General features: G+C 35.3%; 1 protein-coding gene across 2 annotated transcripts; it reads left to right on the forward strand.

Moving 5' to 3' along the window:
- The first annotated feature begins 25,429 nt into the window (after positions 1-25,429).
- On the forward strand, positions 25,430-34,607 carry LOC132610643 (transcription factor EMB1444-like). 2 transcript variants are annotated; one of them, XM_060324961.1, is made up of 11 exons: positions 25,433-26,474; positions 27,236-27,397; positions 27,710-27,794; positions 28,153-28,194; positions 29,099-29,158; positions 29,741-29,857; positions 29,936-31,021; positions 31,106-31,207; positions 31,927-32,067; positions 32,177-32,299; positions 33,889-34,607. In XM_060324961.1, the coding sequence occupies exons 1-11, from the start codon at positions 26,380-26,382 to the stop codon at positions 33,967-33,969; spliced, it is 2,094 nt and encodes a 697-aa protein (XP_060180944.1). In that variant the 5' UTR covers positions 25,433-26,379; the 3' UTR covers positions 33,970-34,607. The 2 variants fall into 2 exon arrangements, with proteins under 2 accessions (XP_060180945.1, XP_060180944.1); XM_060324962.1 differs by lacking the exons at positions 32,177-32,299; positions 33,889-34,607 and having other exon boundaries at positions 25,430-26,474; positions 31,106-31,187.
- Positions 34,608-72,089: the final 37,482 nt, after the last annotated feature.

Below are 72,089 nucleotides of genomic sequence, written 5' to 3' on the forward strand. Positions count from 1 at the left end.
CATTAAGAAGTATTTTTGTATGATTTTTTTTTCACCACAAGCTCCACCCCCAACCCCACCCCTACCACCTACCCTCCACTCCAACCCACCTCCTAACCCTCAACTCCACCCCACCACCCACCCTCTACTCAACCTCACCCTACCCCCACGGCCCCACCCACGCTCCACTCCAACCCCCACTCCCCACCACCCCCACCGGACCAATCCCAATCCTACCTCATACCACCCATCCCCCCTCCCCACCACCAACCCCACACCACCCACCCCTACTCTCACTCCCCACTACCTGCACCTCCCACCACCAACCCCACTCCACACCGCACCCACTACCTCCCACCCCTCACCCCAACCACCCACCCACTCCTCCACCTCCAATCACCACCCACCATGACTACAAATCATCTCCACCATTACTAGTGAACATAAGTGTTTCATTTTTTTATCAAATAATATTTTATTTTATTGTATTTATTTTCTGATATTTAATTATTTTTTATTTGAATTGTATATTTATTATGTTTAAATGAATACATTATACACATTCAGATGTTGAAAAACAAACAGTCTTAATCATTCAGTGTTCAGACCTAGAGATAACATCTTAATCATTCAGATGTGCATTCAGATTCAGACGTCTTAATCTTAATGAAACAAATGAGGCAAGATCTTAAACCAAGTCTTAATATCATTAAGAGGTATTTTTGTATGATTTTTTTTTTACCACAAGCTCCACCCCCAACCCCACCTCCACCACCCACCCTTCACTCCAACCCACCCCCACCCCCAACCCTCAACCCCACCCCACCACCCAACCTCCACTCAACCTCACCCTACCCCCACCCACGCTCCACTCCAACCCCCACTCCCCACCACCCCCACCGGACCAACCCCAATCCTACCCCATACCACCCACCCCACTCCCCACCACCCACCCCCACTCTCACTCCCAACTACCCGCACCTCCCACCACCAACCCCACTCCACACCACCCCCACTACCTTCCACCCCTCACCCCAACCACCCACCCCTTCACCTCCACTCACCACCCACCATGACTACAAATCATCTCCATCATTACTAGTGAACATAAGTGTTTCATTTTTTATCAAATAATATTTTATTTTATTGTATTTATTTTATGATATTTAATTATTTTTTATTTGAATTGTATATTTATTATGTTTAAATGAATACATTATGCACATTCAAATGTTGAAAAACAAACAGTCTTAATCATTCAGTGTTCAGACCTAGAGACAATATCTTAATCATTCAGATGTGCATTAAGATTCAGACGTTTTAATCTTAATGAAAACAAATGAGGCCTTAGAAAATAGTATACCACGAGTTTTAACTCCTACCTGAGAAATTAAGGTACGTACATTAAAAAGGTACTAACAATTTTATCGTTATAAAGTTTATATATCTTTGATAGGTAAAAGAGAAGGAAGCTGGGAGTTCTTAAATCTTTTGAAGTCAAAGTAGAAGAATAGAATTTATTTGCAAATATTTTTGGTCCGAATTTTCATGATAAGTTAATTATATATTTTTTTTTTTATTAGATACCATCTACAAGCTATTTTCTTTGCTTTTCCTTCTTTTAACTTTGTCTTTTTAATCCTTTTTAGCTCTTTTTCTAAATGATTATTGTGTTGTTTTTGCGTAGATATCATTTTGGTTTTTGACAGGGACCGCTTCCTCCTTTAATGGAACTTACACATGGTGAATTAAGAGGCAGCTTTAAGGGTTAACATGCCTTGATTTGTATCCAATCTATTTCAACTGTAAATGCTTGTTCTTGGTTATACTTTTTAATAAATTATTGTAGTATATTTCTTTGTTTAGCATCATGAGCAGATTACACATAGACGAAGGTTAGGAGACATTGATGTAGATACTGAAGAGAACATAACTAGTAAGTGGTAATTGTTGAAACCAAAATTGGCCTAGGTTTTCTTTTCCTCGAAGGAAACTGGTAGATAATTTATCAATTGTAAGTATAACTCCGCCTAATTGCTAGACCTAATATGAATTTGCATAAGCTTGGAGTATTTGGACATATTGTATGCTACCTATTCTTAAAGTTCAAGATCATACGGAAAAAATTCTTGCGGTTAAATTTTATAGGAATTATGACAAAAGATATTTATCAGAAACATCAGGAAAGTCCCATCAAATTTTAAAAATCGCAACGCCAAAAATTGTACCACGAAATAAAAATAGATAAAAAGTAGTAGAAATTGTACCTTAAAAGCTGCGCCATACTCCAAAAGCAGACCAAAAACTTTAACATTAGAAATTAGACCAAGCACCAAAATAGATTAAAAAAAAATTAGTAAAAGTTGTACCTCAGAAAATTACACCAGACTCCAAAAAATTATTTTGAAGAAGTATTATTGGTATGAACTAATAATATTTTTCTACCTCATAAAAATATGATATCTGACCACAAATAACTTAACCTAACATTTTTCTCATGGTTGACAGGGAATAACGTGCAAAGCATGTTCATAGAGACTAGTACTATATTAAAAGCACGAAGAGCCTTAGAAATGTTGATTAAACTTTTTGTCATTCATTAAAAGATTCTACAATAGACAAAATTGTCATTTACTATTTTCCTCAAATTATTGTTGACTTTGAAATCAATTAAAATTTCCCTTATTTGAATCATTTCGAAAGTCTTAATATTTAAGAATTTGAAACCAAGTAAACTTTTATTTATGTAAACTCTTTCCATGTTTGAATTGCACAAAACCACGTGTAATTATGATTATTTTCCTCCATGTAGAATAGGCAACCTAACCATTAAGTATTTCGACTTTAGACAATTAGTTAGTGTTGGTCTGAAAAAATTATTTGGTTTCTTTTTGGTTATTTGTTATGTTTTGAATTGGTACGTATCTTTTGGAAAAATATTGGTCCTAAAAAAATTTAGTTTTTAAAGTTTTCTTTATTTGAATAGATCCTAAAATTTAGGATTTCAATCAATATAGAATTATTTTTTGTACAAATTCTTTCCTTATTTGAATTAAATATCCTTTCCTTGAATTGAATATCACAACTAAAATACCTCACATGTTATGTCTTCTTCTTATTTTCTCAAGCTATTGTATTCTTCTGCTTCTTTTCTCACAACTAAAATACCTCGCGTAGTACTTCTTAACTTCTTCATTTGGCCTTTGTTTTATGTTAAGTAAATTATTATCGTTTTTCTTCAATTATGATTATGTTTGTTTTACTTTGCAGCCACAAGTAGAATCAATCGTTTATTTTTTGCTTTTGGGTCTACGGTTGGTGACTCAAGCATTAACTCTTATGTTGCTTTCTCTTTACATTTGTCCAGTTATATTGTTCTCCGCTCTTAATTGAGGTAAATTTTCTTGTTTAGTTTCTTAGCATTATCAATTGTTTATGAATTTTGCACTTTTATCATTTGACGATTGATTCTTTTTTTCCTTCGATATTTAATATTGAATGTAAATTTTCACATATACATAATAATTTATCATAATTATATAAATTTTGTACACTTTCGATATAAATCTTTCAATTGAAGTTCTAGAATCATTTGAAATTGTGCACCTTTTACACACAAAATATCATGTATTTACAGGTATTAAAACTTCCTTTCATCATATGATTTGTCTATCAAAGATTAATTCTATTTATTTTTGGGTAATAATAGTAATTGTTTGTCAGGAATTGGGTCTAAAATTCCTGGTTAAGGGTGAAATTTTTTATCTACCCACCACTTTTTTTTTGTGGTGATAAGATTTGGAGACTTTTAATTCAAGTCTAATTGAATTTTTGAAGAATTTCATTATTGTAATAAAATAAAAAAGATGATAAGAAGTAAAACTAATCTCGATTGAATGTAACTACAATTTGATGTAATTTAGACCTAGGTCAACACGAAAAATTAATTAGAACTAAAAAAGATGTAGATTTAAATGGTAAATCAATTTTTTTGGTTGTGTTGATATACCTTTTGAAATTAGAATTTTATAAACTAAATACATCTGGAAGGAGGAATTGAACACTTCTATAGAAGAAGCTACCATTCCATTTGTAAAGTCATTAACCGTAGTAGGTCGAATTGTGGTTGAAGCAAACACAAAATGATAGTTTGACGTAATACACTACATAAAATAGGTACTGTTAGAAAATTGTGCTAAGCATGAATGGCGTTGTATTACATAAAATAGGTACTGTTAGAAAATTGTGCTAAGCATGAATGGCGTCTTTCGTGGATTGTTACGCAGGGTACCACTAGATCATTATGGATGACAACTACAAAATGTTGAAAAACTCATGGAGGGTCAAAAATTACGTGTCTACAAATACTAATGTCCTTGTGGTATTAGAATTAGTTCCAAGTGTGGTTGTCAGATTGATATTTTGTATGAGTGTTAATTCAACTTACCAACATAAAAATAAATTTATTTCGTATACAAGTTAGTTTTGAAGAATAATATGCTAATCATAATTTTGATAAACTGGAATACTTCAAAATGCAAAATGCAGAATGCATGGTCACAAATTTTCTAATGCTGGACTTCATGATTTCTATGATATGTTTTGTTACGTGGCTAGCGATATATGGAACTTTTAAGATGAATATTCAATGTTGTCAACAAGAACTTTTGTTATTATAGGTCAATTGAAGTGACGATAACAAGAAACATACATCAAAAACATCATTTATGAAGAAATATTAAGTGAGATGCAACTACATAACATATTATTATTTCATGCCATAAAGTATGTACTGTATAACTACAAATATTATATATCTGGCTTAACTGAATTATTTTCTTTGTAGATTCTGAAGGCATCTAAATTTATTTTCAACTATTGCATCTACGTAGTAATATTGTTTTACCATTTAAATGAATGTTATATTTGTTTTAACGCCATTTGCTATTTCATATAATTTAATTTTCTTGCACATAATTTTTTTATTAATCTTTAATGGATATTTTAGTGTGTGAGAAAGGTTTTTTTTATTAATTTTTTAGTATGGAAAAAAAAAACTAAAACAAAAAAAAAATTACATAAGTAGGTTTCCCGCACAAATTCTGTGCGTGAAAGGACCAAACTGTAAAGTTAAAACTTTGGTCCTTTCACGCACAGAATTCGTGCGTGAAAGAGGTAACATAAACTGCCCCCGGCCTTTGTTCTTTGGCCATATTTTTTTTAAAAATCACATTTTTCCGTACTTTGACTAAATATTAGTCATGTTTCAAAATACCGGACTATCAATATTTTATATAGAACTTAATATCTTTTTTTGCATACAATAATGTCGGCTCATTACATCAAGTACACCTAAACGTTTGGATCGTCAGTTTAGGGGTTCTAAAGTGCCCCGAAGTAAGTTTTGTTTGTTTGGAAACTTGTTATCTTTAGGTTTAAGTGTCATATTTTATAGGGTTTTGATTAATTTAGGATGTCGCACGAGTCTCAAAGCTCCCAAACCTCAAACTTTGCTACAGAACCCGATGTTTGTGAATGCGGCTATTATTGTTGAGTTTTTTTATGTATTATTAACTCTATAAATTAATAATAGACTTAAACAATCAAAGAAAATTAAAAACTTAGTGATTTTTTTCTTATTGATGACTTCATCATAAACTAACAATACAAATTAACCGCATGAGTCAGAAATTTAAAAGAACTTAAATAACCCCTAATCTTCATCAGAATAGAAGTCCTCAATATCGTCCTCAGAAAAATATTGGCGGTTTCTTAAGACACATCTTTTTTCAGTAGATGTTAGTTCTCTACCGGTTGATGATGCTTGTTCTTCGGCCAACTTTAGCATGTAAAATCTACAACGTCTTGCCAGCATTCTGTTGTTTTCTTTTCTAATCCTTTGTACGACAAGCTCACATGTTTCTACACCTACCGGGGGAATGGTAATTGAGTACCTTGTTGGGATTGGAGTGTTGAGATTTTTCAAGTCACGAACAAGACGTTCTGATTTGGCAAGCCGATGTGACCATTCTCGGCGTAAACCGCAATAATAATCACGTTGATCTGAATATTTCACACTGCAGAAATCATCATTACGCTCTATAAGAAGGTGGAGATTTAGCTCGTCTAGTTTGAAATCACTGTTATCACTCAAAAAACTGCTATGATTTGAACTCTCATCATCACTGCTATTTGGTTCTTTTGGAAGGAGTAAAGACCGTACGTTGTAGTCTAATAACAAATGAAAGGGCTACTTATATAGTTGCAAACCCCCATGTACCCCTAGTTTGGGGGGGGGGGGGTCTTTATGACCCTACCTACTTATTTTATACAAAAAAATATTAATTTTTATCAGACATCTCACGGTCTGAATCCCACTTCTACCCTAAGGTAACGTATTTGCATCCGATTGTTCTCTTTGCGAAAACGGTTAAGAGCAAAATTAAACTCTTGTGGAGTTCCACGCGGCATTGACATAACACGTTTTTTTGGGCGTTTAAGCCCTGCTGACGCTAACTTTTGCTCCAGTGCTGCAGCCTCCCTAACACGTCAATCCCACTCCCCTCTCATTTTATTATTGTATTCTCGATTGAATCTGTTGTTAGGGTTATTTAAGCATTGAAAATCATCATCTAGTTCTCATGTCCTACCCATTGCTTCGGATATATTTCCTGGGGTAAAACATGTAATAGAATTAAGATTACCAAATTGGGTGTGGAATGACATGATAACTCGTTTTAAGTGAATGCTTCCTGAAATTGTCAATCATGTTATATATATAGTACTTCATTATTTGACCGTTTTAATATGACTCTAACATGTATTGCGCACCATTTTAATGCGCAATGTGAGTGTTGATTTGACAACACACCACACATGACAATTTCAGGAATCTATGACACATAAAGGCTTGATTTGACAATACAATGCTGCATTATTTGACTGTTTTGATTTGACTCTAACTTGTATTGCACACCATTTTAATGTGCAATGTAAGTGTTGATTTGACAACACACCACGCATGACAATTTCAGGAAACTATGACACATAAAGGCTTAATTTGATAATACAATGCTGCATTATTTAACCGTTTTGATATGACTCTAACTTGTATTGCACATCATTTTAATGAGAAATGTAAGTGTTGATTTGACAACACACCACACATGACAATTTCAGGAATCTATGACACATAAAGGCTTGATTTGACAATACAATGCTGCATTATTTGACCGTTTTGATATGACTCTAGCTAGTATTGCGCACCATTTTAATGCGCAATGTAAGTGTTGATTTGACAACACACCATGCATGACAATTTGAGGAATCTATTTGACATGAATGTTGGACGAGCGAAAAACTCATCAATTTCGTAAGTCTAAGTCTTTCAAGTCATTAAAAAAAAATCAAAGTTCATAGAAAAATTGTCTCAAAATCCTTCAACTGTTAGGGTTTCTCTATTTTGGGATGGATATATCGTTGAGGACAATTACTTCGTTCGTTATAGTATCAGACCAAAAGCCCATGTTAAATTTCCAACAACTTTAAATTATGAAACACTGTTCAATTACATGCACAAAAGAATGAAAACTACAACCACTGAGTTTGGAATCTTAATAACAGGCAGATATCCACAAACAGAATCAAACGGTGTAGTGCGTTATGGCATGCACAATATCAACAATGATGAATCTTTGAGTGATTATTTGGGATCGCCGGAAGAATATAGTGATTTAGTATCCATTAATGTTCTTGAGATGTATGTTGAAAAGATACCTCGAGAAGAAGTCCCTCTAGCACTTATGGGACTTTAGTTCTTATGGAGACATTTTGAGTGGTCAAGTGTCGCTGGAAAATCTAAGCCAGCAATTTAATTGAGCTTACAATGAAAATTAGTAAATATGCATTTTTATATTATTATTGTGTGTAGTAGCACGTGTTTGTTGTATGAATTGGTAAATAACGATTTTTCAAATCTTTATAGGAACTAATCTCAAAACTCGCAGTGGTACCAAATATGGATGTTGGTCAATCTCCTCAGTTCGGCGTAGTTGATCATTCTCTACACCATGATAATGCTTCTCAACATCAGTAAGTTCATCACCTTGATATTAAATAATCCGTATATATATGATATTGGTATTTAAAATATGTTACTTTTCGTGTAGGAGGAGAAATGCACTTGATAATGAAGATTTTCCAAATTATTATGAGTTATCATCAAGTGATGACGATGAAATACCTAATAATGCAAAGGTTACCGATAATGAAGATGATGATGATGTTCAAGTTGGTATGACTAACAATATTCCTCAAAGCCAAAACCAACAAGAACCAATGCACCACAACGTACCACCACCGATGGCGAAAAACCCAACTTCTGAAAGCCCAATTCAGTGGCATTTTAACAATATTTCTTATCTTGACAGCCTGCAAGGTCGTGATTATGCATTTGTCTTCACAAGAGAAGATGATCATAGAAGTCTAAAAACCTGGATTGAACCAAAAGATCTCAATAGAGATCAATGCTACCTTGCAGTAGGAATGATGTTCGCATCCAAAAAGGCGTTGCAATGGGCTGTCAATATTTATTATTGTAACAGTTCACTTTTTCGCGTGGGTTTAGGGCGGAAGAAGGCTACTTCGAAATCGTTAGTGCTCTTTCGGACTTGTTTTAAAAGAGCCGCCACCTAATTTTTAGGAAATTAAGAAAATCGGTTTGGAAGGGTTTATTCAAATACAGTGACAAAACCTTCGTAATCCAAAGTTCTAGGTAAGGATTCTGGTGATCCCCTGGGGAACGTGTTAGGCACCCTAGTATTAAGGATTCGTACTATACGGTTGACCTTCGAATTCCAGTGTATGAGTATTTGTTTAAACTGCTTATTTTGTGTTTATTTTCCTGTAAAAGAGGAACTGTTGTGCATATCATATATTTTGAAAGAATATATCCCCTTTATGTATAGGGGTATCGTAGTTTCGGATTTATATTATCCGTGCGTAAATAGTTTTCCTTTATGTAAAAAATAAGTAATCCATGAAAATATATTGTTTATTTTATACTCATACACCGGGACTCGGGTTGACTCGTATTGATACGTTTCAGTCTCACCTGGAACTTTATATTATGCATAGGCTCTTAAATCGTTTGTCAAGGTGTTTTATTTTTTAAGGAGTATATCCCGCCTGAAAATAGAGGTTAATTTGGGCCAACTTGGGCCAAAACAACGTTTATGCTAAAAAAAAAAAAAAACCACCTGTTTCTTATTTTTTCAGAGATAAAGTTTATGGCTTTAGCAAAATTTGATTTTTTGTCTTCTAAGAACCAACCCAATATTATTCCAAAAAAAAATGGGTCATGCATAGATGAAATTCATTTGTTAAACCTGTCCAATTAAAGCTGATTTTTGAAAATTTAGTTTTAAGTGGGAAAATACTCACAACTTGATTATATATAAAACGTGGTTTGCTCGTTAAGTTTGGAAAAATCAATGGCGATCTGTTCGGGGGGGGGGGGGGGGTTTAAAGCCTTACTTATATATATATAAATTATGTTGAGTCCGTGGTTTTAGAAAAATCGCGTACGGGGACCTAAAGTCGACTAAACGGCATAAGAACCGTTATCCTAAGACGTCTAATTCCAATCATAAGGATTTCCACTATAATATGAGTTTGAATACATTTGTACAACCACATCAAAATAGGAGCAAGTCGTTGAATAAATGTAAAGAGACTAAATTAGGCTAGGGGCGTACCAAGCCCCAAATTGGACATTTTCACCCATGGCTGGACCTTCTACGAGCCTCGCTATCTTCTTTGTCTTCCCGGACTCTATTTTTTGAAGTAGTACCCCTACTTGGGCCTTAGGCCCAAGAGGGTGGTTTATGCATTTTTTGACCCGAGTAGTCACGTGATAGGAGGAGAAGGGAAAAGAAAGAAAACACCGGTTAGTTTATAATCGCTGAACATATCACTATAATAATAATCAACTATATTTGTGTATATATGCATATCAAGCAAAACATATAAAGTTTTATGCTTACCCCGTACTAGTCACAAAATGGGGTTTTATTTAGTTTGAGACTTGACATGGTATGGGGACTGGGTCCTTGCCTCGTATATCGGATGTCGCATAAGTTCCAAGGGGTTTCTAGGGACCCCAGGCATGGCTAACACCAGGAAAGGCTCGGACAACCCCAACTACCACGACTCATTTCAAGACTGATATACCCCCAAAGAGAGACAGTAGAGAGCATAAGGCTTTAAGACTAAACAAAATCAACTAAGCTCACACATAAAAAAAACAACACTGTCCAGGAACAAGAAATGCAAGCAAGACATAGCATGAAATGATTTGGTAAGATTCAGCAGATCAACCGAGGCACGACATGAGAATGTTATTAGCATTTTTATAGCAAGTTTGCAGAAGAGCAAAGGTTACTAATAATATGGCAGCACATTTGAAGCAAGATCAGCCGTAGGAGAAGAATTAATCAAGCCCATTTTGAGGTTAAGTCTTTACAGAATCAAGGAGCATGTAGGACTACTCTTAGGCAAATTAGTACACACAGGCAAACCAACATATGTGTGGGAACAATAGTAGTTAATCACATTAGCAAGGCAATCTGGACAAGACATACATGGACAGGGATAGGGAGGCATGATGGGGGCCTAAGCAAAGTGCCATATCACGGAACAAAGATCCAAACAAAACCCATTTTACCCAGCAGAGAAGACCTCAGAACAAAACAAGGCAAACAAGAAGTATTAATAGAAGAGCTCAGCACCAACAAAGGAATGCAGCATGGTCATAAGCTCAGCACAAGTCATAAAAATGTCACAAGGGCCAATTTCTATATTTATAGTACATAGTTAGGAGCAAACTTCAGAAATGTACAAGGAGGTGGAAAAGTTGGTACCTAGGACCCCATGACTAGGTGAGGCAAAACAAATAAAATGGTGCAGCCAAGCAAAGGAAGCAGGGGCAGGGAACAGGCATGTTAAGAGAAAGGGAAGGGACTATAGATGTCAACACCAAGCAAGGAAAGAAAAGAAAAAGAACAAGAAAAGAGAGAAGAAAGGAAAAAAAAAACATACCTGGCCAAACACAGGCAAACACTAAACAAGGTGAGGTAGACAGAGATATGATAGACAAGACTTTATGATGAAGTGGCCGGAGGGAAGTTATACACCTAAGCAGTCTAGACAATCATTCAAGGGCCTTGAGGCATGGATGTTTTTGTTGACAGGTGAAGGCATAGAGAGACACACAGGACATAGATGATCACACACTTTGTGCAATAACAGGTATGCCAGATATGCAAAAATACTTAAAACAATGTGGCAGTTCAAGGAGAAGACAGAACTGGTTTCAGTTAAAAGGTATACATGGGATGCAGGCATATCAAACATGGTGATCAACCTATATGGACACCTTATCTAAGAAAGAGGGCATACTTACTGACTAATTTGATCCTGGACCAATGGAAGAGGGAAGCTTGGCAAGGTGCTATGCAGGTGGCTAAATGCATACACAGATCCATTCTAGATGAGTCATTTATACAAATAGCATGAGCAGGCAAGTTTAAATGCAAAAGGAAGAGGTATGGGGTTTTGAAATTTGGGGCAGGTTATGCATAGGTGTTGGTTCAAGGCCAATAAAAGGAAATGCCAAGGTGTGTGTTTGGCTCTAGTTCATACAAGTTTGACCAGCAAGTTGGGAGAAAAATAAAGCAAAACTCAGGAAAAAGAGAGAGGACAGCAGGCAGGTCATGCTTAACATAAAGGGAGGCAAACTTCACCTATGCCAAACACATATATTCTAAAAAAAATGAGAAGGTCTCTACTCAGCCAGCATGAACAAGTAAGCAAAAGGGAAGAGGGACATGGGATATCATTTTATGTAAAAGCAGACTTAGAGTGACTCAATTTTGACACTGAATCCAGTAGAGGTTCACACCGGAGGCACATAACAACTCAAAGAACAAGCTGCAGATTAAAGGTTGAACTAAACCACCTAAGGGTAATGTGTGATAGAAACAAATGACAGGTCAAGGTGATCACAGAATAGTACAAGGCCAGACCCTTACAAAATCACATGAGGACAGTCTTATTATATCTCTTAGGTCTACACCCTCACAAGAGACCAAAACATGATATTAATAATATACATGATGAAGATAGCTTGAACAAACAAACAAGATTTTTCGGACAGGAGACTAACATTGGGTGCAAATGATCAAATTCTGGATAAAAGGCTCTCATAATTCACAAAGAAGCAAATAGGGAAGGCAGATAAGCTATTACATCCTTCTTTTCAAAATTCACTTCCTTCTACATGGCCTTCCCCTTTCAACAACAAGTAGGGCTCACACTATAGACATACACCATTAGACTAAAACGTATGCCCTTACTGGTCATTTTAATCTTAACAAGTTTCAACAGGATCAAGAAGTAAACCACATAGGACTGCACAGTCATAGTATCACCAATAGGATGTCAAGAACCTATCTAAGATCAGGCTGGGATCACAATTATCAGCTACTAGCTTGCTCTATCTTTCCTTTCATCCAAACCTAATAACTAGCCACCCCCTTCCCCCGTTTTAAACTATTATGTTACTCATCATACCATTATCAGACAAAATCTCATCCAATATCTCAACTAAACTAGTTCATTTTTTATCCTAAATTCAAACAAAACAGGCACTCCACCCATGGCATAGAAACATACTCCTTCTACCAACATAATTGGACTTCATTAAGGGAGAACAAATATCATAACATGATTCAATCAAACTAGCAACATTACTTGTTGCCTACATTTATCCCACCACCACCAAACTTTAATTCAAGGAAATTACCATGACCACTAAAGCTAATTAAAAAAAACATTATCCAGTGCTAACAACAGACCATTCAAAACAAGCTAAATGAAAGCATATCAGACTAGGATATCTTTACAACATAACTGGATTCCGTAAGACTGAAACAAATGCCACAACATGATCCTAATCAAACCAACAACATTCATCTACTGTCCGTATTTATCGCACCAAACCTAAGTTAAGCTAATAAATTTCCATAATAATCAATGTTGGAAATGACTACTTATCACCGACAACAAATCATTCAAGCAAATGAAAGCAAATTTGACAGGAATTAAAGGGAAAGCAATAAACAAAAAGATTATTACCTTTTTTGGGCACGGCCAAGACCAAATGTGGATTTGAAAGAAACTCCCCTCTCCACACAAGACCAACAACAAAATGAAATAAAAACTAAGATTTCAGACTAGGTTTTCGAGCAAATCGAAATAAACTTAAGAAAAAGCTAAAAAAATATTCAACTTTGGGAATTTTTATATCTCCAATTTCTTAACCCTTTTCAAAGTCTGACCTCTTTTACTCATGGAAAGGGGTTTCTATTTATAGCAACCCCAGAATGCTCCTAAGGTTAACAACAATGATGTGGGACTCCATATTTTCACAATTTCAAGCCCAGATCCATAGAGAAAAGGCTCTGATTCAAGGCTTATGGCCATCAACAGTCACAACTGTTCCTCACAACTGTAAAATAGAGTAAAAATAAATGTAAATTGCGGATTGTACCTTATAGGGGTTGTTTGGATGAAAAATCGGGCAAAACCAGAGAAAAAGGAATGCTTCGTCCTCTTTCAACCACCCAATGACATCACTACACTGGTGGGAGCATAGTAATCGGCGATTTGACTAGTCGTACAGAGGGGGAAGGGGAGTAGGGGCATGGGAGCATAGAGGGGCGAACCCTAGCCCCTTTACAAAATAACAAAAGACCCTCTGTTTTTGGGGTGTTATACCGAGAGAGTATTATAAGTCGTTTGGGCCGGGTCAGCCCTTTTGTGGGCTGGACCTGGCCCTATATTTTTTCCAAAATCTGACCCCCCCCCCCTTTATACTTCACACTTATATGCGCACATATCGAATGTATATACACTCGTAAGGAAAAAATAAATAATCCAATAAAAGAGGTTGTTACTCAAAGTACGTAATCATAAAAGGAAATAATTAAAACGAGAGAGATTGAAGACGTAACAAAATTAAAAAGAGTTTTGAAACCCACTTTTACAGAAAAAGCCTCAAATTGTCCTTTCAGTAAATAAAGATCGCAATTACGGTCAATCATTGTAATTAATTACATAAATATCCTCGCAATCAATTATTTGCAAGCGTAGCCTTACTCCGGTATTTAATTTAACCAATTAAGACTAATTTGCATCAACGTCCTTAATTAATATGTCCATGACTTGGACATTTCAATTAAGGCCGTCCGGAATTCAGAAATTTGCAAAATTGACCCCAGCTGTATGGAACAATGAGTTGGTTAATCATGAGGCGATCACTAATGCATAATAATAGTAATTAGTCTAGAGATCATAATTAAAAATAATTTTGCCATAAGTGGCACAAATAGCCTATATAGCAATAATTCAAAGCTCGAGAGGTAAAAGTAGCAAATTCTTTTAATTACTCAAGTCCCTTGTATAACTTTTCTGATTTTTTTGTTGAATAAATGAACAATTACTTGAAATTGCATTGGCTGCCGGGGGACTTATAGAAAGTGCTGTAAAATGCTGATAAATTTCTGAATAATTAGTAAAGCTTTGAAAGTGCCCCTATTAATTTATGGAAGTAAAAATATTAACCTGAATAATTGTTTAAAATTATTCAGAAATCTCTGCGGGTGTACAAAATTATCTTATTTATTATCCAAGGACCCTGTGTAAGTAAAGTGAATTACGGGAGGTAAAAAATCAGGTGTCAACAATTGTATTAAGAAAATGAGGGAGTTTAAGGTTGATAGTCAAACACAATTATATGAAGGCTAGTTTGTAGACGACAATATCAAGGCTGTCAGTAGTTGCTTTGGGAATTATTAAGCCTGATGGTATGTGGGCAATCACAAAATTCCGCCAAAGGCACACTTGTGATATGGAAGACAATCGAGTATATCATTATAATTTAGATACAAACATGATTGCTCAAGTGTTACTTAAAGACATTGCCGAAACGCCAAGGTAACTTATCCTACCTAGTACATTATATGTCTTATATCAATTAAAAGATCATTACTAAATGTTGTTTGTTTAAACTTGTGCAGGATCCCTATCAAAGATTGCATTAGAAACGTTCAAACCGTATATGGTAAAACTATAAGCAAGAGAAAGAGATTTCTCGGGCGTAGACGCGCTTTTGAGATGATCTTTGGAAATTGGCATACCTCTTTTCAATCGCTGCCAAGGTATATGGCGGCTCTACAACGTTTAAATGTTGGTACTGTTATAGAGTGGCGGTTTATAGAGGGCAAAATTTTCAACTTCGTATTTTGGACATTCAAACCATGTATTGATGGGTTTGCTCACTGCCGGCTAGTGATATCCATAGATGGCACACATGTATATGGTGCATACGACATCAAGCTCCTAATTACAGTAGGAATAGATGCCAATGGGTTAATATTCCCTCTTGCTTTCGCAATTGCCGCTAACGAGAGCATCGACACAGGGGGGATATTTTTGATCCATTCGAAGACTCATGTTATTAAGGATCATACGGGCGTATGCGTGCTGTCTGATCATCATAAAGGCGTATTGCACAATATGGATAATTTGCCGGGTGGCAACCTCCCCCTGTTTACCATCTCTATTGCTTAAGGCACTTGAAGGCAAATTTACAATCAAAGTTTCACAATGGCACTCTAAACAAATTGATGTGGGGGCTGTGATGGAGCATCAACAAAGAAAATGGGCTGCAAAAATGGATCTGATCAGGGCAGTTAGTGAACCCACATACGTTTTGGTTGATGAAGCTCAAAATTGAAAAAGGTACGCTTCATGCTGATGGAGACTAAAGATGGGGCATGCTCACAACCAAGAGCTCAGAGTCTTTCAATGGTTTGCTGAAATCTGCTCAGGGACTACCTGTCACCGCAATGGTGAGAATGACTTTCAAGTAGGTTGTGGAGCGATTTGTGGTTAGGACAAGGCGGGCCAGAGTGATATTAGCAGAATGCAGGACATGGATGCCAAAACCCTTCAAAAAGATGGAGCATTATAGAAAAAAATGTGAGCTTCACAAAATGACCGAGTATGACACCATTCAACGTGTGTATGAAGTTAGGACGGGTTATTACAACAGTAAGGGTGGAAACGTGCATACCGTTTATGAGGCAACAAGAACATGCACTTGTGGTAAGTGGCAAACGTACCACATGTCGTGTTCTCATGCTGTAAAGTGCTTCGAGAGAATGGCAAAAACGGTAACAAGTTATGTGGCGGGGGGAATACAAGGTCCACAGTTACCTTAAAGCATATTCCAGCTAATTCCACCCACTTGGTAATGAAGCTTATTGGCCAAACAAGCCGTTTTCGATGGTTGCTAACAAGGATTACATCAGAAAATTGGGCATTAACTCACGGAGTCGTAAACCCAATCAAATAGATGTTAGTGAAAGAACTTACTCTCGCAAGTGCTCTATATGTAAGCAATATGGCCATGACAAGCGTTCGTGTGGGTAACAAGACCGTGGTGGTACAAGCACGTCTCGAAGTAATAGAGCCTCTAGAACTTGAAGATTGTATTGTTATTGTCATTTAGTATTGTATTGCTTTGAATTAGTATTGTAATTTAATCGAATAAATTATTTTTGAATTAATATAAACCTCTCGTATTGAATGAATTATTGTTAAATAAAATATTTATATTTGTATATTCAAATATAATATTTAAACATAAAGATAACAAGTTTCCAAACACTACAAAATACACATTACATTAAAAAAATGCGGATTACACAAAAGACATTGCAAAAACAAAAAAGACAAAAAAGAAAAATAACAACATAATATAAAAAATTAAAGGTAGATAGAAATATTTTTATTTGTACATTCGATTTGACTAGATAATAAAACACTTAGATTGAAATCCTATAAAATATGAAATTTAAACTTAAAGATGACAAGTTTCCAAACAAACAAAACTTACTTTGGGGCACTTTACAACCCCTAAAACGACTATCCAAACGTTTAGTTATACTTGATGTAATGAGCCGACATTATTGTACGCAAAAAAGATATTAAGTTCTATATAAAATATTGATATTTCGGGATTTTGAAACATGACTAATCTTTGCCCAAAGTATGAAAAAAACGTGATATTGATAGCTTCAAAAAAAGAAAAAAAAAAGTAGCCTCTTTCACGCACAGATTCTGTGCGTGAAACCTACTTTTGTAACTTTTTTTTTTGTGTTATTTTAGTTCCAATTTTTTTTTTATCACTTAAGTAGCGGATTCTTGCTTAAATGACTGATTTAACCCAATTGATTTTTTTTTTCTTTTCCATTCTTCTCTCCTTTGATTCCCCTTTGATCCCCATTTCTTGGAGTTATTATTCCTTTGGCGACTTGAATCCACTGAGTTGTAGGTGGCATTGTGGCAACCCCTCTTGTCAAAGTTCTATTTGCATTCCTTGTGATAGTCATATCAAACCTGCAACAAGTACGGGTAGAAGTCCAATATATGTCACTTTTACAGAGGCTTTGTATGACAAATTAGCAGATAAGGGATACCGACGAAGGAAAATCAAACCTAAACGTATTAATTATCTAAACTTGAGCCTTACGCATAGGTTGCACCATTGAATATCACAATATCGTATAAAATATAATTTCTTGCAACGCTAGTGATTATGATCCTAATTTGTATAAATAATTCTTCCATATAGGGTATGATAATAACCTTTACATATTTCTTTTTGGTACAATTAATTAACAAAGAATAACGAAGGGTTAACAGTGCTTGGCAACTGCAATTGAGTTCGTCAGATTCAAATTGAATTCTTTAGCTTATTATATAGTCTTCTTTTAAGGATTTGAGCTAGTGATACTACGAATTAAATCCCCTTTAAATATTAGACTGCCCCCATTAGAGATGGATATTTTAATCAAAAGTTAAAATGGAGGTGCTAAACATTAAAATATTTGCTATTTACATGTATTCTAGACGTGCCTTGCTACTCAAATGTCAAATCACTCCTTCCCCCAAATTCTCAGATCAAGATAATAGTGGGAAAAATCCTTTACTAAAATTACTACTTTGTGTGATTTAAACTGAAAACTCGTATGTTATCCCCGTCCATCCACAAAGATAACACTAAATTCAAAATGAATTTATATGTTATCACTTATCACCATCCACAAAGAGAGCACTATAAATTGTGTGGATAGGCAACATCCCGTGTCTTCTTAATCTTCTTAGGTAGGTACAGAGAACAGACTATAAGAAAATCAGGTTTTCTATATATATCAACTTCAACAATTTTTGTCCAGAAAAAATAAACTTCAATGAGTTTCTATTTTATTTCTTCTAATTATTTACCAGTAAATTGAAAGACTGTATTTAAAGTTTTGATTTTTTTTAAAATAGATTTCTATACTAAAACCTCGGTAATAACAATGTATAGGAAATCTTCATTAACCAACTACATGTGGATATATCGTTTCCTTAAGGATAAGGCTATCGTAAGTAATTAGTATGAAATTAGAATAATCGGAAATTAATGGCACAGGCTACGAATTCCCTTTCTCTAAAATCGGAGAAATATTATATTTGATGGGATGTGCAAATAAAACACTCACATTAATAGCTAAGAGGAAAATTAGACTCTTAATAGTGAACGATCTTTTGAAAAAATTGTGCGAACTTTCCCCAAAACAAATAATATCATATCATTAAAACTATCTTTAGGCTAGTTTAGCCTAACTACGGATATCAGATTTGGCGAGACGAGTATGAAGAATCAATTTACTATCTTTAGTGGCAGTTTTGGAGATACACACACAAGAAGAACTAGCCTCTAGACATCGATGTCGACCATAAATACTCAAACAATATGGATGACACACAATAGTTCTCCAATTGAACTCGATCGTGCACTCATGGGTCATGTGAAACTTAGCTCAAGGGATTTGTTGATAGGCCAATTGTTGTAGAATATCGGTGTAAGGGCTTATTGATAGTCACTAGAAACTTCATTCGAGCGGGAGATAGTCGAGGTCATGAGACGCCTGACCCAAGATTTTAAGACTGGTCACTAATAGCGTAGCTGTGGCGAAAATACAAGTATATAGGTCAAATATGATTTTTTTTAGTAATAAATAAAATTTAACACAATGAAACAAATGAAAGAGATAGCTCAGTGGCTAAAGTTGTGCAACATGTGTTAATAGTGAAGGTTCGAATATGGGTGAGCTCATTTAACGCTTATTGTTTTCCTAAAAATAGGCTCAAAAAAAATAATTAAAGTGATATTCGGGTTTGATCCGGGGTGACATGGAAGGGAAGCAGCAGTTGCAACCAGTGGCGGAGTCACATAGAGCCAAGGGTGTTCATCCGGACCCCCTCGGCGGAAAAAAAAAATACTGTTTTTACAAGGTTAAAATTATTTTTTATGTATATATAGTAGATGTTGAACCCCCTTAGGCTTCTTCGTATGTTTACTTTTTTTATATTTTGAACCGTCTCGGTGGAAATCCTGGTTCCGCCACTGGTTGCAACCAACATGCCCCAAAGACACTTTTATTTGTTAGAGTGCACAATTAAATACGTGTTAATTTCTCAAGGTGTATATATATATATAATTTTTTCCGAAGCTAACGAGTGCACGTGCACCCCACCCTTCCGTGAGACAAAAGTCCACATTGGTACAATCTCGGTGTAGCAATACGTTTAATAGTGTAAGCTAGACCTTAAAAAAATATGAACTTAGCTTAAAGTGGATATTATCATAAAATGTTAATTGGATTGGTTGAACCCAATAATGTCATTAAAAATCTTAAAGAAAAAAAGAGAAACACGTAAATGAGAACGTAATTCAAAGTACATGTCATGAACCATGATCGAAAGTTTGACAGATATGTAGGAGGATTGGTCCACATGTTGGTACTGTTCCTTTTCTAGGTTGTCATTACAATTGTCACTTTGCTTGTAAAGGAAAACTAAATAAAACTACTAATCAATCATCATCTTTCTACGATCGATATATACCCTACTGCTTTGAAGATCCAGATGAAAATTAAAAATTGTCTTAGGAAAAAGTATCGCAGCTGGTTGCCCTACTTTTCTGTTCATATTAAATACTATTCCATTTGTTCAAAAATTTATATAATGTTATAATTGTTTGAATGGATCAAGATTCTTGGGAAAAAAAAAAACTAAATTTCAATTGTATCGTTTAATCAAAACATACAACTTTTGTCCAAAAATATTTTCCAAAAAGGCAACTATCCAAAACAAGCTGTAACCATGGTCCATGGGGGTGCAAGAAAATTTATCTGAATCCCTTCACTAAAAGTATACACGTACATACGAAGTCAAAATTATATTCTATGTATATATTATATAGTAGATGCTGAATTACCTTTGTTTCTTTACATATATTGACTTCTTTATATTTTGAATCTTATAGTAAAAATTCTGTCTCCATCACTAACTGTAACATATATATATATATATATAGTTCAAAATCTCAAATTTAATTCTTTACTAGCAACAATAATTTAAGAACTGAGCTTAACATTCGAAATTCCAAAAAAAGAGAAACTCAAAAGGCAAAAGGAAAGGAAAAAAACGCCTGACAAAATTGACTTGAGATACACAAAGATCAAACAATTACTCATGACAAAGAAGACTAAATAGTCACTGCCTCAGATTTCATGCTATTGAAAAGCATAGCTTCAGAATCTACTTGGGATGATTTTGGTTCCCAATTTACAAATATAATTGAGTGCATGAGAAAAAAAAAAATAAAGCAAGATTATTGCAGGAATGATCAAAATAGGATGGCCTACCAGATCCAAGTGCAAAATCACATCTTAAAAAAATAGCCGCACCAAACACTTTATTTATCTGTTTATTATCATGTGCACCGTTACATAATGCTTATCTCATATGGGGATGAGAGACCGTATCATGAATTAAGACATAAGCAATTGAATAAGTAGAGATCTGTAGATAAAATTGGGGCAAAGGGGCATCATTCCTCTTTTCTCTTTTGCACTCATGATCGCTCTTATTTTCGTGTATACTCATCAATTTTTGTAATGTGTTTGAATTTAAAAGTGGATACTAAAGATTCCTATAACGATCTTTAGTAAATATATAATAATTGAATTATAGGATTTGAATAAAAGTTAATAATTTCGTTAATCGCACATACAATATACATTAGATCTGCCACTGTTTGAATGGTATATTTACTGACAATTTACTTATTTTTATACTTGTAGTAGAATTTTCTTGTCATCGTATGTTGGTTCCTATATTTATTAGGTTGATCTATTAATAATTATTATCTTCATTTACTTATAATTATTTTACAAATAGATTGAACTAATTTTGCGAATATCTTTTATACTATGAGTGTTTAATATTACTTATATGGATGATCTTCTCCGATTTAGAAGTGATTTTAGGAGTTCAACTTAGTATATAGACGTGAAATATTAATGTAGTTACTATTTTTTATGATAGTGTATATATGTAGTTCAAGTAGTAGATAGATGTTTAAGGGGTGGTAGTTGGAGGCGTTGGAGGGTGAGGAATAGACAATGAATTTGGAATGTCACTTATGAACTTGTTTTACTTACTTCCATTAAGTTCTTTATTTTTAAGGAATTTATTTTCTTAAAAAAAGTATTTCCAAAACATTTTGACAAACTAAACATGATAAAATTGGAAAACCTCCGTACCAAATTAAGTTCTTTATTTTTAAGGAATTTATTTTCTTAAATCGGCTCTTGATCTTCGTAGAAGGAAATATGACCATCATTCTCGTCGCTTTTCTCCTTATATTTACTAATTATTCATTCTCAAATGACAACTTGACTCCAATATTCATTGGTAATTGGCTTGATATACCTTAGTAGGTTTGAAGTCCTATAATCTAAGCATGGTGGATATCACTGGTAGACTTAGGGAAGTTGAGAACTCATTGACTATGAACAATGTCATACATATATATAATTATTAATTGGATATAATGTGCACGTGCCTTAATGGTTTTGAAGTCCTATATGATCGTAGTATCTTATAGTAAGAAAATCTTACAGTATATAGTGGAGAATTCATTTCTATAACCAATAGACTTTATATGGTAGTTGAGAATTCTTTGACAAATTAATTAAGAACAATGATTTCATGCCACCAATAGACTCTGTATGAACGTTGTATCATTGAAGTGTTAATTTTGTTAATTAGCAAAAGTATAAGGATGTGCGGAAAGTTACAATAGAAACTTAACAATGGTATCAGTCTCGTCATTTATCAATCAAATGAAAATTTGCCCCTAATTTAATATGTGAGCAGATCAAAGAACTTCAGACCACGTAAATGAAATTTTGAACAGCCAAAGCTTGAAATATTCAGACCCGTGTTTGAAATTCAAGCTGGCAAAAATTAAAACTTCAGAAGCTTCAATTTTGAATTTGAATTATGATTCAAACTTCAAACTTCAAACTTGAATGACTGAAGTTAGGCTTGGCTAGTTTCAATGTGTCATACCCGAAGGAATGAAATTAAAACTTCAGAGCTCAAGTTTTAAATTTATTTTCAAAGTAACTAAAAATTTTAAAATTTGTAAAATCTGATTATATTTTAAACAACAATCCTTCAAGCGGCTATTTGTGCACTTGCCACGCAATTTAAAAAGCTTCCAAATATTATATCTTTAGCGTTAGCACGTCAATTCAACTAAATTGCATGCATGTTGTGTTGCGGTTGTTGAAAACCACAATTAAATGAAAATTTCATTAAACTATTTTTGACAAATTGAGCAGCCCTTTGCAATTAGAATTGATGGTTATGCATGCAATCATTTTCAAACTTTATTTAATTCCAAAACATGTTTTGTTGTTTTCTCTTTCGTTGGCTCGGTAAGTTTACTGCTACACCCAATCTCATTCTTTAGGTACCCAAAAAAATTGAGAAAAAGATGGTCAGAGGTAGAGCTAGGATTCGAAACTTGTGGGTTCAGGGTTCTTATTATTTAAAGTTACTGGGTTCTTAATTAATAATTTGTACATATTTGACAAAAATTTTAATACAAATATATGATTCGAAAAAGCTACTGGGTTCGGCCGAACCCACGCCCGAAGGGCTAGCTCCGCCACTGAAGATGGTAATAATGATTAGACATCGATGGTAACAATCGGCTTGCGATTACATTGCTAAAGGAATCTTGTTATAGTGTTGAGTTGGTGTGGTACAACTAGAATAAGCTTAACAAATATGTTTTGTTTTATATGTCAATCTTTGTCATTACTGAACTACAATTTCAAACAAATTATGCCGGCTATTGTGTCTCTCTATATGTCTATAAGTAATGTTCTTTCTATTTGCTATAGAATAGGTATTCTCTTAACAAAATATATTAGTGGAAAATTTCTTTTTGAAAAAAAAGTATTAGTTTTTTTGCTTAATTGTTGATGTTTTTACGTATAAGCAAATAACTATTACCCCAAGATCATTTTTATGTAATCTAGGAAAACACTAAGGGGGGAGGGGGGTAGGAGTGGCAGGGGGTCGGTTGAACAAGGGGTGGGGTTGGAAGCGTTGGGGCCTAGGGAGGATACAATGAGCTTGGAATACCATCTACGAACTTGATTTCCTTATTTTCATTAGAGAAGTCATTTTCCTCACTTTACGGCTTGTTTATAAATTATTTCAATCAACCAAACATGAAAAAATTGAAAAGCATTTTATGAAAAATGTTTTCTCCATACCAAACATCCTCATTGTTCACTCTAAACAAACAAATACAACGTACGTATCTTTTTTTTACACGTATCTATCACTTAACTATAATTAAATAATATGTATTTTTATTTAGATTTTTTATTATAAAATAAAGTTATTTAATTCGATGTAAACGCCATATGTGAGTTGAATTAGCTCTGATTTGCTACCAATTAACAGTTAAAATTCCACAAGGATAAATACAATTAAATACAAAAATAGAGGAAGAAATTAAAAATAGGGAGACAATGGGAATGGGAGGTGAGTAGATGTCACAACTTTTAGCAGTAGAAATCATTGTTGAAAAGGCCTGGTGGAGGGTAAGTTCATAGGTTTGTTCTGGATAGATTGATGGGAAGATAAGTAGCATTTTCATAAGCCTTGGCATCATATTGTTTGCCATATAAGTGGACTATCTCAAAAACCCTTTTTGTTATTCTTTTTCAATCATGACTTCTATAAATAGTTAAAGAAATAAAGAATTAGAAAAGAAAAAAACTACCGTTCTAAGGAGCAGTTAGCAGTGAAGAAGCAACACACAAAACAAATAGATATATGATATGTATTTGTACTTACATTTTTATTAATTAACAAATATTTTTGTTATATTAAATTATTTAATCATAGTTGAATTGGTTTGAATAAATATTTACTAATCCGATAAATTTTTTGTTCACACATGTTATGTATATGGCAGAATACTAAAAAACCCTCCTAAACTTTACGCAGTTTATTCAAATCCCTCTTAAACTATGCAGGATCCTAATTATCCCATGTATTTGGTTATTCTATAATCGCTAACTCCTTGAACAATAGTTGGTCCTAATTACCCCCATATATTTGGATTTTCTATAATTCAAGTGATTTTAAATGACGTTCGGTGTGTGGGAGTGTAAATTAACAATCACATCATATTAATCTGATGTGTAAAAAAAATTAAAATGCCATTTCCTTACATATTTAGTCATTCCAATGATTATTTCCTTCCATATGTCTTCTCTATTTCTCCATTAAAGCTACCAATTTTTCCTTCTTGTATCATTTTTCTTTTGAGTGTAAAAATTATAAAAAAGCCAAGTATATGGGGGTGATGATTAAGGCCAACTATTATTTGAGGGGATAACGATTATAAAAAAAATCAAATATAAGGGATTATAGAAAAATCAAGTATAAGGGATAATTAGGACCAAATATAATTTAGGGGATCTTTAGGTATTTTGTACATGTATATTCATTTCAGTCGCCGTTACAAAATAACTTTTTACCAATCTATAGTGTTATGAGTTCAAATCCAAATGGTATATACAAGCCAATATTCTTTAGTTTTTTTTTTTTTCTTTCAATATTCATTAGTCAGGTTCCCCAGTAATGAACTAACTTATCTTAGTTACAAATTAATTGGAATCAATTATACTACCATAGTACCCTTTCATTTTATTCTCGCTCAACACCAAAAGAAATAATAATCAAAAGACCAATGAAAATTATAGCATATCAAGGGGCATAATGGTGTGTATCCATACTGCACTTTTAACTAACAACAGATTTATTTAGGGGTCCCTAGTCCCTACTCCCCATTTATGGGTGCATGTGCTCCTTAAGACTATTATATAAAGACAAGTTCAAAATCAAAATCAAAATCAAATAGCCCATACATAGCTCTCTGTACACTTTCCTAGTAGTTTTTTTTCATTTCAACTTAAAACAAGAAACAGAAACAAAACAAGCAGTATATTCAAAATCTTGAAACAGTGATGGAGAAAAATGTTGCAATTCAAAAATTAACTCCTAAACGCCGTAGGTACTCTTCTCAGAAAGCTTACTGTTGATAAAAGTAGCCTAATATTCTTCCTTTTGTTTGTCTACACTTAGTACACTTCAAATTTTGAGGTCTTAATGTCATTTTATACTAGATCAAGTATCAATTTGCTAGCCAACTGTAGCTAGCTTTCTTGTTCTTGTTAGTCTTTATAGGGTAATCAAGATTTGATTTTTTTGTTTTGTTTTGTTACCAAGTGGATATTGTTCAAGAATGTTGTTTGGTTTGGACACTTGCATGGAAAATACAATCTTGTTTGTGGGTATTGTTTTTCTTGGATTCTTGGTTTCATTTTGTGTTGCTGATTACTGAACAGAGTTGGTTGGTTGGTTCAATCAAGATTTGATTTTTATTCCAAAGTGGTGGGAACTTGCATGGATAGTACAATTTTGTTTGTGGGTATTGTTTTTCTTGGATTCTTGGTTTCATTTTGTGTTGCTAATAACTAAATAGAGTTGGTTGGTTGGTTCAATCAAGATTTGATATTTTTTTGGTGTGGGGTTTGGTTTTTGAGTTGTGGGAAGAGTTGAGAATGGGAAAAGATGATGGGATGCTGCTTCTTTCAACAATAGGACCGCCAATAAAGCGGCGAGCAGGGTTGAGAAGGAAGCAGGCAGGGAGAGGATCATACAGAGGAAGTTAGGTATTGGTGACAAGGGAAGAAAATTGGGGATTGTTTAGGTGTTATTTGGGGTTTAGGACTGGGTTTATTTTGAGAGTTTGTTGGGGGGGGGGGTTAAATTTTTTGAAAGAATATGGCAAGCCAACTGCAACAAGCACTGAGGAGCCTTTGCTGCAACACTCCTTGGAAGTATGCTGTGTTCTGGAAGCTCACACATCGAGCTCGAATGTGAGTTCTTTTGCCTCCTTCATCAAGTTCTTAGCTTCCTCCTGTAACTGATATTTCTTTTTGGTAAAAGTGAAACAAGATATATTTTTCTATGACATGCTTTAATGAGGCTTATATTAGTAGACTTGCTTTCTTCCATTCTTATTGTTTCTAATCGACTCTGGACTTTCATTAGCTTAGCCAGAAAATGATAAAGGTGTTTTCTTTCAGATTTATTGTGGGAATGATCCAACTTGTGTTTACATATTCATTTAAAGAAAAAAGAATCTAATATGATGTATGCAACTCCGAAATGCACATAAGGAATCTAAGTGCAAAATCTATTTTTCTCAGTTAGCAGGAGGTTCAGAATATAAAGATTCAAGTAGCTTCCCCATTAACCGAGAAATCAAAGATTGCATATAATAGCTAGGAACTGCCCTTTGCAGGAAATTTTTGTGCCATAACACCGAGAGACCATTATTTGTGGTTTTAGAAATATAACTCTTATCTCCAACAATATTAGTGCATTTGTACAGAGTAAACATATGAAGGTAACCTTTTTAGGTAAATCTGTAATCCGAATTAGGCCTCCTGAGACTTATATGAATGAAACCTTGATGTTGAAGCTTATTAGAAGCTTGATTTTATCAAGTATGAGGTCTCTTTGAGATGAATAGATTTCTTAGTTGTGGTTGGTAATCCACCATAACTTGGCCTTTTAATGTATTTAAGTATAAAAGAACTACCTGTCGTCTCTTATCATGTGGATTTTATTGTAGGATGTTGACTTGGGAGGACGCTTACTATGATAATGATGGGTTTCCAGAGAAAATATCTCCTGGTAGTACAGCAGGCAACCTTCATGATGGACCTTATTCCAACAATCGACTTGGAGTAGCTGTGGCAAAGATGTCCTATCATGTTTATTCTCTTGGCGAAGGGTATGATACATGACCAGAACCAAGTTTATGATCTAATTAGTTCATGCTGTCATTTCTAGTGGTGTTAAAGCTTTAGCCAAAGAAATATTTCCCTTGAAGAAATTGTACTTGTTACGCTATCTGTTGCTGCATGAGATTGATTTATTTTCGCATGCAAGCTTTAATAGAAAGTCTGAGAGTATAGTCATTAGTGGCGCGGTAATTCTTTATAAGACAATATGTTCATGTATGATTCTAATGATTTCTTTCCAAAATGAACAAATAGGACTTATGGATTATGCTAATTAAATATCTAACTATCTCCTTGGACAGTATTGTAGGGCAGGTGGCAATTACTGGAAAACATCTATGGGTTTCAGCAGACAAAGGTGCAGCTATCACCAGCTTGGCGCCTGAGGTGAACCATTTTTTCTTAGTATGTGCAAGTAGCATGCTTCTGATGAATTTAGGTATTCAGACGCAACAATATGCTTTCTATTATGCATCTTGAATGTTACATATACATTGACTTGGGGGCGATATAGACATTGGAATTGTCAATATGAACTATTTTAGGACTGGTAGATCCAAAACTGTATAATGACTTACTTTTTGAACTATTTAGATGGTGGATAGAGTAAAAGTTTGGCCCATTAGACTACTTATTGATATTAACGTGTAAGGTTAAGATTGAAAATGTAATGGAAATTTGAGGAATTAATAGATGTATCTTGTGTATACGGTTATTCATTATGATTTTTTTTTTTCATTTTCAGCACTGTGATGGGTGGCAAGCTCAATTTTCTGCTGGGATTAAGGTAAAGCTAACTATCCTGATCCTTCAGTTGTAATATTTTCCGTGGTGATATAGCTGTCATGCATGTGCATTGTATATGTGGAAATTGTCAGGAAGTTTAAGATTTTGGCATCACTTCTGTTCCCTAATAGAGCAACAATAAACATCTATTTTTGGATTAGAATCTCTTTCATTTTTGTTATTTTGGTGTTTGATGTATTCTTCACCTCTGATGCATATGTCTCACACCATATTCTTCTATTTACAGCAGCTTCTGATCTTTCTGGTGTTTCTTTCATGACATGGAACTTTCCGGAAAAAGTTAAAAGTTATCATTTTTTTACTTGAGAGTCCATCATCCATTGTCCTACGCAAGGACTGGAAGTCAACAAAATCTTGACATAGGATTGACATGCTTGGCAAAACAAACTAAGCAACTAAAACATGTGTGAGGGTTGATACTCATCATTTCAAAAAGTACGTGTCAGTAGTCCCTGGGCGTTTTGACATTTCTAAAGATGATTAACACCCACCAAGAATGACAAAGCTTACTTCCTACACAACTAGAATCAGCATACAAATTATGTTAGCATTCTACAACCTTTGTGTGATACCTATTCCTTCTGTTATAACTCCTTTTAACATAATTTGATATTGCAGTTACTGTTTAAAACTCTAGTTCCAACTAACTCAAACCATATTTTTCATTCAACCTTTCTTCTAAATGTTTCTGCTGAATCATCTTAGATCCAGGCTTGCATCAACTGACTTCTTGATGCTAACCTGCACATGTGAAGTTTATGAAGATAGTTTTACTTTTCAATCTGAACTTTAACTTTATCCATCTCCAATCGTATGAATTTGATCATGAACTTTATTGGCTACATAATATGGGGCCTCAAAGAAACCTTTTTTCTTGAATGCAGACCATTGTTGTTGCTGCTGTTGCTCCACATGGAGTTGTACAACTTGGATCCTTGGATAGTGTAAGATGATCAGCCTCATTATTTAAGATTTATAAATGGCTTAAGTTCATGACAAATAGAATTTCCTTCAGTTTTTTCTTTTAATATGTTTATGACAATTTTGTCACTGATGTCCTCTTAACTTGTACTCCCTCTGTCCCAATTTATGTGGCACCATTTGACTACACACGGAGTTTAAAAAAGGAAAGGAAGACTTTTAAAATTTGTGGTCCAAAATAAGCCTTGGATATTTGTGTGGTTGTAAATCATCTCATAAAGTTAAAATGTTTCTAAATATAGAAGGGTGACATTCTTTTTGGCACAGACTAAAAGGAAAGTGTGCCACATACATTGGGACAGAGGGAGTATTTGTTTAATTTCATGTGTCACTATATTTTCGACTGCCTTCAATGCGTCATTTACTTCCATTTTAAAATTCATCACCTTGCAAAATGAATTTCCAACTAATAGTTTGATCAGTTCTAGCTTAGTTAACATCATCCAGTGAATGTCTGTTATTTATTGATCTCTACAGCAGTTACCAGTAACAAGCTTTGCCTTGTCTGCAAATCTTATTTTCTTTCAATTGTTTTGTCAAAGAAGATCCCTGAGGATTTGAGGGTGGTCAAGCATATTAGAGATGTCTTTTCTGAGCTCCAGGAGTTGATGGCAAGTTGTTTGCAGAGTTCAATGCAGAACAGCATGGAAAATTCTTGCATGGTAAATTGACTATTGCTCACCGAATTACTGTTATCACAGATCATCTGCTCCTTTATCTGATGTTGTTACATTTTCCAGTCAGAGATATCAACAAGAACCTCAGTTTCAGAGGTTTTTCAAGACTGCATAAATAATCTAGGTAGAAATGTTTGTGAAGATGGGAGAAATATGTGGTCTCCTCTATATACATCTTTTGAAAAATCTGTTGATCATTCTTTAATCTTCTCGCAACCTGGAAGTCACCCAAATGAAGTACTTCATGAGACTGCAGTTCAAGGATCTGATGACTGTGAAAATCTGCTTCCGCCAAGCTGTGAAAGTTCCATTTCAAAACACCAAGAGGAAGGGCAGATGTGGGCAGAAAAGGATCCAAAGTTTGAAGGACAAACTAGCAACTTGAGAGTCTTGGGAAAGGGTTTAGTAGATAAAACTGAGCCAACTTTTAGAAATAATTTAAGTAATGGTAGTGTTTCATATGATGCTGGACAAGTCACTGAACGACCTGAGCCAAATAAAGGAGTGTTGGGTTTGTCGGATCTTCCCACTGCATATCCAGATGAATGTGCTGAGAAAAATTTAGGTTTTGAGACCGAGTGTAATTATACAATGGACAAACCTTTCAGGTTCTGTGCTGGCTATGAGCTGTATGAAGCACTAGGGCCAGTATTCCAGGAAGGGAATTCTTCCAAGGACTGGGGTTTAGGGAACCGTGAAGAAATGGCTGTTGAGATGCTTGAGGGGATTGGCACCAGCAGTCTGTTTATGAGCAACACTGGCAATGAGCATCTTCTAGAAGCAGTAATAGCTAATGTTAACCGCCATGACAATGATTGTATCAGTGTCAGGTCATTCTGTAAATCTGTTGATTCCCCCTTGGCCACTGAAATAAGTGTCGAACCTTGTACCATTGATATCGGCACAATCAGTTCTACAGGCTATTCATTCGATCGAGAAACATTGAACAGCTTCAACTCATCAGGTGCATGCAGTATGCGTTCTTCTAGGGGGTTTTCATCAACCAGTTGTAGCAGAGGTAGTGAACCTGTTAAAATGCATAAAAAGAGGGCTAGACCTGGTGAAAGTTCCCGACCTAGACCCAGGGATAGACAATTAATCCAAGATCGCATCAAGGAGCTCCGCGACCTGGTTCCAAATGGTTCTAAGGTAACCTAATAGGCTATATTTCCTTATTCTGAAGTTGCTTAATTTTTTATTCGGATGTGCTGAAACTTTTGGATGATACCACAGTGCAGTATAGACTCACTTCTAGAACGAACAATCAAACACATGCTCTTCATGCAAAATGTTACCAAGCATGCTGACAAGCTAAGTAAGTGTTCAGCATCAAAGGTGAGCTTTTCTTGCATGGTTAGTAATTTATTTCTCAATGCACATGGTTTGAATTACAGTTACCAGTTTAAAAAAAAATTCACATGGTTTGAATTGCTAATGCCAAGTAAAGCCTGGTAATTGAAAATGATGTCCAAATACCTCCCTTCCTTGAAAAAAGGTTTGGTAAATTGTAAACGGGATCGTTTATCCTTGGTAATTGACATATTTTTCTTTTTCTTTTTCTATTTTATATTTCCTAATTGGAAGTTCGGGGAGGGGTGGGATAAAAAATGCAGTTAAATGCTGATGGAAATCTCTGTTCTTTATTTTATGGCAATTTGATCAAGGTTGCTTACCTTGTTGGAAGTGAATCATGGCTAAAGGAAAACCAATATTTTCTGACATTTTTTATACAGGGGTATGGGGAGGGTGGAGCAAATACTGTTGAAATTACATGGTCAGTTTTTAGATGTGTGGTCCTTTGGCTCTTCTGCAAGCTTGCCTCTTCTCATTTCTCTTAGTTCTATTTTCTATTTGGCAAAATTCCTTTAGAAATAATTATTGGATGAGAAGTGCTTTAATGTGTTTCTTAATTTAAGCTTCTGTTGCATGGCTCTGTTGTGGCGATAACCGGCTGAGCAAATAGCTAGTTTATATGGTTCCGGTTACCAATAATTTTCTTTTTTCTGTTTAAAAAATTATCTCCACTAATTTACTTTGCGTTGAACATGTTACAGCTGGTTGACGAGGAATCGGGTATCTGTGGATCTTCCTCCCATGAACACGGTTCAAGCTGGGCAGTCGAAGTTGGAAATGACCAAAAAGTTTGTCCTATGAGGGTTGAAAACTTAGGCATGAATGGTCAAATGCTTGTAGAAGTAAGGACAGTTAATTTTGATGGTGAATTCTGGCGCCTTAAATTTTTGTTAGACTATTTGGTGAAACAGTAAGGGATGAAACATTTATCATTACGTGAAACGAATGCAGATCTTCGAAGACGGCAGCCATTTCCTTGACATAACCGAAGCCATCCGGAGCTTGGGTCTTACAATTTTAAAAGGTCTGGCAGACGCTTATGGTGAGAGGACGCGTATGTGTTTTGTGGTTGAGGTACAATCCTGACTATTGATATGATATTTTCTCGACCTCAAGTAGAACCAGCTGGTTCACGTGTAGTGGATCTTGGTACTCAGCAAGATGTTTTATCCACTATCTACTTAAGTTTGTGTGGTTCCCCATCCTCTCTTAAAGGAGTCGTATCAACATATAAAGGCTGATACAGTTGATACTGGACTGTGGGTCATCTAGCTCTTAAGCATATCAATGAAAGATGAAAAGAAATATGTATTTTCACATTTTTATGAGAAAAATTGTTTATGAACCTTTCATTTGAAATCTGAAGTTTTAATCTAAAATTTTACAACACATCATTGGAAAGTTGATGATGCTTTATTATGCAGCTTCATACTAATTGCTTTGAAATGTTTCTAATGATTTTACAAATAATCCTTCTAGTGTAATCCTTTTTGCCAATAGACTTAATATCTTTTTTATTTTTACTTTTTAATTATATTTATTTTTTAAAATATATTTTTCTTTTTATATTATTTATCTTTCATTTCCTTTATTCTCAATACCAGCCTTTATTTTTATTTTATTTTTAAATTTTTTGTTTATTACATAGGGAGTTGCGGGGGGGGGGGGGGGGGGGGGAATGGGGGAGGGATTACAACGTGGGGATTCGAACCCTCACCAATAAGGTGAAAGTTCAGGTAGTCAACCAACTGAGCTACTAGATCCCTACTCTCAATCCTAACCTTTACTTTGTGATTCCATGTAATTGCTCCTTTTTTTTTTTTTTTTTTGGTTTTTGAAACTACACCTCTTAATATTAGAAAGAATGAATCATTAACAAACTTGGCATATAATGAGTGACGTTATTAAAGTAGAATGAGGTTATAGACTTTATTTTTCTTTTCTTTTGAATTATATTTACTTAAGTCACATTGAACTTATGTAATGTTGAAATTTGACATAAGAGTATTATGTTAAACTTTTTCTCTTGGATTTTGAATGTAGGTTATATTTTCGATTTTAATTATTTGCTTTAGTACTATTGACTTGTTATTTCACATTTGCATGTTGTTTATTTTTTCACTTACAGTTGATAGATTTTTTTGTCAAACATTTGAATAAAATTATGGCATTATATATTTATTTTTTTTGTCAAACATCCCATCCATAATGTTTTCACAAAAAAAGTCTGCTTTTAAGTTTTATAATTAATTAAAATTAAAATTTTATTAATTTGAAAAATATATATCAAATATTTTTTATAATATTAGTTACAAATATATGATTATTAATTAATATAATTTCAAAAAACAATGTGTTATTAAATAACTAATTTAATATCATTTATGAAGGCACATATTTTTCATATTAATTTTAAATTTTTGATAATTTTATTTTTAATAAAACAAACTGGGTAATTACACTTGTGCAACCAAACAACACGCTTGTAATTGCATTATGACAAACAAACAGGTCGTTGTAATTACACAGTTGTGTAATTACTACCCTAGTAATTACACCAATTCCAATTACCGGGTGGCTTTCCAAACAGACCCTTATTGACTAATTCATTTCTTGATTTTGCACGACTCTTGATTCAATCTATGTTATTACCTTTTCTGTAGGGGCAGAATGATAGAACGTTGCATCGCATGGATGTATTATGGTCTCTTATGCAGCTACTACAAGCAAAGATCAGTGTGTAGAGCTGGACAGTCGGAAGAGACATTTTACTTATCAGACCCACTCCAATTTGTGGTATCTTCAGAATCAGGATACTGATGTTTGAACATCCGATTTTCTTTCTAAACGAGTGTTCGTTTCATTTATTTCGTAGTGTGAAAATGATAAATTATTTGTTTCCTGTTTGTTTCATTGATAAGTGTATGTTGTTGTATTTTATGTGTAATGCTCTCATGCGAGAAGAGTATTATGCTCTTGACGAGGTGAGGCTTTGTCGTAGAGATCCTCCACGTCAAACCAGTAGATTAGAGGTTCGAGACACGACAAGGGTAAGTGGTAAATCACTATTGATCCCTCAAGATGATGGGGAGTGAAAACAAAAAGGGTTATGCTCTTCATCATGTAACATCTTTTAGTGTGCTTGTATCCAGAATTTTAGCTTGTACATCATTGATTGACCTTCTGCATGAGGTGACTTATTAGTTACTTCTGAGATGCTTTGGTGATAATGATTTTCAAAGTCGTGCTTCATTGGACAGAATAATTTCTTTCTTTTGGCCAAGTATAATGCAAATATGTCTCATTTTTAAAATAAAAGTTTGTATAAGTGGTGTGGATGAACTTCAACTTAATTAGAAATGATGGTTTTTTTCTTTTGTTTCATTCATTGTGAATTTGTAATTACATCATCAAATTGTATTTATCGAATTCGAAAGGTTACAACTTAGTGGATACCACGAAATAATTGGACAATTTGTCTGGTTGAAAAAAATGCAGATGAAATGACTTCCTAGTTGCAATTTATCATCAGCATAAATACAACCTACATTCATAATAGGAAAAATTATGTGACAGAGAAAACATATGCCCTGTCTTTACACGAAATAGCGAGATTTTCTAAAAATTACAATACGTTGCGAGATTTTGGGTTTAGTAGCAAATACACTCCATACACGTATAGTTTTCGATATTCGCTGAACTGGGTATTTGCTGGTACATTGCGATTATTCGAGGCTAAGTCGAAGAACTTGTTGAAGACGAAGAACAGCATCTTGGGAAATTTTCGTCTCTCCGTTGAGCTGACCTATTTCAATCTAAATACAGTGACATACCGAGTGATTATCATTGATATACATGATATACAATGTGATATACATATATGACAGTGACTCATTCCCGTTTATGTTTTGACTCCAATCCTGTCGAATTTGCCTCCAATCTTCTTCATAATTTTTATATAGCTTCGTCTAGGTGTTTTCAACGAATCTCAATCACACCCGTTCAAATAAATTATTAAAGTTTTAGATCCGAGTTTAGTCGTCATTTCAAGATTGGAATTTTGTGAGATTTTACCATTGATGAAGTGAAAGGATTTTTGTGGTGTAGTGGTGAAATTTGGTGATTTTAGAGGTGATGGGACAATGGAGGATCAAAGTAAACAATCCAGTGGATAGTGGGTGTATAAATCGTGTAGTATTTGTTAAAATTAAAATTTGGGCACCTGCTGTATGCTTTTTGGGGAACAATTGCTAAGTCTAATCTTTTGTTTAAAATCCTGGAAATAGTTGTTAGCACTTGTATATATATGTCAATGTCCCAAATATAAATGAAGGGGGTCATTCTCACAAATGCCCCTATTTCGGGGTGCTCTTTAATTTTTGTCATTCAGACTTTTGGCACGACATAGTTTAGATTTAGCTAGGCAAAGTTTACATTTAGATTCGGCATATGTATCATAACATCACACAAGTTATGTCGAACACGACAAAACTTTTAACACTCAATATAATCGGAAAATACTACACAAATTATGCCGCATAACTTAATTCCTACCAAAACTTTTGCTAAGCGAGGCAAAAGTACAATTTTTGAAGATAAAAATGTTACAGAACTTATGTGAAGCAAATAGGTATGGATATTTTCATTAAATGAGAAGCAGGAGCAAAATTAAAGACCACAAATATGAGTGCAAAAATTAAAGACCAGTGCATTTGAAGCAAAAACTCCTAGATGAAGTGCATTTGAGTATGGGCTAAGGTCAGAATGGACTTCCGTGTATCCTAACTTGGGCTAACACTAAGATGTTGAGGCCCAACCGGTTTTTATTCTAATATTTGAATCAGAAAAATACAAATCATTAGTAAAATTAACAAAATCGTGGATGTGTCTGGAATCATATCTAGCTTTTGTGTGACAAACATATTCTATAACACTTGTTCATGGTGCTACAATAATGCATATCCATTCGTGTGGATATACAAGATATAGATATATTAAACTACACGTACAATGAACAGGACAAGACAGGTTGGGCCATCAAAAAGGAATAATCTAAAAATAAGAGCATGTAAATGAACTTTTGCCGGCCCATTAAACAATACTGTTCGCCCTTTAAGGTTCATGTTTGGATGTCAACTAAAGTTGATATACATTTTAAAAAAAAAATTATATCTTATCTTTTCTATTTCATCTCTTATGATACGTGCTCTAAACAGAGTGTTAATGCATATACATTGTGATTCTGATTTAAAAATGAAACAAGCAAAAGAAAGACGAATCTAGTAGAGATTAGGAAAAAATTATTCTTTACTACTTTTTAAATTCTTGGGGCTGGCATGGCCGGGGTTAGTGTTGAGACTTTAATTTAGTGAAGAAAATTTAAGGACTTAATTATTTTATCATTTTTTAAAAATTGGGAATAGTCTTATAACAAAATATATGTAACCTTCAACAAATCCCATAAGATTAGGGATTTTGGAGAATGGAGATCTTCCTTTCTTATGTTTCTTCAAATCTTTTTTTTGCACAAACCCTAGCCAGTAGTCGTCGGCTGTTGCACCACTAGACCGTCATCCATAACCACCACCAGAAAACATCATAACACAACTCGTTCACCTTGACAATGCAAAATCATTTCCATTAAAAAAAAAAAAAAGGAAAAATAAAGAAGAGAAAACGACTAATTCAAACCCACCAACAGTGCAAACTTGCATTCCGACTATGAATCTATTTCATTCCAAAAGCTTAATACTAGTAAATGAAATCAAATACTCACTTCCAATTAAGCCTGTGCACGAATCGGTTCGGTTCAGTTTTGGCCATCATCGAGTTGAAATTTCGAACTTCGACTTTCTAAAATTCTCAACCAAACTCGATCCATTCTAGGTTCAATTCTATTCGTTTTTTATTAGTTCGGTGTGGTTACACAAATCGATTTGTTCGGTTTATTCAAAATTTAAACAAATAACTATTTCATTTCAGTTTTAGAGTAAACATAACAAAAAATAATGAGATCCTAAATTTGCAGCCTTATAACCCAGACATTAACCAAGAAAACACCATAAACTTGCAAGCATAATAGCATATAAATAGCAAAACAAGAGCTTAACAACTTGTGCAAGCATACAAATCCGCCAACACCACATTACATATACCAAATTAATAATCCAGCATCTTGCATCTTGCAACTTGCAAGAAGACAAGCATAATAACTTAGTTTGCATCCCCAAAAAAACAAAAACTCTAATTTGTACAGGCTAAGGTCAAAGAACAAACAAAGTCATGGGTGGAGGCAATGGCCAAAAGGCAAAGATGGCTCGTGAGAAGAATGCTGAAAAGATGAAAGACCAAAAGAGAAGTTAGCTTGAGGCCAACAAGAAGGCCATGAATATCCAGTGCAAGGCGTGCATGCAGACATTCATTTGCACCACTTCTGAAGTTAAATAAATATTACTTCACTATTAAGTATTAAGCGTATATATAGTTAGACTATTAGAGTATTAGTCATATTAGTCACTAGTGGCATATAAATTCGATTTGTTCGGGTCGGTTCGGTTGATAATTGAAGCCAACCGAATCCGAACTGTTAAACCGTAATATTTTACAATTGCATTTGTCAATTGAAATCGAATTGTATTATCCAAATTGAATTATCCGAATTGTTTTGAATCTGTTCGGAAATTCGGATTGAACCAATTTGTGCACAGACCTGCTTCCAATACTATAATATAACAATATTGTATGTACTTTTTATCTATTTTATTTCTATTGAAATTATATTTTGACTAAAAGTTTCAATAACTCGAGACTTGAAAGTTGATATTTTATTAGTTATAACACATTGGGCCACCCCAAAATTCATTAGAAAAGAATGTTGTGGGATAATCACACCGTTATTCAAAATCGAAACATTTACTTCTTAATTAGGCAACGTTCTAAAAATATTCCGAGTAATATATATACACACACACATACGGTTTATGATTAAGTGGTTGCAATTAGAATTGCAATATTGACTACTGCTATCCAACTGGATTCTCTTCATAGCTGATAATTATATATAAAAAAGTACTAATTCCGTTTTAATGTATGTGGACTTATTCAACTGAATATAGATTTAATAAAAGATTTTGTTTTTAAAAGGTGTGGTTTTAAACACACCATAACATTTGTATGATTATGAAAATTTCTCTTTAAGTAAATGAGAAGTAGAAATTAATTATTTTTAAATTTAAAAAACAAAGTATGTTCACATAAATTGAAACGAGTATATAAAAGAGAAGTTTCATGTCTTAAAGTACAAATATCTAAGTACATATCGTATGTTATAAATACACCGTATTATGAATTCCACTCAAATACACGATTTTCTAGATAAGCTTGCAATTAGATAAACTTGCAATTAAGCAGGCAGCTTGCAAGTAGTTCATGCAGGCAGGTTGCCAAGCAACTCCCTAAAAGCCTTGCAGCAGCTTTCTCAGGCTTGCAATCAAGCAGACAGCTTACGAGTAGCTCAAGCAGATAACTTGTCAGCAGCTTCTGAAAAAGCCTCGCAGCTACTTTCTGTAAAGCCTCGCAACTGCTTCTTTTCTTTTATAAATAGAAAATCAATTTAGTTCATTTGTACATCCATTAAAAGAGTAATAAAATCTCTCTTTCTCTCTCCCTCTCCCCCTAGCTTCTTTGGCTATATTTCTTGTTGTCGTGTGCTTTTAATATTATTTCATAACACGTTACCAGCACGAGACTCTGCCATTTTGAGTTTGATTTTCTATTTCAATTGCAACTTAGAGCTACACAAGTGCAAGATAAGTATTTTGTTTGATAATCTTTCAATGTGTTAAAATCACATTTGTGGGATCTGTTTTAATCACTCCCATTTTTTGGAACTTGTGGGGGCCACCTGTTGTATATCTTATCGGAGAAGAGAGAAGGTTTGGATTTGCACTATCCATATGCTTTTGTGGTGTTATGGATTAATAGGCCAAGCAATTCCTTTTGGACAATTGAATTGGATATTACCTTTCTTTATTAGTTCATTTGCTTTGTATCATTTAAATACATGTATATCAGGCAAAAATTCGTCTTGGGTGCTTGATGTAAAATTTATCAGATGTGATGGGTCTGACAGACACCATCAAAGATAAAAATTAGGTATCAAATTAAGAGTGTGTCAAAGCGATGATATCCTTCTGCTCCTTGATGAGGGCTTGAAATTGGAATAACTCACTGTTAAAGATCCTCTTATGCTGTGGAATAACTTGAAAGATAGGTATGTCTACTTGAAGATGTTCATTCTTCCACAAGCACGTTTTAGTTGGATCTGAGGGAACCAATTGGTTCTGGACCATTTATGCCTCAAAGTTGTTCCTGAAGAACAATGTTGTTAAGAGGGATTATGATGTTAATTTCAGATCTCTTAATGGCTAAATGAGAGTTTGCAAGAAATATGTGGTCACCAGAAGTGACAATATTTCCTATGCCTTGTTGTGGCTAATATGCCAATAATTACATGGAGTGGTAATATTTACATAGGCTTGTTGTGATTACAACTGATGCCGTGTTAGAGGAAACTTCCTTACGTCATATGTATGCCTCAATTTGCCCCTGAAGTAGCAATATCTTAAAAGAGGTTCTAAGCTATCACGATTTGATATGCTTAAGCCACGTTCAGATGATTGTGTTCTATTCTTGAAGAATGAGATCTTTTGATAAAAGTTATAAATATGGATCCATTCCCTGAAATGAATGTGATAATAATAAAGCTTATCAATTATTACGTGCACTTGGATGTGAAGATATCATGACCCAACTCCAGAAGAGGTAGAATATTTGAAAAGAAATATTCTGAATATTTTATGCTTTACTCCTGAAGTAGTAAGACTTTGAAAGCTACTCCTGAAGTAGTAGATATGAGAAATTGAAGTCTCTCGAAGAGGTTATATATGATAGCACCATTTATCCTAGATCGTAATTGTTATGATCGGAAAATAAATTGTAGTAAACCTGAAGTTTACTAGCGAGAAAAATGATTATCATATTGAGATAACAAGTGATTGGAAGATTGAATATCTTCAAGTTACCGGGTAAGAAATACGTATGTGACACGTTACCCGAGCATCATGGGATCACATGTCACAACAAACCAAAAGTTTATGACATAAAATCTCATGCAATAGTAAACCAAAAGTTTACTAAAACAAATAGCACTCGTCATGGTAAACTTGAAGTTTACGGGTATAGATAATTTTATCAGTTGACAAGACCATTTTGACCGTCTTGATTTAAATTTGATATGCTAATTGAGTATTCAAAATATATTGAAGAACTGAAAGATTATTCAAGAATTTGTTTGTGTTTCTTGTTTTCATGATAAGTTGATTACACCGGCTAATGTTGGGATTGAATCCCCTAAATTCTGAAAAATATAAAAGGTGAATGTGGGCCCCTTCACCTACGATGTGATGTCTTAAATAGATGCATATATGAGATGGTGACATGTATGTTTATTGTCAACTAGCAGTTTGACATTTACGAAATTGCTTGCTCAAAATAATTGAGTTGGAAGCACAATTTTCAGAATATGAAATCAAGACAATTCATCTTGATAATGCTGGTTTATATCTAAGCTGGTTTGGCGTTGGATGCCTCCATAATATAGCTAAATCATTGCTTATGAGAACAAAGCTTCAGATGTTGGTGTGAGATATGAATGTTGCATACAACGGCATTTGTATTCTTCATACCAATAAATTATGATAAATTCTCCCCTCATAATTGGTTCAGGGTCAGGAACTAGATATTTCCAACTTATAGCTTTTGATGTGCGGTATATGATTAATGGATATACCATGATGCACACAGATGGATTTTCCAAGGAAAATGAGGATATGTGTTAGTTTTTCTAACATAAGGGGCAGAGAATATGTAGCTAAGAAATATGTTGTGAATTATCATCGATCCTTAGATAATTCAAGTCAAATGCTGGAAGCATTTGCTGACGCAACTATTTCATATTTCATCTGTAAAACGCTCCTAATGTCCCTGAAGCACAGAGTTTGCAACATGCACGGTAGACCCATCGGTTCTAAATATAATAACCCTTGAAAAGGGTAATAACTAAATGATTTAAAGGATCATAATAATGAGGCAATGTGCTCTTGAAGAGCCTACGACATAACACTTTATGAAACCTTATGGGAGGTTCAAGTACCTGATAATAATGAAGTGATGAGATTTCAGTAAGTTATGTCGAATTACGAACCGATACAACTGATATCTGTCGACGATATCTTTAATACAATATGGCGCGCAATATTGTATAAGATTGTGAGGATCCGAGTTCTACGTCTCTTAAAGCATGCTGATGTAGAAATAATAACCAAGTGATATGATACATCTTGGTAAGCGTAAATTTATTGGACCTGCAGTCTAGACATTACAAGTTCTTGGGGAACTTGTTCATAATCCTTATATAGATTAAATCAGGTAAAGTGAATGTGATTTAATCACCTTAGTGAATATTACTTAGCAAAGGGTACAAAGATGACTCTATTTACCCTTGTCTCTTTATGATAATCAGAACCTTTCATATTATTGTGCAAGTTCATGACTTGAATATTATTGGAGCTCTTGAAGAGTTTCCAAAAGTAGTAGATTATCTGCTAAAGAAGTTGCAATGAGAAAATTATATTGGTCCTGAAGTACCATATATCTGTACAATTGATCCATTTATCTATCTTGCTATAAGTATGAGCATGATATAATTTCTCTCCTACATAGAGATATGGAAAAAAGGCTAATAGCATGCTGCAAATGAAAATCTTGACATGAATGTGTTTATCCGAACAAATATTGTCAAGTGTTTTGGATATACAGGGCATTCATCTGATCGGCATAAGAGTTCGGTCTAGATATGTTATCTATTTTCAAGAAGGATTACTGTCATACTGTGTTGCTTTACATGACAGTCAAATCATAGATTGATAACAGAAGTTTACAATGCAAGTCAAGAATGTACTTAGCGTGACTGTAACAATACTATATGGCGATGATGCAACTCTATCTAAGGAATGGAGATGCGGATCATCAACCGGTTCATCAAATGATCATTTGGCAGACCTGATCACAATTGATATGCCAATCTCAAGATATGATAAGTTGTTGGTATACAAGATTAGAGTACATCATCTTTCAGAATTATGTGATGCTTTAATCAGGGGGAGCAAAATACGCGTTGTACTTTTTTTTTCTTAACCAAGGTTTTGTCCCATTTAGGTTTTCCTGGTAAGGTTTTTAATGAGACAGCTAGCAATGCGTATTACTAGATACGTGTACTTTTTTTCCTTCACTAGGATTTTTTCCCACTGAGTTTTTCTAGTAAGGTTTTAACAAGGCACATTATCTACTAATGACATCCAAGGGGGAGTGTTATAAATACACCGTATTATGGATGTCCATTCAAATACACGATTTTCTGGATAAACTTGCAATTAAGCAGGCAGCTTACAAGTAGCTCATGCTGGCAGGTTGCAAGCAGCTGCTTGAAAAGTCTTGCACGCTTCCTCAGGTTTGCAATCATGCAGACAGCTTGTGAGTAGCTCAACCAGGTAGCTTGCAAGTAGCTCAAGTAGGCAGATGCTTCCTGAAAAGCTCCGCAGCTGCTTCCTGAAAAGCCTCACAGCTGCTTCTTTTCTTCTATAAATAGGAAGTCAATTCAATTCATTGGTACATCCATTAAAAGAGCAATAAACTATCTCTCTCCCCCGAATTTCTTTGATTATATTTCTTGCTGTCGTGTACTTTTAATATTATTTCATAACATCGTACAATATCTTTGCATCTATACATTGTTATGACGTAATGCAAAACAGTCCAACAATATAATTAATTATTCGTGTATTACTAGTACATTGTTGATTGTCATATCCACCTGTAACTCTATTAAAATATAACGTGTACAATTTTATACCAGTCTAGTCTATTTCTTGAAGAAAAAAAAGGAATCAGTAAATAGATAGTAAGTTAGATAGATAAATTAATATATCAATTAATTAAAACTCCAAGTCTTGAAATGACTTATGCTGACTATCCTTTGGTTTATATTATAAACTTAAATTAAGCAAACCATTAATTTTAAAAAAATATCCTTATATTAAGGAATTGGACTTTGAATAACTGCCTGCTGTTCAAACTACACCTTACCGTAAAACTTAATATCAGTGAATATGACATGATACTATATAATGAACTGTATTTGAAAATGAAGTTTTGTCTCTTAATCATTAGGCACTCTCAATTTTCCTTAACAATTCTATCTTCTCCTTGTCGGTGTGACCCATCCAAACTTCCATGTATTTCAAAACTTAGTCTTCTCTACTCTCTGAAGATTATTCACGAGCTGCACTTTTACATGATTTATTTAAGATACCTACGGAAAGGTGTTTACTTTCAATACTTAATTTTTATATGTTTTACTTGAGCTGAGGATCTATCGGAAATATCTCTATCTTCACAAGGTAGGATGAGGTTGCGTATACACACCCTCGTCAGACCCCATTGTGAGATTACACTGAGTATATTGTTGTTGTCGTTGTTCATTCATTTGATATGTGTTGGGTTTAATTGATAAGTTGAATGGGAAATAGAGGGAAAAAAAAATGAGTTGTTCCCTCTTGCTTTATGAAATAAGCATTTGTCCCTCATAGGTGGTGGAAAGAAAAGTTCTCCTACTTAAAAGTAGAAGCACTCCTTCGTGTTGCTAAAGGGTCAAGAAGAGGGTCTCCCCTGGCGCCGTTGTCGTTGCTCGGCTTCGGATTCGGTCAAATGATCTGATTGATTGATAATCTTTTTGGACAAAATTTCCTTTAATTTTAATGGAATTTTCTGCACTTCTTAAAAATCTCGTGTGATATACTACCTTCGAGTGGTTCGCAGCCACCTTAATTTGCTGTACCGCTATTTTGGTGCTTAATTTGCTGTACCGCTATTTTGGTGAGTAAATCGTTCTATCCTGGGAGGAAAGATTCCAAACCCTCCGGTACATTGAGGGGGATAATTTCCTTAAGGAAACACTGTGCATTCAGTGGGCTCGATTTTTGTTCTTACATATTTTCCGGACACTGTTCTTAGTTTTCCAGTTTCTGTTTTGTATTTTTAGAAATTATTGTTACTGGTTTAACGTTTTTTTACAATACAGATTAATAACAATCTTATAACAATACGAATCTCCTTTTGCAGAGATATGTTTAAAAATGGAATTATTCATCAAACTAATGCCACCTACACACCACAATCAAATGGAATTGCGGAAAGGAAAAACCGAACATTAAAAGAAATGATGAATGCTTTATTAATAAGTTCCGGTTTACCGCAGAACTTGTGGGGAGAAGCTATCCTTACAGCTAATCGAATACTCAACAGGGTGCCCCACAGCAAAACACAATCTATTCCATATGAACTATGAAAAGGAAGAAAACCCAACTTCAAATATTTCAAAGTGTGGGGGTGTTTAGCAAAGGTTCAAGTTCCTTTGCCCAAAAGGGTAAAAATCGGACCAAAAACCGTGGATTGTGTTTTTATTGGCTATGCTACAAATAGCAAAGCTTGTCGGTTTTTGGTTCATAAATCGGACAATCACGAAATTCATGTCAATACGGTAATTGAATCAGATAATGCTGAATTCTTTGAAAACATTTATCCGTATAAAACTGAATGTGAGTCGTCAAGTGAGAGATCTAAACGACCGCGAGAAGAAACAAATGAAAGTAAATCAACCAAAGAGGATCCAAAGCGTAGCAAACGTCAAAGGATATCTACTTCCTTTGGACCAGATTTTGTGACATTCTTGCTTGAAAATGAGCCTCAAACATTTAAAGCAGCAATGTCTTATTCTGATTCAGCATTTTGGAAAGAGACAGTCAATAGTGAGATTTAATCAATTTTGAACAACCATACATGGGAATTGGTTGATCTTCCTCCTGGAAATAAACCTTTAGGATCAAAATGGATTTTTAAAAGGAAAATGAAAGCTGATGGCACTATTGACAAATATAAGGCAAGACTTGTGGTCAAAGGTTATAGACAAAAATAAGGTCTTGATTACTTTGACACATATTCGCCGGTAACAAGGATAACATCTATTCGGGTGTTAGTGGCACTGGCAGCCGTATATGGTCTTGAAATCCATCAAATGGATGTCATGACAGCTTTCTTAAATGGAGAATTGGAGGAAGAAATTTACATGGAACAACCTGAGGGTTTCGTAGTTCCTGGTAAAGAAAGGAAAGTGTGCAAACTTGTTAAGTCACTTTATGGACTTAAACAAGCACCTAAACAATGGCATGCGAAATTTGACCAAACAATGTTGGCAAACGGATTTAAGATTAATGAGTGTGACAAATGTGTTTACATTAAAAATACTCCAAATCATGAAGTCATTGTTTGTTTATATGTTGATGACATGTTGATAATGAGTAGAGATATTGCCGATGTAAATGCTACGAAGCGTATGCTTGCTAGCAAATTTGACATGAAAGACTTAGGGGTTGCTGATTAGATCTTGGGAATTAGGATCCATAAAACTCCACAAGGTCTAGCATTATCACAGTCACATTATATTGAAAAGGTACTTGATAAGTTCAAGTATTTAAATTTCAATGTTGCAAAGACTCCAATTGATGTAAGTTTTTCACTTCAAAAGAATGAAGGTGAAAGTGACTCACAATTGGACTATGCACGAGTTTTGGGAAGTTTAATGTATATTATGAATTGTACACGACCAGATATAGCATGTGCTACAAGCTGAGTCGATTCACGAGTAATCCCAATCAAACTCATTAGATGGCAATGAAACGAGTCCTGGGGTATTTGAAACACACCCAAAACTATGCTTTGCATTATAATAAATATCCCGCAGTAATTGAGGGATATAGTGATGCAAACTGGATCACCGGATCATCTGAAGTTAAATCCACGAGTGGATATGTTTTCACCGTTGGTGGAGGAGCAGTGTCTTGGAAATCATCAAAACAGACATGCATCGCCTGCTCTACAATGGAATCTGAATTTATAGCTTTAGACAAGGCCGGTGAAGAAGCTGAATGGCTCCGAAATTTCTTGGAAGATATTCCATTTTGGCCCAAACCTTTGGCACCTATATGTATACATTGTGATAGCCAAGCGGCAATAGGTAGGGCAGGGAGCGTTATGTACAACGGAAAATCGCGTCACATTCGACGGCGACACAATACTGTTAGACAACTACTCTCTAGTGGTGTTATCACTATTGACTACGTAAAGTCAAGAGATAACGTATCGGATCCGCTAGCAAAAGGCCTATCTAGAGAGGCTGTTGAAAGATCATCGAGGGGAATGGGGTTAAGGCCTAGGACAAGTCATCATGGCGGTAACTCTACCTAGTAGACTGGAGATCCCAAGAACTAGGTTCAAAGAGATCAAACAAAGTTATGAATGGCGGTTCAACATTGTCAAATAACTCAACCCATTCTCGTGATGATGACAATGTTCAGAAACAAGGATAAAAATTTAAGGCTTTTTAATGAATTAATAAAGCATTGAAGGTTTTTAATGATTATCTAAGTCTGGCAGAAAATGACTAGATAGTGTGTCTATAGGACTACACGTTTAGAAATCACCTATGTGAGTGTGAAGTATAAGCCGCTTCAAGGGGAATGATGGTAAAGGCCCATTCTCTATGCATTCACGAAACCAGGCGATGTTCATGGCTGAAACGAACACAACCGTGAGAACCATAGAAGGTTGAGGGTTAATTGTGTGACTTATGTTGTCTAGTAATACAACAAAGCTCGACGGTTCAAAGATATCGCATCTACCGATTGATCGAGTATATCCGATATAAGTTCACTACGGAAAGTTCAAAGGGAAACCTACTTATCCAGATGCAATTAATCTTCGCTTGTATATTACACACTTATCCGTGCATTCCTTTATCTTATAGTCATTCCCCATTCATGTGGGGGATTGTTGGGTTTAATTGATAAGTTGAATGGGAAATGGAGGGAAAAAAAATGAGATGTTCCCTCTTGCTTTATGAAATAAGCATTTGTCCCTCATAGGTGGTGGAAAGAAAAGTTCTCCTACTTAAAAGTAGAAGCACTCCTTCGTGTTGCTAAAGGGTCAAGAAGAGGGTCTCCCCTCGCGCCGTCGTCGTCACTCGGCTCGGCTTCGGCTTTGGGTTTGGATCTGGATCTGGATCTGGATTTGGATTTGGTCAAATGATCCGATTGATTGATAATCTTTTTGGACCAAATTTCCTTTAATTTTAATTAATTATTATTTAATTAATTAATTAATTAATTGAAAATCCTGACCCGTGACCCGACCCGTTTCTTTCTTTCCCGGATTAATTTAAAACATTTCCCTCCGTTTTTTCCAACGGAATTTTCTGAAAGGTTGCAACCTTTTCTGAAAAGTTGCAAACCTTTTCCCAAACAGGCTATATATTTCTGTTGATCCTCAGAATTGTTCCTTACGAAAAATTTCTGATATTTCATCTTCTTCTTTTCTGCACTTCTTAAAAATCTCGTGTGATATACTACCTTCGAGTGGTTCGCAGTCACCTTAATTTGCTGTACCGCTATTTTGGTGAGTAAATCGTTCTATCCTGGGAGGAAAGATTCCAAAACCTCGGGTACATTGAGGGAGATAATTTCCTTAAGGACACACTGTGCATTCAGTGGGCTCGATTTTTGTTCTTACATATTTTCCAGACACTGTTCTTAGTTTTCCAGTTTCTGTTTTATATTTTCAGAAATTATTGTTACTGGTTTAACGTTTTTTTTACAATACAGATTAATAACAATCTTATAACAATATGTAATGTTGTGGATTTTCTCTTTTATATATTTGTCAATAGGGGGAATATGTTGACTGGTTTACCGCGGCAATAAGACGTCTTAAATTTAAACTCATGACAATATGATTTGAACGTTAATGTAGCATAAAAAAAGTGAACAAATTAATTTGGAAAATGAAAGATCAACTAACACCTGGTTAAATACAGTCTACGTTTACGTAAGGTGGGGTTCAATTGCTTATTTTTCTTAGTCAATACTAGATTGAGACCTAGAAGAAAACTCAAGAAAATAGGAAAAATAATTCTTGTAGAATGTATGTACACGTGCGATGGTCCCATGTGCAAGTTCTGTGTCGGATTGACCAGTCCTAGAATCGACAAAAGTCTGCATCATTCTAACACCTATCTATCTATTTTTTTTCCCCAAAAAAATAATTGCTAGAATATTATTCATTTTTCAATAAGAAACACCAAAACTTGAATCTATGCAACCTTAAGGAAACATGTTGGGCCAAGTCTCTCTTCTGAATTTGTTACAAATGCAGCGTAACATTGTTGGCTTTGCAAATGCATTAGACTTTGTGAAATGGACCCCATTACAGTGTTAAAGGATCTACATTGCACCAAAACTTAACTTTAAAAGCAATCTTATGAGACGAGGATTGTCCAAATTATATAAGGAAACAATTCCACAATCGGATAACTCAACAACACCACTCTCATGCCTATCAACTGGAGCATGGATAAGATGATATAGGGGCTTAATTTCACATCCTATATAATGGGTACAAAATAATGAATCTAGTTCTGATATCATGTTAATGAAATGGACCTTTCAATTTAACTTAAACTCAAAATCGAGCTCATAAGTAAGGGTTGCCCACAGTGGCGGAGTCAGAATTTTCAGTTAGGGGGTTCAAAAATATAAAAGACTAAGAAACGAGGAAGACGGGAGGGTTCAACATCTACTATTTATACATAAAAAATAATTTTAATCTTATGTATACATGATAATTTTTTGCCGAAGAGGGTTCGGGTGAACACCCTGGGCTCCACTTGGTTCCGCCCCCGGTTGCCCATAGACCCACCTCACATCCACAAAATGTGGGACAACTTAACGACCCGACGTAACTATTTTTACATATTTAGTTATTTAATGTTGAACCTTTTTATTTCTCGTAGCACAGTCTTGGTGGTAAATTTATCCTTCTTTAATTTGCATAATGAAATGTAAATAAATTTATTAGCTTAATTCAAATTAAGGAATTCTCTTAAGACACTAGTAATATCTTCTCTATGGATCATATTGGTTATCTCATTTCCAATTCCACCGATCACCGGACAAAATTTTATTATGAATCAAGTATTATAATAGCATATTTTAGGAAGAGGTCTATCTAGACTTCCGAAAGAAAAAGAAAAAAGTATTAAAAGAGGCAAGAAGAACACTAATTTGTCAGCTTCGGACCGCTGCCCACGAGTAATGACGGGGTATAACCTAGTTGGGCCCAAGTGGGCTATAAAATATTATTCCTCTGTCCCAAAAAGATTGTCCTCCTTTTATTTTTTGTCTATCCCAAAAAGATTGTTTTCTTTCTGTATTTAGAAATAATTTAACTTTATGAGATTATTTACAGTCACACAAATATCTAAGACTTATTTTGGACCACACATTTTAAAAGTTTTCCTTTATTTCTTAAAATTTGTGTCAAGTCAAAAGAGAACAATCCTTTTGAAACGGAGGGAGTAATATTTTGTGAGTTCTTTATATTATTTTTTTGTGCTAATTGTCCTTCAAAGGCACTCGTCTTTAATTTTTGTCCCTCCAAATTGTTGGTCCTTAACTTTTGTCCTTCAATAATATCATGAAGTTTTGGGTTCGAACTACGGTTCATCAAAAAAAAAAATTTGCAAGCCAGAGTGTCGTAGCAAAACTAGGCTTATTCGTGCAAAAGTTACGCCTTAAGGCAGAGTTTTACAAAATTCCAACTGAGTAAAAAAAAATTTGCTTTAAGTAGAGTTTGCAGTCTAACTCTGCTACCTTCGGAATTTTTTTTAAATTTTTAACTGAGCAGAGGTTCAAACCCGGAACTAAGGAGTTTTTAGGGAAGGACAAAAATTAAAGACCACCAAACAGACTCAGAATAAATGAGAGGATTGCTCAGATGGTAATTACTCTCCACCTTCAACCTGAAATATCGGTTCGAATCACGAAGGAGAAAAAGGGGAACTCCTGGGGAGGAATAAAAAAAAACATACTCGGCATTTTTAGCAAGAGTTGGAGACAAAGTCCTCATTGGAAATTACATCTATGATCTTTAAAATGAGTTATTTTGAACTTTTATTCCTCATTTGTCTTATGGTGAAATCTTGAAGTCTAAAAGTTAAGAGTTTTGCTCATAAAGCAAAATTTGTTAGACTTGAAATTTTATTCATAGAGCAAATGGGACCAAAAGTTTAAGACTATCTATCTCCAATAATTCTTATTAAACACCCCGTCCTCTAATCACTAAATTTGGCTGTGCCACTTCAATGATTTTTCAATTAATTGTTCTGTTTGTCTTCATATTTTTATTCTGAAATCGGTTAATTCATGAAAATTTTGCTAGTTTGTGCATAACTACTTTTGTCCTCCTTCCTAGTTGTACAATGTCATGATACATTTTTAAGTGTTGCAGTTGCTAATTTTGTTAAATGATGAGCTCCAATATTATACGAACTCTTCCATCGTTATATTATATACATAGTTGTTGTGCTTTATGTTTTGTGCCTTCTTCAGATTTCTTAATTTTGTCCAAAATAAAAACGATAAAGCTTTATATAATATGATGATTCAAGATGGGTTCTTCAAGTTCAATTAAATTCATTACTTTAATCCGAACCATATATGCATCCACCTAAAATATTAAGATCAGATTCATTATGAATTCACTAGGCTCCAAATCCCAATTTCATAGCTGGTAATAATATGGAGTATAACTTTCTTTTTAAATAAGGATTAAGGAGTACTAATTAAGTTTATACCGTGCAAGTCCTCGTCCGCATATATAGCAGTGAAAAATTGGTGGTTTCAAGAATCAATTATTGATTAATGATAAAAGAAACACTTATCTTATTTATTGGGAACCCTTGGGATCATAAAACATTTAAAAATTTAATTTTAATGACATAGTAACCTAAATTTAGTCATATAGGAATCGTATGGTCGAAGGAGGATGTTTTAGAATAATATGGCCTAAAAACCAAACGTTGCAAATGTCAAAAAATTCCCCAAGTATGGAGAACCCCACTTAGTTTGTTGCCTTCCTCCCTTGTTTTCGTGGAAGACGCACTGTTCAATGGTAGTCTAATTTGATGACCGCCAAGTTGCTAAATGTTCCAATTAGAAGCAATTATCAAAGAGTAAAGGGAATGAATTTTCATGAAAAGGGAAAAAAGATGAAGATAAGAATCAGAACCTGTTTAAGTGTTTGAAATTAATTTTACAAATAAGCAGCTATATGCTGGATAAAAGTGCTCAAACTGCTAATAAGTAATTAATTTGTTTGTTAAAAAAAACGATAATAAGTTGTTCTTTTGTTAAAATGACTAAAATAACCTTAAACCTTTAACAAAAAAAAAATAGAGATGGTCAAAACACTATAAAAAAAAAAAAAGAAGGTAAATTGTGGAGGTTAAAAGTTGCAATCCGTGAGGTTTTTAGTTTCCGCTAATTATTTGAGGAGGCTAAAACCCCCCCGCGGAATGTAATTTTTAACCTCCGCAAATTACCCTTTTTTGTAGTGATAACCATTGTTTTAAAAGGCAGTGTCAGGACTCGCCCCGGGGCTCGCCTCGGGGCAGGATAGTGGCAAAACGCCCTGGGGCTAACGTGCGGGGCTTAGTTCCTATGAGACTTACGCCCTAAGCGCTCAACCGTACGCCCTAAACACGCCTAACGCCCAACGCCCAGGGCTTGCCTAACAGTTCTTACACAAATTATATTTTAAATTCCTTAATTAAAATCATTCACCCTCATAATTGTTTAACAAAATAATGATACTTAATAGTTTTTCAACTATAGAAATAGAAGATTGGGTGTAACTCATATAACAAGTCGTAGTATTGGATATTTACTATTTGAGAACGTCGTGAGGGTGAATATCACTTAATTTTTAAAAAAAAAAAACACATAGCGGAATTGTACATTTTCACTTGTCATTGGTCATAAGTCCTATGTATCAGAATTATCATATAATTTTATTTTTTGTTCATGAAGAAGTTATGTTTTAATTGTAATATTGATAAATTTTATTGATTATTTGCTTATAGGGAGATAAAATGAATAGTATGATAGTAATAGTGTTTTAAGAAACTGTGTTTTTCGTGTTTGAAAGTTAAAATGTTAGAATTGTTTTGCATTTCATAATAGCTTTTATTTCATTGTATTGTTTATACTTGTAAAATTATGTTATATATAATTACAAGTTATAAGCGGTGTATAATGGATTGCTTGGATCATTTTTTTGTGAGGATCAAGCGCGCGCGCTCACACACACATGTATATATATATATATATATATATATATATATATATATATATATATTTCATTTATTTACAGTTTTCTTTTATTTTTTTTATGTAATTTTACCTATTTAAAAATATTTATTGCGATTATATTATTTTAAGAAATACCAAAAATTAAATACCCATGGGGCTTATGCCCCGTGCCTCGAGGCGTATGTAAAACGTCTCGCCTTACGCCCCCGCCTTTTAAAACACTGGTGATAACACACCTCAAGTATAACTTTTTTTTGAGTTTCCTACCTAAACTATCATGTGTGAGAGTTTCCTACCTAAACTATAACTAGTTTGCAAAATACACCTCAACTATCAGTTGTTCACTTTTTCTACTTGAACTATCACCAACTAGTTTGCAAAACACAACTCAACTATCAGTTGTTCACTTTTAGTGAGGTGTGTTTTGCAAACTAGTTGGTGATAGTTCAGGTAGGAAAAGTAAACAACTGATAGTTGAGGTGTGTTTTGCAAACTAGTTGGTGATAATTTAGGTAGGAAACTCTCGCACCTAATAGTTCATGTAGAAAACTCTCACACCAGATAGTTCAGGTAGGAAACTCAAAAATGTGATTCTTGATGTGTGTTTTTGACCCTTAACTCAAAAGAATATACTCCCTCCGTTTCAATTTATATGAATCTATTTGACTGGGCACGACATTTAAGAAAGAAGGAAGACTTTTGAAACTTGTGGTTCAAAATAAGCCTTGAAAATTTGTGTGGATGTAAATCATTCATAAAGTGAATTTGTTTCCAAATTAGGAAAAAGGTCATTCATTTTGACACGAACTAAAAAGGAAATAAGTTCAAACAAATTGAAACAGAGGGAGTATATAAACTTAAAAGTATCCTTGTAAAGAAAAGAAGGAACAATATAGTCAGTAGTTTTATTTTGGAAAAGGTATTTTTAGAATAAAAAAATATTAAAATACTTAGTCAAATCAAAAGTGTTTATATGCTAAAAAGTCATAATTTTGGATGACTAACTTATGATTTTTGATTGATCTTATAGTTTATATACATTTATACTTTTGGTGTTTATCAAATACGTATATATATATATATATATATATATATATATATAATCAGTTTAAATCAACTTATAAGCTTAACCAAACATCCCGTGAGTCCGCTATTGCTTCTTAGGTGAAAATTGCTTATGCTTTTCTTCATTACGAATAGCCTACATAGCTCTTGATCTCAATATTGCCTTTGGGAGAAGCAAATAAGACTTGCAAACTCTTTGCACATTAATTTTCTTCAATATCCTGATTTGTGTAGATATGAACTTTTATTATTTACCTTCAGGCACTAATAGGAACTCCTAAGTAGGGGTGGGCATGGTACGGTATTTGAAACTTCGATACGGTAATTTCAATTTTTGGTTTCTTAAAATACTATACCATTATCGTACCAAATTAATTTGGTATGGTTCGGTATTTTAAAGTTCGGTTTCGGTATTTTACGGTACGGTAATACGGTACCATAGTTTGTCCGACTTTGACTTATATATACTCATATCGTGGAGAATTATGACTTCCGCTACTTAGGAAACGTCTCAATTATTATGTACTAAACACTTTACACATAAAAATATTCAAAAGAAAGTACAAGTAATCCCCTTCGTAAATCAATTACACAAAAAAGACATTTAAATCAAGATGTATAGAGTAGCCAAAGTTCCAACGTTTAAACAATTAGTTTTCTAATAATACTAGTTTATATATTTGTTAGTATTATAATACTAAGATATATGAATTATATATGTAATTATATACTTCGGTATGGTGTTCGGTATTTTTCTTTATGAATACCGAATACCGCACCGAATATCAAGCTTTTTAAAAATGCATACCGATTAATATTGTACCAAATATCATAATACCGAAACCGCGGTATAAAACATTTCGATTTCGATATGATAATCGGTATCTATCATACCGTGCCCATCCCTACTCTTAGGCAAGTAAAAACTTATTCACCTGATATTTACGGTCAAACGGCAATAAGTACATACATGATGTATGTTTTACATACATTTTTATTATTAAGCTATAGTTAGTTCACTACTAAAAAATATCTATTTTCCCATTGAATTTTTCACTGAAAATGTTCAATGGCTATTTCCCATTGAATGTCGGTGCGTAAAACCTAAATAGTAGTGTTTCCCACGGAATAATTAGAAAGTTTCCCAGCATTTCAATGAGAACCTGTTTCCCACTATGCATTTTTCCGGTGAGCTGATTCGGTGGGAATGAAATGAAAAAATCATGTTTTGTAACACAAATTTCTCACTGAATGTCGGTGGTAAAAACCTCTATTTCTAGTAGTGATTAATTATTTCTGGTAGTGGTTAATTAATACACATTCATACTTTAATATATTATTTAACCATGATAAATTAAAAGCAAACATCGGGTGCTAAATGTATGTATCCTTCACTAAGAATTAGAAGTGTGAGCTACGGAGACAAATGACCGAACCTAATTAGAAGTTGCACTCTGTGTCTAAGGAGCACATTCTAATTATGATCATTTTTGAGTGGTTATTGATGTGCCGGTAGTTTGTGGCACATCTAATGCTTTTTAACTATAAGTTTTATTTGTTTTCGAGCAAGTTTATGTTACTTTAATTTGTTTTGTGTGTTGTGCAGGTATTGTAAAGTTAGAATGCTCGGAATGCGAAAAAACGAGAAAAATAGGCAATCTGTCTGATAAGCATAAGGACGGACCGTCAACATGCTCGACGGTCTGTCGAGTTGCCTCGTCAATAAGTTCTTGCGAAGTGACACTTCATCAGATCATCATCAGATCGTCGACTTACACCGTCGACATGATCGACAGTCCGTCGAAGTGTTTCGACAGTGGAGTTCCTGCAGAAGGATAAAGGCATACTCAGATCGTTGATATGGTCGTTGAGCATGTCAACGACCGTCGAAGTGCAAAGACCACCCGTCGAAGTGCAAGCCGAGCTAGAACAAGACTGGGATTGATTATTCCGAGTTTGACTTGTATAAATACCTGTTTAGGTTTTAGTTTTTAGACATCTGGAGTTTTAGACTTGTGGTAATTACTTTTGAGTTGTTATTGCTTTCAAAGATTTCCAAACAATTACATTCATTTCTTTCAAGTTTTATTCGTAAGTTCAATACAATAATTCAATTATGCAATCTTCATTCTTTTATTGTTTTCTTGTTGCCATGAGTAGCTAAACACCTTTACTAAGGTTGTGAACCCAAGGATGGGTGTGTTGTGATTGGGGATCGTGAAATATATACGCATAATGGATTGTTAGGGTTTATTTGTTCTTCGTTTTCATCATATAGTTAGTGGTTGCAAACACTAGCTAACGCCATAAACTTTAGTTTATTTGGGAAAATAGCTAGGGTTAGGTAAGAACAAATAACAAGAACTCAGGGCTTTAAACCTTCTTTAATAAATTCACTTAGGAATAAGAGGAATTTACTTGGCATAATTAACCGTTCTTCAGGCATACTTTCTTATCTTTGGAAAAAGCATAGAAAGAAATTATCTTTTCTTATTGGGAAATAGTTCAAGTTCACATAGAGGTTAAGTGCATCCATACAAACAGTCCATTAGAAGTATATCAAGATCGATACCCATGATCATACACTTTATCTGACGTGGACACAACCTTGGTTCTTTTTACCCATATATTGTCAACTTTAAATTTTCAGTCACCTTAAATTAATCCACAAACCAAATCAACTATAAAACCCTTTTCTGGAATACAGCAGGACCGCAAGATTAGTAAAATATGTGTTTAGTAAACTTTTCACACCATATTCTCTGTGCGATTCGACCCCAACCTCGTTGGGTTACTATATTTGATAACGTCCGTGTTATACCATTATAAGTGTAATTTGAGCGTATCAAATATTAATGGCAACAGTTGCGTTTTAAAAGAAGGAACGAAGCAATTATAACGGGCAGAGTAGTTACTCCTCCCTCTTGAAATTCCTAAACTCCCTCCATATTCCCTCCATAACTCCAATAATTTCCTCCATAAACTCCCATTTAATTTCTCCACCTTCATCCACAAATTAAAATTAAAAAAAAACCCTTCATTCTCTTCTCCACTCAAAACTGAAACCCTCTGTCCCTGTTGCGAAAATTGCTCTGTTTTTCTTCAATATTGCTCAAGTAGTCTTCTAATTCTTCTGTGAATCAGGTATGTTGAGAGAATTTCGGCCCTTTCTTGGTTTTATTTTGATAATTCTGCTCGAAAATCTCTAAAAAACAGGACCTAGGACTCCTAACTTAATGGGTGCTGAAATTGGGAAATTAGTGTGTGTTTTTACCATGATTAAATTAGTTGGGGTATGTTGATTGGGCTGGGGTAGTGATATTTATGATGTGAACACTAAGGGTAGAGATTATGAACTAGGGTTTGTAATTTGTGAATGAAATTTATGCTTGAATTGGAAAAATTATGAAATTGTAGTTGGGGGAAGGGAATTTGGTATGATTGCTGTTAGATGGACTCGTGGGGACGAGAATATTGTGCCCCCATTGAGTCGGCGGGCATTTTGATCAACTTGTTGGTTCATTATGCCCGTCAATAGTCCGAAAAAGAGAAATTATGTTGAAACATGATGCTTGAGGAGTGAAGTCTGAGTAACTCCAACGGGTTGGAGGGTATTTCGATTAATAATCTCGGTTTGAAATCATCATACCCACCAAACGAAACCCGGATAATTGGCTAAAGTCCAAAAAGTTAAAAATGAGGGTGAAATCTGAGTAACCGGAAGCCCCAAAACCCCAAATGTGCAAAATAGTTGAAAATTGGTTCTCTAATTGATTGAAATGGGAAACGCAAAGCCGAAACAAGTTTTGATGTCTGTCAACTGTTGGTTACTGATGCAGGGCTGTAAATATGTCGATGGCACCGTCAAGCTGATTGACGGTCTGTCGACAGGTTTGACGATCCGTCAAAGTGCATCGATTGTCTGCAGACAGAGAACATCAGAGAACTGAAACTCAGAATTTTTTCTTAAACTAACTGTGTTGATTTCACTTGTACGGATGACTAGATTTTGGTTTTTGATGATTACAGGTATGGCGCCACCCAAGTTGTCGACCACCCGATGGGGTGGCTCGAGGCAAACTCAAAGAACAACAGGTCGAAGGAGGCCAGTGGCCAACCCACACTTAGAAGAACAGGGTTGCTGCTCTCCCGTGGAACCAACAGGTAACAGTACCGGTTCCTACACCTCCCAGTTCCTCCCAGTCTGACTAGGAAGAATCATCTACATCTGGGTCCGGTGATGGATCGAGAAGGGATCAGAGGCTGCATCTGGAGATGACTCACTTGTCGCATGAGCACAGTCTACTGAGGATGCTTCTCAGTCCTCTCAGGAACATTCTAGATCCCAGACCCGTCAAAGCTCACAGCCTGGTGATGATGAGGCTGATACTGATACTGATGTTGAGGCGGCTAGGGCTCGGGAACTAAGAAGCAAGAGGCTTGAGGATCGTTTCACTGTTGAGGGTGCCAGGCAGTTGTATGAGTATGGCATTGAATTGAAAAGAGACGACACTCAACATGAGAAACGAACCATAAATGAAAAGCGGCGGATCAGTTTTAATGGGCTCGAGATCTTACCCAGAGCCAGGGAGCTTATTCGTCACTATCAGTTAGAGTTCATACAGGAGCCGCCTGGGGACTATTGCCCTATTTTGGTTCGTGAGATATATGCCGCATATGGGGCATTGATCTCGAAAGTCAGAAAGAGGCGCCAGAAGTTGAAGGAGATACCGCCACGGAGCGAGGTTAAGATCAGAAGGGGGAGTGTTGATATATCTGCCCAGGCCATCAACAGAGTATATTTCGGTAATAACTACACCATCCCGAGGCAGACAATTGAGCTTGAAGACAAGTTGCGGAGGTGCAAGAAACAGGCCGTCCCGGACTAGGTATTACAGTGGTGGGTCGCCCGGCCAAGAGAGCCGAGTGCACTAATTTGAAGAATCGGATAAAGAAGGAGTGGTTGACTCTAGAGGGAAAGTTTTGGTGGAGCGTGGTGCAGTTGCGGCTTCTCCCCACTCAGGCTGATAATGCTCTTATGGTTGATAGGCAGGTTGTTGTAGCCGCATTGATGTCCAGATACCCGATTGCTTTCGGGGCATTGGCTAGTATGGAGATACAGTTGAGGGCTTCCCAGCCCAACACTTCCCTGATATTTCCATGCCTGATTACAGAGCCTGTTCGGAGGTCACAGGTGTAGTTTATAGATGATATTGACCACCGGATTATAGGTTCGTCGGTTTATTCGGTAGAAAAGAGCAAGAATGAGGCCGTTAATGAAAGCAAAGAGGAAGCGGATGGGTTCCTAGTGGCACTTGGAGGGGGGAACCCCTACCGCGGGAGCTTGTTCATCCCGGGGCCGCGGGTGACTCTACACTGGAGTTTCCCGCCACTGCTGCCCCTGTTATTGAGACTGTCTAGGCTGCAGATTCTGAGACTCTAGATGCTGATGTTGGTGATGATTCCGTTGAAACTCAGACTTCTATTCCTGAGCCATAAACTTCGGCTCCACCGCCTCCGAGTCTAGTCCCACAGCCAGCGGGTCCAGCTACACAGCCACAAGGTACTGTTAGAGTTGATCCATATGCCTTCTCAATGGACAACTTTAGGAAATTTGCAAAACAGGCAGCTACAGCGGACCAGCAGTCAAAGATCATAGTAAACCAGCTGGATGATTATGTGAGGACGACAGTGGAGGAGGCATTAGATCCTGTGAGGACGACACTGTCCGCTCAGCTGGATGGATTTGAAATGAGATTGACCGCATTGGAGGTGGCTCGCCTAACCTCTTCTACAGATGCTTTGAGGCCAGAGTTGGAGCAGCATTGTCACGACCCAACCCCGTAGGCCGTGACTAGTGTCCGTGCTGGACACCCATACGTACCCAACAACCCAAACCAGAATATACAAATACGGGAGTCGAATGGCTTTACTAATTATCGTAGACAAACAGACATATCGCACGGAAGCCGATAAGGCTATCATAGAACATAGTAACCCAAAACATATACACAACCCACATGTATGTCTACAGACCTCTACGAACAACAAACAAATCATAAGACGGGACAGGGCCCCGTCATACCCCTGAATAACATACATATGTGCAACAGAAGAGTCTGTACACAAAATATAGGCTCCGGACTAAGGAGCACTCCAAGATAGCAGAATAGGATCCTAAGTGGGCGGATCAACAAATCGATCGTCTGTACCTGCGTGGCATGAAACGCAGCCCCCGAAGAAAGGGGGTCAGTACGGAAAATGTACTGAATATGTAAAGCACGAAACATAGTGAACAAAGTCATAACCGAAGCAGAAGATACCGAAAATGAACGAAATATCCAGAATATCAAAATACTGATCATAAAGCATAAATAGTGCGTGCAGAAGACATATGTCATATCTGGTCCCATTACGGGACTGGGTAAACAGAACGTGGTCGCCACCCCGACACTGGCGCCACAACACAGCATAACTCCAGAGTAGGGAATAACTCCGTAACATATCATATCATATCAGAATATGCACATGTCAAACATATCAGATGGCCATATCATATCATATCATCATATATCAGAATGTGTGTACATGGCACAGCATACTCCACAACCCATGTACATGTATACCTGCCCCCTCACATCGAGGCGCGGCGAACAATGCAGTGGAATACGCGTGATAACATATCCTGGCCCGGGCTCAGTGGGAGAAACATTGAGGCATCCACGAATGAAGTAGTGAGAAACTAAATGCAATAAAAATACCATAGGCTTCCAGAGACTCAATAAGACATATCGGATGACAAATCGAAATAATGCAATCGGACAGAATCATAGTAAGTGTATTTCGGATGTCATAATGAACCACGGAGAAATAATCTTTCTGGGATCGTTCCCAAGTTCCAAAATAGCTTATAGGACTCAAGGGAATATTTAAAATGATTATTATATAGTAGTTAGAAGGACAGTTAAAACGTTTCATTTTATATTACTCGAAAATAAGACAATAGTACATTAAGAGGCAAATCGGGAATAGTGGGCCCACCTCGGGACAACCGAAGCGGTGGGCTCAGATTACGTATATTACGCCTATAGAGTCACCTATAAAGGTCCTAGGGACGTTCCATAACTTTCTAGGCAATTTGGAAAAGTTTGCATAATCCTTTCAACAAAACATACTTATAGAATTCAATTCTATTGAATGAAAAGGGGACATTTTCAAACACGGATTTCTATGAACGGAATACTTTCCGAGATTCAAATCCGATCCTAGTACATCTAGGACATGCCAAAAGAAGGGTAGGGATAGCTTTACATACATGTTAGCGGCTATTCGTAACCCGTTCGTCTCGTCGCTTTTTTAGCCTATTTATATAAGAGTAATGTTATTGTTAGTAACTATATTATCTAGTTTACAAATCCATAGCCTATTTCTTATCGAACCTATATTCTAGCTTATACATATTCTCGTTTAAGATTTTCTATTATCTAAAATTTAGCGAAAATCCGGCAGCCCTTCCCCTATATTTTCACCTATCCAAAATTTCCAATTGCTCTCCTGTTGACACAGAAATAGCAACAACAACATATGGATACAATTATATTTTCAATTCCTCCAACTCAACACGAACAGCAACATGTTCATATCAATAAATTTTGAACCTCGACGAAACTTATTTTCTTCAATTGGTTTAACTTCAAATCCTTACGATACATGCGTACCATCACTTTAATCACCTATAAGCTTGGGGGATAACCTCGTGTCCGTTACTAATATCATTTAACTCGCACACTTTCCAACGTATGAAATTACGGGATCTAACATCCTTCCCCCCTTTAGAACATTCGTCCTCGAATGTTAAATTTGTCTTGCATAAGTATACTGTTTATGGTGATCTTATAACGAATCAATTGTAACTCGAACTTATCTATCATGTTGTGCCTTTCTTTACTTAGCCTAATTCCATTCTCCACCTGTCATTTGTTCGGCAACTCAAAGGGCTAACTCTGGCAATACTTTAATCTTAGATGCTCGTACGATTTAATAGAAAGTCATAGATGATGAGTCGTGCTTTTGTTGCACTCTTCACTTTGAGAATTTGTGGATTATTTGTGGGAAAAATCTGACCATATTGGTCCCATCAACAATGAAATGGTAAGATCATATATGTAGAGATTTAAATGGGCCCACATAATTGACACTTTCATGGTAACAAGCATTCTCTTCCAAACGTGTCCACTAAATAAATTAACACCTTACAATAATTATATATTGATATAAACATCATGATGCCATGTGGATTTACACTCATCCACTGTCTCCCATAATAATTTGGTAATTAATTACTCATCCCCATTTGACCCGTTACACACATAATTAATCTCATGATCTCAATTTACTTAAATAATGAATCACTTCTAACACACTTCGTGTACTCATTATCATAATCATGTGTTGTAACATTAGTCCATAGCCACTTAATGCACACACCAATATTATCTCCAATCATCATTGTCATACTTTTCTGTCTTAAATTATGGGACCTCATTGTCACATGTCGATAACTTACAGGGCATTTGTCCAAATAATATTTATCTCACAGTTTTAATTAATTTCTAGGAAAATTTTGGCAGAGTTTTCTCTGTATTTCTTACTATTTCAAAACCTGCACGCAGGAAATACCCACAATGCCTCACAGGGCCAACATATATACGCATATATCGTATCATATCATAGCCACACAGGGCTCCCAATTTCCAAAAAAAAAAAGTATAAAGGTATCGGGACTTACCTCACATATTACACCTCGAGGCGTACCTGATCCTTTAACGATCTGTCCTGTTATACCTTCCTATCCACCTTCTTTTTCATCCTTCAACTTTACATTTCAATCATATTCCAATATTCTTACTTTATCCGACATGCCTCTTTCACATCGTAACTTACCTGTGTACCTTGTAACTGCCAATATCATCGGTCGCTTTCTTATGTCGATATCGTTCTTCAGCTGAAATCAAAAATTAGTATAAGGAATTTCATTTCCTATGGCTGGGCTCTATCGCACGATCTTAGATACGAAAGAAAGGTAACATCCTAAATGTCCTGTAGCTTCCTGTTTATAGATGTGGTGCACAACACACCGATAAACAAGACTCTACTAGACACGACCTGTAGACATTCCGAGGACAAACCGCTCTGATACCACTTTTGTCACGACCCAACCCCGTAGGCCGTGACTAGTGTCCGTACTGGACACCCATACGTACCCAACAACCCAAACCAGAATATACAGATACGGGAGTCGAATGGCTTTACTAATTATCGTAGACAAACAGACATATCGCACGGAAGCCGATAAGGCTATCATAGAACATAGTAACCCAAAACATATACACAACCCACATGTATATCTACAGACCTCTACGAACAACAAGTAAATCATAAGACGGGACAGGGCCCCGTCATACCCCTGAATAACATACATATGTGCAACAGAAGAGTCTGTACACAAAATATAGGCTCCGGACTAAGGAGCACTCCAAGATAGCAGAATAGGATCCTAAGTGGGCGGATCAACAAATCGATCGTCTGTACCTGCGTGGCATGAAACGCAGCCCCCGAAGAAAGGGGGTCAGTACGGAAAATGTACTGAATATGTAAAGCACGAAACATAGTGAACAAAGTCATAACCGAAGCAGAAGATACCGAAAATGAACGAAATATCCAGAATATCAAAATACTGATCATAAAGCATAAATAGTGCGTGCAGAAGACATATGTCATATCTGGTCCCATTACGGGACTAGGTAAACAGAACGTGGTCGCCACCCCGACACTGGCGCCACAACACAGCATAACTCCAGAGTAGGGAATAACTCCGTAACATATCATATCATATCAGAATGTGCACATGTCAAACATATCAGATTGCCATATCATATCATATCATCATATATCAGAATGTGTGTACATGGCACAGCATACTCCACAACCCATGTACATGTATACCTGCCCCCTCACATCGAGGCGCGGCGAACAATGCAGTGGAATACGCGTGATAACATATCCTGGCCCGGGCTCAGTGGGAGAAACATTGAGGCATCCACGAATGAAGTAGTGAGAAACTAAATGCAATAAAAATACCATAGGCTTCCAGAGACTCAATAAGACATATCGGATGACAAATCGAAATAATGCAATCGGACAGAATCATAGTAAGTGTATTTCGGATGTCATAATGAACCACGGAGAAATAATCTTTCTGGGATCGTTCCCAAGTTCCAAAATAGCTTATAGGACTCAAGGGAATATTTAAAATGATTATTATATAGTAGTTAGAAGGACAGTTAAAACGTTTCATTTTATATTACTCGAAAATAAGACAATAGTACATTAAGAGGCAAATCGGGAATAGTGGGCCCACCTCGGGACAACCGAAGCGGTGGGCTCAGATTACGTATATTACGCCTATAGAGTCACCTATAAAGGTCCTAGGGACGTTCCATAACTTTCTAGGCAATTTGGAAAAGTTTGCATAATCCTTTCAACAAAACATACTTATAGAATTCAATTCTATTGAATGAAAAGGGGACATTTTCAAACACGGATTTCTATGAACGGAATACTTTCCGAGATTCAAATCCGATCCTAGTACATCTAGGACATGCCAAAAGAAGGGTAGGGATAGCTTTACATACCTGTTAGCGGCTATTCGTAACCTGTTCGTCTCGTCGCTCTTTTAGCCTATTTATATAAGAGTAACGTTATTGTTAGTAACTATATTATCTAGTTTACAAATCCATAGCCTATTTCTTATCGAACCTATATTCTAGCTTATACATATTCTCGTTTAAGATTTTCTATTATCTAAAATTTAGCGAAAATCCAGCAGCACTTCCCCTATATTTTCACCTATCCAAAATTTCCAATTGCTCTCCTGTTGACACAGAAATACCAACAACAACATATGGATACAATTATATTTTCAATTCCTCCAACTCAACACGAACAGCAACATGTTCATATCAATAAATTTTGAACCTCGACGAAACTTATTTTCTTCAATTGGTTTAACTTCAAATCCTTACGATACATGCGTACCATCACTTTAATCACCTATAAGCTTGGGGGATAACCTCGTGTCCGTTACTAATATCATTTAACTCGCACACTTTCCAACGTATGAAATTACGGGATCTAACAAGCATAAGGCTGATGTGTTATTGTTGAAGTCTCGTGATCCGAACCTAGTAGCAGCACCACCAGCTGTTGCGGAGGAGATTGAGGAGGAGCTTCCAGTGGTGCAATTAGTTGCGCCTACCGCAGCAGGTGGTCAGGGAAAGGGAAAGAGAAAGAGAGTGGCCCGTGATGAGGAGGAGGTGCGAGAGAGCACTCGCACTACGGGCCCGAGTATAGAGGAGCAGTAGGTGGCAGAGGCCATTTAGAGATCGCTCATGGAGAATGTCCAGTTTGGGACAAGCGGAGCCACCTCGAGCAGTGCTCCCAGCGGTGAGATATTGCCACCACCCCTTCCCACTCCAGTGCCTACGGGCACCACTACTGATGTTGTTGCTGACGCTGCTACAGAGACTGCTGTTGGGGACATTTCAGACTTTTTCAGGTGGAGAATGGAATTAGGCTAAGTAAAGAAAGGCACAACATGATAGATAAGTTCGAGTTACAATTGATTCGTTATAAGATCACCATAAACAGTATACTTATGGGACATTTCAGACTTTTTCAGTTGGGGGTGGGAGTATTTGATTTGTTATATATGTGTTTAGGACCCCCTCGGCTTTTCTTTGCCATGGTTCTTTTCCTGAGGGGTTTATTTCCTGTTGAACCTGGAATGTTTAGGTCATGTTTAGATAAAATAGAGTAATGTTGACTTATGTGGTGGGGGTTTGATTAACTTAGGGTTGTCTTATTCTCATTTTGAGAAAAAGTACTCCCCTCTGGAAAAACAAAATGGAAAAAAAATGGACTTGGTTGTTTAATTGACATGCATGCTTCTTTGTGTGAAATTTAGATTATTGGGTTACCTTGTGTATGGAATTATAGCGGGGAGACTAGTGTGTTGACAATTCTGATACCATGTGTTGTGAGTTTTGTAGATATATTCTCTAGTTTTGTATGTGATCTAGATCTTGCCTGGTTAGTTGTGCGTGCATTCTGAAGATAAGTGAAGCTATGAAATGATCTTAGGCTTTGTTTGTGTTAGGAAACCCCTGTTTAGCCTGAATATAAGCCTACCCATAGATTAATGCAACCAAAGAGAAAAAAAATGTGTAGAGAAGTAGAATCACAATAAAACCACACCGAGGCAACAAAAAGAAAGAAGGGAAGAAAACAAAAGGCGAAAAGGGTAAAAGAGAAGAATAAGATGTAGTGTTCAAGGAGGGTGAGCCACTGTTATCCAAATATCTATCCTACCCATCCCCAAGCCTACATTACAACCTTGAAAAATTCCTAGAGTGATCACAGCTGAACTGTCCAAAGTCGAGGGCGCTGAAAATAAGGGTAAGCCTGTGGTATTTGCATGTATAGCTAGAGAATTTCTTTGTGAGTGTGAGTGTTTCTCTTCTCCTTTGACTTCTGTCTCATTCTGTATGTACATATATGTTGGGACATTATTTGGTCTTTGTGAGGGCATTAGAATTTGTTAAGTGACTGGTTTCCCATGAGTCTTAATTCGTGTGCGCTATGGTTTCTGTGATAACTAGATGTCATAAATTGAAGCATCATGGTTAGTTGCAACGAGTCCTTGATTGGTTTTGTCTTTATTGAGGGGAGATTCATTGTGATACACATGATATGCCAGAAGTTAATTGCCACAACCACTATAGACAGCTTGACTTTATGATATCGAGACATTTGTAGATTGAGTCTGTTAGTTAACTTGCTTGAGGACAAGCAAAGACTTTAAGTTGGGGGTGTTGATGTGCCGGTAGTTTGTGGCACATCTAATGTTTTTTAACTATAAGCTTACTTGTTTTCGAGCAAGTTTGTGTTAGTTTGATGTTTTTTGTGTGTTGTGCAGGTATTGTGAAGTTAGAATGCTCGAAAAGCGAAAAAACGAGAAAAAATGGAAATCTGTCTGATAAACATAAGGACGGACCATCAACATGTTCGATGGTCCGTCGAGTTGCCTCGTCGATAAGTTCTTGCGAAGTGACACTTCATCAGATCGTCGACTTGCACTGTCGACATGATCGACGGTCCGTCGAAGTGCTTCGACGGTGGAGTTCCTGTAGAAGGAAAAAGGCATACTCAGATCGTGAGAGATATACGCATAATGGATTGTTAGGGTTTATTTGTTCTTCGTTTTCATCATATAGTTAGTGGTTGCAAACATTAGCTAACGCCATAAACTTTAGTTTATTTGGGAAAATAGCTAGGGTTAGGTAAGAACAAATAACAAGAACTCAGGGCTTTAAACCTTCTTTAATAAATTCACTTAGGAATAAGAGGAATTTACTTGGCATAATTAACCGTTCTTCATGCATACTTTCTTATCTTTGGAAAAAACATAAAAAGAAATAATCTTTTCTTATTGGGAAATAGTTCAGGTTCACATAGAGGTTAAGTGCATCCATACAAACAGTCCATTAGAAGTATATCAAGATCGATACCCATGATCATACACTTTATCTGACGGGGACACAACCTTGGTTCTTTTCACCCATATATTGTCAACTTTAAATTTCTAGTTACCTTAAATTAGTCCACAAACCAAATCAACTATAAAACCCTTTTCTAGAATACACCAGGACCGCAAGATTAGTATAATATGTGTTTAGTAAACTTTTCACACCATATTCTCTGTGGGATTCGATCCCAACCTCGTTGGGTTACTATATTTGACAGCGTCCGCGTTATACCATTGTAGGTGTAATTTGAGCGTATCAGTTATAAGACATTATGTGGCCTCTTTCGTATATTTAAATTTAGATTTTTTTTTGGCGAAAAGTGTTCGACTGACTAGCTTTGAGCCTGTACATGTGACATCTCCACTGCATGCATACACACGCAATGCATACATACATACATACATACATACAGTACATGTAAACTCTCCTCAGTTACGAGAAATACATACACTTCCTAGCTACCTTCTAAAGTTTGTCGTGTTGTATTTCAAATAGAATCCAATCATTTTTTTCAATCAACAAAGCCACTGACACTAATGATTTTCACTGGTTGTCACCAGATTATTGGATTATATGGTGTAGTTAATGAAGATAAGAAGACAAGTTAGCGTGGGAAAGAGAATAAATGATTAATGAATATATAAAGGGAAAGAGCATAATTATAATTAAATACATAAATTAAAGAAATTGGAAGCATCTTTAGATATGAGGAATCTCCAGGTGAGTTTCAAAAGGTTTGAACGTATATTGAAACACCTGGAGCTGATTATTAGGGTGGAAAAAAAGATTGAAAGCACTGAAAGATGAAAGACCAGTGAATTTATATTCGATTCGAATGTCTTCTTGTCCTCTATAACAAACATATACTGTATATTGTATGAGTTGGCCACTGTACGGAATTTGAACATGCGCACCACTTGATTTACAAATATTTAATTTCTAACATCACCTTAGTACTTATATACTAGAACATATATAGCCGTATATATAATCTAAAAAGATTATAAGATACCTGACACTAACAACTATATACATGGAAACGAATAATTAAAGAGTCATATATAGTATAGAACAAAATAAATGGCGACTTAACTTTAATTTGTTGGGATCAAACTCTGTTCCTAGTAAGAAAATGATTGGATCTGTTTTTTCCTTTCGGGGAGTTTGATGAATCTGGCACTTTGTAAACAGTTTCATCCTGATCTGAATATATTCTTCTCCTCGTGCGTCCTTCTCACATCCATAATTTTTCTAATCTTTTGTTTCCTTTCTTATTTCTCTCTCAGTGTAGCACCTCTGAAATTTTTTTTTGGGTATCCCAAACGGTGTTTGGTATTCACATTGAGACTTTACTAAATCTGGATCCACGTCGAAAAATGTCACATTGGAGAGCAAAGCACTCCCTCACAAAGGCAATTCTGTACCGAGGAGGCTCGAACCCCAGACCACCGATTAAGAATGGAGTACTAGACACTCCACCATAATCCTTGTTGACATCTCTCATAATTAGTTAGCACTACTATGAAACGAAAATGGACTCTCTGCCTCATTATAATTATAGTTAGTACTACTATGAAACAAAGGTTATGCATATTTGTTAGAGATAAAATTAAATAAACAAAATTTGCTCGCTCTAACAACTTAAGTTTTTAAATGAGACGGTCACACATTTTAACATGATGTCAGACAAGACGGAGGTCCTAGATTTAAGTCTCACCGCCACACAATATTAAAAAGAATATCCATGTCTTTGACTCATGAAAAAACGTGATCACACACTTCAAAATATTTTGACACCCCAAGTCTCAAAGTTATTCATTTTTTTCTTAAATTCCATACCCAATTAAATATTTTTACTGAGTAATTCACATATATTAAAGCGGAGAATTTCTTTAACCCCTAAAAATCGTGCATTTGTCACAAAAACAAAAAGATCCGTCCTGTACCTTATTGCTCCTTGTATCTCCCCTTCCTTATCCCACTTTCTTTTTTTCCTTTTCCCTTAACAAGCTGAGGTGTTATGATCCAATGGTACTTCTCATTGAAATGGCTCTTAAAATCTCAAGTTTCTCGAACATTAAATTAGATGTTTCGCTTTGAAATTATTATCCCCTTTTTTCGGTGTGAAGGCAGATGGGAGGTGCAGATGGATGTCCATTATATATCAAAAGATCAACTTAATAATAAATAATAATTTATAGTACTGGAACTTAAGCAGCTATACGTAAAAATGCAATGTAGAATGTAGAGTATTGTTTTGAAGTCCAAATTTACAATTCAGCTTAATGATACTTAAGGAAGTGCTTGTATAAAATTTAGTGCCAGATGACAAGAAGGGCTATGTCATCATCTATGAGAAGCGTTATTATAATTGGAGGAGATTCAAACTACTAAAAACAAAATTTTACTCGGAAAGTGCCTTTGGAGTGCCAAAAAGGCAAAATGTATTTTTTATATATATTAATAAATTTGGAAGAGATGTATTTAAAAGTCTGTACAGGGCTTAGATAGATAAATGTGTAACATGGGTTGTGATTAGTTGAATGAATCCTGCATTATTGCTTAAAAAGAATAATAATTTTCTTCCCATTGGTTAGCATGTCTTCTTGTCTGCAAAGATCACTCTTCCTCTTCATGCTTAATTATACAAGTGGCCAACAAGTACACAACTATTCAATGAAACAACAAAGGGAAAAAAGAATGGAGACAAAGAAATTAAAGTAAGCCGTTGATATCCCACGGGAAGCAGTGAGATATAATGCCTGCCAGAAAGGCCACGCCATGCACGAATGAGCTTCTCCCACTTTGGTTAACTATTATACTTCTCACAGTGTATTAAAAAAAATTACATTATCAGGTCACTTAAAAAAACAATAATAAATTTCTATAGCAAACATAGATTGATCGTCACCTGTAAAAAAAATGATAAGTTAAAAATGACTTTTTACACCAAAAAAATGCCTTGGTATTGTGAAATGTTTTTGCACTGACAGTGTATATAGAATAAATCCCGACCAAAAACACCCAACCATGCATAAATTAGCCTACTCATCAATCTTATATTAAATTATGTTTGCTTTTAAACTTGATGTCTAGTCGATGGCTTTAAGTGTGACTTAGCACTTTTTTGGTTGTTGAAGTAGTACTATACTTTGTTGGGGGAAACAATTAGTGCTATATTTGGAATTAAACTACAACATGTCGTTAATTAAAAAAGTATTGTAAAACATACCTCGATCATGTTTATGAAACACAGTTGAGCCAATATCATGAATGCAGCAAGTCACAGATTTGAGAAAGAAATTAAGAAGACTGTGGAATATGGACCGATATGGTCCTTTGGGAATGCTTGATAAAATTTGCACAATATAGACGAAAGTGGCATCTCAACAAGCACATAATCAAGGTTCATGCTCATGTTTTGTTTTGCTAGTTTATGGCTAGCTAGCTAGACCTGAATACATTAAGAATCTATGTTGTGTGCTGGATAATTTAATCCTGTTATGATGGTAAGGTTATCATTTTTTTCCAATTCAACATATGTTATATCTTATAGTAATAATTTAAGTGTGGCTTTCGGCCTTCAGTTAATAAAAACAATTAGTAGTAGTTGTTAAAGGTGAAGAAAGAAGGAAATAGATATAAAAGACCGAGTGAGATAGGATTACAGTACTACTGCTATAATCTTGCCAGATAGTAGACTCTGATCATTTTTTCTTTTCTGTTAAAAAAAAAAAAAAAAAATCCCTTCATTCATATGTATTAAAAATTGGGACTTTTACATAAATAGCCAACCAAATTCACTATTTACTTTTCTTAATCAGTATAAATAAATCATACATTGATTCTGGACAGTTATACATACACTATACATCTATTATTATACATTCGCTAGCTAGTTTTAATTTAAGTGATTAGATGAACGACTACCTAGATTAATTTTTCAAAACATATCCAGCCATATTTGAACCCTGAAATAGTGAACCTCTTGCTAAGGGACACTTTATAAGTATTTCTTAGCAGACCAACTTCAAAGTAATCGAGATAGTAAATTTCAAATATTAATTTAAAAAAAAAAAAAAAAACTAAAAAAAAAATAGAGTGAGAGGATTAGAGGTGAGATGAGGGGTCATTATTAGGAGGTAGAGAGTGGGGCCAAAATGCACATTGGGTAAGGTCTACATGTTGGTGGCTACGAGTGACACGAGATAGTGATTGAAAGGGATTAATGATTAAACAATAAGATTAGTTAATGATAGAAATACAGTATTGCTCGACAAGCTGTGACCTGCCATGCTTAAACAAATAGAGCTTATAAAAAGGCAAAAAAAGCCTCCACTTCTTTCTCTCTTTGCCATCAGTTATTAGCAAAATTATACTATAAATTTAAGTTATATGTATCATTAGCATAAAGAACTTTTAACTCTATCAAGTGATTCAAATAATATTTACAGGTAAAAAAATTAAAATGTGAAATTTATAATTTTAAAATAAAATAAATTATTATCCATTGTATCCGGTGAAAATGACCTAATGATATAAAAAGAACTTGTACTAGCAAGGTATATAATTTAATACTCATGTTTTATACGTGCTTTTCCACGTTGGGTGGTTCTATTCCATTGTCATCATCTTTTGTTTCTCCATTTTTAATTACTCCATACTCCTCTTTTAAAAATAACTTTAATGTCTTCTGCCTTGTACCAGGAAAAAAGGCAAACAACAAACACTAAAATCTAGTTAGCTCTTATTTCTCTTCACAATTTTCGTTTTCAA

Source organism: Lycium barbarum, chromosome 9, assembly GCF_019175385.1.
Source record: "Lycium barbarum isolate Lr01 chromosome 9, ASM1917538v2, whole genome shotgun sequence".
In the NCBI taxonomy this organism is placed as follows: Eukaryota; Viridiplantae; Streptophyta; class Magnoliopsida; order Solanales; family Solanaceae; genus Lycium; species Lycium barbarum.

What these genes read in the sequence shown, in the direction of transcription:
- LOC132610643 (XM_060324961.1), top strand. Translation starts at nt 26,380, where the DNA reads ATGGCAAGCCAACTGCAACAAGCACTGAGGAGCCTTTGCTGCAACACT. An exon ending in TCACCAGCTTGGCGCCTGAG is followed by an intron (nt 27,795 to 28,152) that starts GTGAACCATTTT and finishes TTTCATTTTCAG; the next exon opens with CACTGTGATGGGTGGCAAGC. An exon ending in AACTTGGATCCTTGGATAGT is followed by an intron (nt 29,159 to 29,740) that starts GTAAGATGATCA and finishes TTGTCAAAGAAG; the next exon opens with ATCCCTGAGGATTTGAGGGT.